General features: G+C 40.3%; 2 protein-coding genes and 2 pseudogenes across 2 annotated transcripts in view; all 4 read left to right on the plus strand.

Moving 5' to 3' along the window:
• The first annotated feature begins 27158 nt into the window (after nucleotides 1-27158).
• On the plus strand, nucleotides 27159-28014 carry LOC128050430 (olfactory receptor 7A17-like; annotated as a pseudogene).
• A 17710-nt stretch (nucleotides 28015-45724) lies between these two features.
• Nucleotides 45725-46665, plus strand: LOC128051267 (olfactory receptor 7A5-like; annotated as a pseudogene).
• A 12428-nt stretch (nucleotides 46666-59093) lies between these two features.
• On the plus strand, nucleotides 59094-60065 carry LOC128051264 (olfactory receptor-like protein OLF4). The gene has a single exon (XM_052643794.1). The coding sequence runs from the start codon at nucleotides 59094-59096 to the stop codon at nucleotides 60063-60065; it is 972 nt and encodes a 323-aa protein (XP_052499754.1).
• Nucleotides 60066-70157: 10092 nt separating this feature from the next.
• LOC128051274 (olfactory receptor-like protein OLF4) overlaps nucleotides 70158-72089 on the plus strand; it is a gene marked incomplete at its 3' end in the record, with an annotated part of 3773 nt that continues 1841 nt past the window's right edge. The window contains exon 1 of the mRNA XM_052643803.1: nucleotides 70158-71068. Coding sequence (XP_052499763.1) covers nucleotides 70158-71068 — 911 coding nt within the window. The remainder of the gene's footprint in view (nucleotides 71069-72089) is intronic.

Raw genomic sequence — 72089 nt, forward strand, 5'->3', positions numbered from 1 at the left:
TCCTAAAATGGTGAGCCTTAGAGGGGGATAAGTTAATTTCTTCTTTCCTCTAGCCATCCACAGGTGAACAGAGTCCTGAACAAAGGCACTTTGAGTTAATATTCAGGCAAAGGGGCAGGGTTCCTCGAGGCAGGCCATTGTGTATAAATAGTACCCTTTTAGTGAACAAAAGCAAAGGGAAGCAAATGTTAAAGTAAAGGATCTGACCTGAAGTCAGAATTGGCTCTTCCCTGCAATATTTACATTCTGGCTTTTAGAGATTTGCAAGAGAAAGGAAAGTGGTTTTTAGTTCTTCAGAGAACATGTCTGTCAGCTAAAAGATTATTTTTCAGTGACAAGATTTTGAACTAAACAGAATTTTATGTGTTGCATGTTCTGGAACTTTAGAGTTTAATTTATCATGTAACATTTATCATGTTAGGTAGTTAGAATAGGAAAAGGGAGTCCAAAATGGTGGTGGCTAAAATACAAAGAAGGGAAAAGCCCATGAAAATGGAACAAAGGAAGGTCTGAGGACCAGAGTGAAGACCTCAGGTAAAATAAACAGCCCTCCTGGCTAGCCCAATTTACATAGGGCAGGCTCAGTGGGGAGGAGACAAATGTATAAAAGGAGGAAGCCTAGAAGGATTGGGACCTCTCTTCTCTTAGCCTTTTGGGTCTGCCCGCCCTCACTCCTCGAGGGTGTACTATCCTTTGTTCTTCCTAATAAAACTAAGCTCTAACACTGGTCTGTCCTTTGCTTCAAATTTTTGCTGCAGCAAGACAGAAGCGAGGAAATTACACACTCCCCCGACATCTATGGTGCTGTTTCTTGGCTTTAATCTGGCTGAAACAACCTTGGCTCCATCCCCATGAGACAGAAGCCAAGCACAGTAGAAGCCCAACTCCATGAAAGCTCATGCAGTGGAAGCTGAAAGTGAAGAAAACCCAGCACAGTGGAAGTGACAAGAAACCCCACGTACTGGAAACCAGAACAGCCAAAGCAAACTCAGCAGAAAGCTCACGTGGCTCAGTCTCAGATTCCAGAACACCTCCGGTTGGGGTAAGAAGGCCTCACCCCTATGGCTGGAAGAACATATGGCTAAAAACCTTAATTCCTTTACAATCTCTTGTTTCTTGTTTCCTCAAACCCCCTGCAAACAAGTGAGCAGCAGTGGGTGCCCCAGGGTGTCCTGAAAGCTCCACTATCTGTGATGCCCTAGTAGATATTGCCCAAGCAGGTGGGAGTTCTTCTGTCCTTAATCTTCTTTGTGCCAAGAATCAGGCCAATGAAAACTACAAGCACAGGTCAGGTATTTAGCAGGTTTTCCAGCATGTTATGAAAGGGACTCCTTGGCACATTTTCCACACTGCTTTTTCCTCCCGTCCTTCAGCATCTCTCTCCCAGGACTTGAGCCCTGCCAAAACCCATGTTGCCTGGCTTCAGAACCTAATGAAGCTCAGGCTCTCATATCTCGTTGCAAAAATTCAGTGAGAGACACAGCGATAGGTAAGAGGTGGATTTGTTTGGATTCAGAGAAAAGGACACTCCACAGGGTGTGGGCCATCACAGAGGAGAGTGAGGTGGCCATGGAATGTGGTGTGGTTAGTTTTTGTGAGCTGAGTGATTTCATATGCTAATGAGTGTGAGGATCATTGCAACAATTGGGGAACCACCCACTCCTCAGTCTTTTGACAGTGCCTTGGAACTGTCATGGCACCTCTGGGTGTGTCGTTTAGCTTGTGGATTGGGGTCAAGGTTTAGTTGAATGTGACTTGTCATCTTGGACCCATTTGATTTTAATCGGTTTATGTTATACTCTTGGGGTATGCAATTTTTTCAGAAGTTGTCCCCTGTCCCCTTCCCTCGTGTTTCATGCTCTTTTCCTGAGCCCCATCTGGGCCCACAAAGTTGCCTCTACAATCTTCTGAAGGGACAACCAGAAAATAGCTGGCCCCTGGGAGGGAAATACTGTATAATATCCAATCCCTCTAGATATTCAGGCCTTCATCTTTCATGTTTTCTGCAACATGTGCAACAATAGCATTTCTCAGTGGACCCACTAGGGTAGGTGACAGACACACAATGCCTGTTAGAAGTCCATCAGTTGGCATCCCTTCAAGGACAATTGGGCTTCCAAGGATAATGTTCGCCACTTTGGGAGTTAGTCCTGCAGGCCGTTTGGGCCCAAACCCTTACCACACTTCTAAAGTTACAAACATATCCCCAGATCAAATCTCCACTCCCCTTTTGTGGAATATCTGGTTTGTTGCCTCTTATCAATTTGTTCTTAAGCCACTTACTAACTCCTACAATCAGGACCCTGCCCCCTTGTAGGCAACATTGCTTCACCTCACTTGTTATTAAAATACTCTTAATGCCTCTAACAGGACCAGATAACCCACTCCTTTGTCATTACGTCTGCTATTACCTAAAGTGGGTCTATGACAATGAAATGTTTACCATTGGAAACACCCTAAACTGCTCTTATGGAGGACTAGGGGAGGAAATCAATGACTTACATTCCCTCAGAACAATAAGAGGATAAGGCGTATGGCTGTTTTACCAGGTTCCCAGTCTCAGGGCACAGGCTTGGATTGCTTTACATCATGGTATCTATTCCCATCCATGGTGGACAAACTGGCAATGAGTTAAGATTACAACCCCTTAATTCCTCCCAGCACTGGTCACACTGGAGACCACACTGGATGCCCAACTCCAGCCCGGGGTCCCAGGAGGTAGACCCGCCTCGACCTGTTTAGGGATCTGGTCCTCAGAAGTTTGTCATGCCTCAACCTGCTTGGGGATCCACCAGTCCAGGGGGTCCCAGGAGGTTGATATCCCTTGATCTGCCCAGAGATCCAATTCTCAGGAGGGTGGCATGCCTCGACCTGCCTGGGGCTCTGCGCCCTGACTGGGGAAACCTGGCTCTCAGAATGCAACAGTACTGGGTAGGATAAGCTTCATAAAGACTCACCCCTAAGGAAGTCCACCCATGGAAATAGAAGGAAGCCTATTAGCTGTGGGACTATGCTCAGTCTCAGCAATAACTCAGGAGCCCAACGAGAACCCCATTGCCTTTCTGGAAAGGCTAAAAGAGGCCCTCTGAAAGTTTATCAATCTGGACTTAGATTCTTATGAGGGACAGGTGATTTTTAAAGGACAAATTCCTGTTCCAATGTGCATCAGACATCAGGATAAAGTTACAACACTTACAGCAGCAGGGCCCTGTTGCCTCTTTAGATGAGATGGTCCAGACAGCCACCAATATCTTTTATAATGGAGAACAGGAGAGGGAGGCCAAGGCCCAGGAAAGGGAGAAAAGGAAAGAGACAAGCCATGCTCAGATGCTGGCTGCTCTCCAGGGAAGTGCTATGGCAAACCCCGAGTCTTTAAAGGACAAGGCATGAGGCAAATGCCTAATCTGTAGACAAGTGGGACATTGGCAAAGAGTGTCCAAACCATGACAAGTCTCCTAAAATGGCTTGCTACAAATGCCATCAACTGGGACACTGAGTGGCACTCTGCCCTCAGGATCCAAGAGCCTCGAGGTCAAGTGCCAGGCCTTCCCTCATGATGGTTCAACAGAACTGAAGTGGCCCATTCCAGCCAGCCTGCATGTCACAGATAATCATCACGGGGCTGGAGCCAAGGGTGTAAATGGATGTGGCAGGTAGGTCCAAGAATTTCTTGGTTGACACAGCGGCTACCTACTCTGTCCTGACCTCCTGCTCCAGAGCTTTCTCCCCCTAAACCTGTACCATTTTGGGTACTACAGGAAAAACAATTAACAAAAAGACTCACCTGAGCACTTTGTTCCTGGGATGGGCCAATATTTTCCCACCAGTTTCTGGTGGTCCCTGAGTGTCCTACTCCCTTATTGCAAAGACATTGCTCCCTGCCTTCGAAATTTTGCAGCTATTGCAGCCCTGATAGAAGATGCTTTAAAACTCTCTCCTGGGGGCAAACTAACTATTTTTACCAGCCACCAAGTGAAACAGCTCCTGAATGGTAGAAACCATTTATGAATGTCAGATCAAAGGAGCCTCAGATATCAAGTAGTGCTGATGGAAAATCCAGACCTGACTATATCCCCTTATGAGGTTCTTGTGAGGTGACCCAGTCACCCTCCTGCCTACCCCTGAGGGCTCTCTCCCCTTTCATTCTTGCCTAGAAACCTTGGGCCACTGCCAAAAAAAAAAAAAAAAAAGAGGGATTTTCAGAAGATCCTCTGATGAATCTGAGGAAATCGGGTACACTGATGGAAGCAGCTTTGTCTTGGATGGAAAAAGAAGAGCTAGATAAGCAGTAGTCTCCAATTTTGAGACCATAGAGGCTAAACCTTTGCCAGCAGCTACTTCAGTCCAATTAGTTGAGCTTATAGCCCTGACTTGAGCTTTAGAGCTGGGGAAAGGAAAAAGAGTAGCCATTTACACCGACTCCAAGTATTCCTTTCTGGTTCTACATGCACATGCTGCTATTTGGAAAAAAAGAGGCCACTTGACCACATGAGGGACCCCAATCAAATATGGTGATCAAATCCTTGGGCAGTTCATTTGCGCACTGAGGCTTCAGTCTCCTTTTGTAAAGGACATCAAAAAGGGAGCACAGAAGTGGATGAGGGGACAGAAAGGTTGTTGCTGAACCATGAAAAGACACTGGGATTCTTGGCCTCTGGAGGAGAAGTCACTCCGGGGCCAGAGACGAGGCTTGATCACTCAGAGCTTTTGTGTAATAAAGTTTTATTAAAGTATAAAGGAGATAAAGAAAGCTTCTGACATAAGCATCAGAAAGGGGCAGAAAGAGTACCCCCTGCTAGTCTTCAGCTGGATGTTATATAGTCACTAGCAGTTTGTTAATGAAAGGAAGGAATGTCTTAAAACTCAGAATGGCACCAGGCCCCTCACGCATAAGATATATTTTGGGATAATCTTGGCACCAGACGAGGCATCCTAGGCCATAAAATGATTGACTTGAATCTTGTAGAAAGGAAGATTACCACACAAATAGTTTTGTGTACATAGATTAGGGGAACAATGTGTAACATACTGGTTTGTCAAGTCGGTTCTGAGCCATTAGGGGGAATCGACTTGAAGGCAAAGTTTGGGGTAAATGCATAGTATATTAACATAGCTTAAGACAAACATTTCCATAAGAAAAATGCATTGGTTAACTCGAGGTTTGAGAATAGTTAACTTCAGGTGAAACCAGGTGTCATTATGGCAACACAGTATTTTAAGAAAAACCTCCTTTTGAATTTGTATAGAGAAGGGGGGAAAAAAATAACTAGTTTGTTTCCTCTTGCCACTTAAGAGAGATAAAAATGTCTGACACTTGCAGCCTATTTCCTCCGTTTGGAGACCCTTGGCCTTCCTGCCTTTTACCCTCTCATTCCCCCCTTTTCTTTTAGGAGAATTATGTTGCCTAGGAAAAAGGGGCATCTTTCTCATTCTGTAACTGCTTCTGAGCTGACAAGGGGCGTTCTTCCTAAATTGGTGAGGCAACATATTCTCGTAACCCTCATACTGAAGATTTCTGATCCAGGGGTCCTGAAGGACCTAAGCTACTCCATTTTGTTAAAGAAGACTCCATTTTGTAAAAATTCCCGGAAAAGAGCTTTTTGGAAATCCCTTAACCTCACCCCACCACCCTGGGACCAATCAGAACCCATGGCAAGCCCAGGAAATGGGAACCAGTCAGAACCCAACACCTAACCTTCCACAGAAGGTAACCAGTTGGACGTCTCCCAACCTGGAAACTCCCGTTTTTCAAATTTTTCATGCGAGAATACCCTATATAAGCAATGAAACCCAGAGCTCGGGACTGGATCAGCAGCTATAGCTGCTGTGTCAGTATCGGTGGGAGCCCCAGCTCGAGCTTGGTAATAAAAACTCTCCTGCTTTTGCATCGGATATCGGCTCCCTGGTGGTCATTGGGAGATTTCGCGACTTGCGCATAACAGTCCCAAATGGTAGTTGGAAGAAGCTGCAGCAGTAGCAGGAGTTTGAGTAACCATTTGTAACTTAAAAGCTTTCATGCGACTAGAAACAAATCCAGTTACACAGTTAAAGATGCAGGGAGCAAACAGCAAAAACAAAATAATCAGAATTATTGTAATTAAGATAGTTTTCCACCATGGGGAACTAGTTAACATCTCCCAAAGGGAGGCAATTGAGACTTCAGGAGCATCCACAGCCCCAGTCATCTTGTTCATGTGTTTAGTAAAATGAGTAATATTAGTGCTCATATCAGGTATATATGTACAGCATTGGGTATGAATAATGGCACCAGTTCCTCCTTGTGCAGCTGTCAGAATATCTAAAGCCAATCTGTTTTGTAAAATCACCTTTCTAATTTGTGCTTGTTCAGCATTAAGAGCTGAAATAGCTTTCTGAGAATCTTGTAATGCCTGTTGAATAAAATTAGCCAAAGCATCCACTCATAGCATAACATCTGTAGCTCCCAAAGAGGGAACAAACACTGCCGCCAAATAATCATGCCAGTGAAATACAGACCTTGCCCACTGAGTTTTAAGGTGGGGTAAATTAGCAGGCTTTTCTGGAAGGTCTGAAAATATAAAGCCATGAGTAAAGGCTAGACCTAGGGTGCATCTCCCTATCCAACAGGGGGAAGTCATGCCCATAGGTAAGAGCTACGTATTCAATAAGTCCCGTTTGGAGCAAGCCAGCATGACTGAGATATCCAGTGCCAATTAGTGCCTGATCAGACAAAGGGAGGACCTGAACTGGGGTTGGAAACCACGGGAATGATTATGTTGCATATTTCCTGAGGCAAAAATCTCATTCCCCCCCCCCCCCCCCCGCCCGCCCCCCACCAATAATTGTAATTAAGTTGTTGGCTAACTTTTGGGGATGGCTCTGTTTGTTCCCAGCATATAGGGGCAGTAGATATTAGACGTCTTTTTTCAGGAGTTAGCCATATAACCTCATCCCATATTTGATAAACGTCAGGTAAAAAACCATTAGATCCAGACCTATTTGCCTTATTTGTAGCAAAATAGTAATTGAACCGAGACAATGTATAATCAAAATTAAAAGTCACAATATGTCCATATTTAAAGTACAAATTGTTGCACCAGTCCATTTTAGGGTTGGTAGATGTCATCAGATGAAGAAGAGGAATCATATATGGTTGCTGTTGAAGGTATTCGCAGACTTGGAGAAAGTCTTTTCCTTGAAGTGGAGATGTCCACCATGGGAAGCCTTCCACTGATGAAGACGGGAGCACTCCGAAGACCCAGCAGTTAGTCTGATTGTGGAATGCAACCTAGGAGTGAGCCCAGGACAGGAAGGCATTGTCTTAAGGATCAAATGGCACACTCAGTATTTTTGGAGTCAGTAGAAGTAGGCTCACATAGATTATTAGGCCCATCTGAAAAGTACAAAGTCAGAGCATAGAAACTAAAGACATAAAATGAAGTCACTTAGTTCTGGTCAGGGTGCCACCTCTTAACTTGAGTGTGATGTACCCACGAATCAATTCCTGGCACTTTGACAGCTGTGGGAGAAGAAAGAATAACCTGGTAAGGGCCTTCCCAGAGGGGCTCAAGGGATGGGCCCCCAGACCCCAATGTTTTTATGAGGACCTCAGTTCCTGGCTCAAATAGAGGCTTGCTTGACTCAGAGGTGGAGTCAGGAGTCATCTCTTGGAGTTCTATTAATGCCTGTTGAAAAGCTGAGAGCTGAGTTACATAACTAGCTAATTCCAAGGCTTCAGGGTCTATAACAATGTCTGTGTGTGAGAAAGGCCTTCCATATATACATTCAAAGGGGGGCAGTCCCTCCTTTTTGGGGTAGTTCGAGCCTTCATTAAAGCTATGGGTAGGACTTTAATCCAATTGTCCTGTGTCTCTTGAGTCAATTTGTGCAGATGTCTTTTGATAATGTCATTAGCTTTTTCAACCTTTCCTGAGGACTGAGGTCTCCAGGAGCAGTGTAAGTGATATTCTATTACTAGAGCTTTAGATACCCCCTGGGTTACAGCAGCTTTAAAGGCGGAACCATTGTCACTCTGAAGGCTCCGTGGCAGCCCAAACCTGGGGATAATTTCATGGATTAAAATCTTTATAACTTCCTTAGCCTGTTCACTACAGGGAAAAGCCTCAATCTATCCAGTAAAAGTATCTACCCAAACTTGTGAGCAAGAATACCCATTAGCTTTTGGCATATGAGTAAAATCAATTTCCCAGTCCTCTCCAGGATACTTTCCACTTCGTTGTAATCCAGACTTTGTTAGCTTTTCAGTCTTTGGGTTATCTTTCTGACAAACCTCACACCTTTTGATAATGTTCTTTAAAGTTTTCATTACATTTTTTCCTTCAAACAAATGAGAAGCCATCTGGTAAGTACTCTTTGCACCCAAATGAAAACTCTGGTGTAAACTCTTAAGAATTTTCCACTGAGCATTTTCAGGAATTATTAATCGTCCATCCTCAGACTGTAACCATCCTTTATCAGTAATCTTTACTCCTCTTTTCTCATATCTTTCTAATTCTTCCTCAGTATATTGTGGTTTTTCCTGTTCCACAGGACCTGTCCAGATCAAAGGCGTCTGCAGTGAAGGGGTTTCATAGCAAAGTGTCACTTTTCTGGCTTGACAATCAGCCAACTGCTTACCTTCAGCTACTTTACTCCCATCCCTGCTGTGCCCTTTGCAATGCATAACAGCTACTTCCTTAGAACAACATATAACAGTTAAAAGTCTCTCTATCTCTCTGAAATGCTTAAGAGGTTCTCTTGTTGCTGTTTTAAACTTTCTTTCCAAATTGCAGCATGAGCATGTAAAGTCAAATAAGCATACTTAGAATCAGTGTAGATATTCACCCGCTGCCCTTTGCTTAACTCTAGAGCTCAGGTCAGAGCCACAAACTCCACTAACTGAGCACTGGTTCCCTGGGGGAGAGATTTTGCTTCTAAAACCTGTTCAGCAGTCACCACGTCCTAACCTGCTTTACGCTTTCCATCCCGAACAAAAGAACTGCCATCTGTAAATATTTCCATGTCAGGACTGTCTAATGGGGTATCTATTAGATCTTCACAAGCTGCATAATTTAAACTTAGAAATTGGGAACAATCGTGATCAGGTGTTTCATTTTCCTTCTCAGGAAGGAAAGTGGCAGGATTTAAATTTCCACAAACTTTAAGCTTAGTTACTGGTCCTTCTAACAACAATGACTGATATTTAAGAAGCCTACTGTCTGTCATCAAAATATTAACCTTAGAATTTGAGATTCCACTCACATCATGAGAAATCAACATAGTAAGTTTTCGTCCATTTCCAATTCCAAAGAAAGGCAATGCCAAAGAATGCTCAAACTACCACACAATTACACTCATCTCACATGCTAGAAAAGTAATGCTCAAAATTCTCCAAACCAGACTTCAGCAATATGTGAACCGTAAACTCCCTGATGTTCAAGCTGGTTTTAGAAAAGGCAGAGGAACCAGAGATCAAATTGCCAACATCTGCTGGAGCATGGAAAAAGCAAGAGAGTTCCAGAAAAACATCTATTTCTGCTTTATTGACTATGCCAAAGCCTTTGACTATGTGGATCACAATAAACTGTGGAAAATTCTGAAAGAGATGGGAACACCAGACCACCTAACCTGCCTCTTGAGAAATCTGTACGCAGGTCAGGAAGCAACAGTTAGAACTGGATATGGAACAACAGACTAGTTCCAAATAGGGAAAGGAGTACGTCAAGGCTGTATATTGTCACCCTGCTTATTTAAATTCCATGCAGAGTACATCATGAGAAACGCTGGGCTGGAAGAAACACAAGCTGGAATCAAGATTGCCAGGAGAAATATCAATAATCTCAGATATGCAGATGACACCACCCTTATGGCAGAGAGTGAAGAGGAACTAAAAAGCCTCTAGATGAAAGTGAAAGAGGAGAGCGAAAAAGTTGGCTTAAAGCTCAACATTCAGAAAACGAAGATCATGGCATCTGGTTCCACTACTTCATGGCAAATAGATGGGGAAACAGTGGAAACAGTGTCAGACTTTATTTCTTTGGGCTCCAAAATCACTGCAGATGGTGACTGCAGCCATGAAATTAAAAGACGCTTACTTCTTGGAAGAAAAGTTATGACCAACCTAGACAGTATATTCAAAAGCAGAGACATTACTTTGCCGACTAAGGTCTGTCTAGTCAAGGCTATGGTTTTTCCTGTGGTCATGTATGGATGTGAGAGTTGGACTTTGAAGAAGGCTGAGCGCCGAAGAATTGATTCTTTTGAACTGTGGTGTTGGAGAAGACTCTTGAGAGTCCCTTGCACTGCAAGGAGATCCAGTCAGTCAATTCTGAAGGAGATCAGCCCTGGGATTTCTTTGGAAGGAATGATGCTAAAGCTGAAACTCCAGTACTTTGGCCACCTCATGTGAAGAGTTGAGTCATTGGAAAAGACTCTGATGCTGGGAGGGATTGGGGGCAGGAGGAGAAGGGGACGACAGAGAATGAGATGGCTGGATGGCATCACGGACTCGATGGACGTGAGTCTGAGTGAACTCCGGGAGATGGTGATGGACAGGGAGGCCTGGCGTGCTGCGATTCATGGGGTCGCAAAGAGTTGTACAGGACTGAGCGACTGAACTGAACTGAACTGAACTGAACTGAAGGTTTCGTCCATTAATTATTTTTAAAGCTTCAGGTGCTAGTAAAGCCGCTGCCCCAATTAATCTTAGGCAGTGGGGCCACCCGCATGAAATTACATCTAATTCTCTTCTTAGATAAACAGTAGGTTGTTGGTGAGGCCCTCTGGGTTGTGTCTAAACTCCCAAGGCCATACCTTTGCTTTCAGTGACAAACAAATTAAAGCCTAACCCTGCGGGTAAGCTCAGAGCTGGAGCTTGCAGGAAAGCAGTCTGAAGAACCTTAAAAGCCTTTTGAGTATCTGGAGACGAAACCAGTTTGTTGGTTTGGGCCTGCTGAGTTTCAGCTATAAGTTTATATAAAGGCTGGGCAAGTTCCCCATAACCCAGAATTCGAATGCGACAGTAGCCTGTGATTCCCCCAAATCCTCTCAATTGTCTTAAAGTCATAGGTAGGGGGTGATTTATTATAGGTTTAATTCTCTTGGAGCTTATGGCACTAGTCCCTTCTGATATGATTAAGCCCAGAAATCTAACAGATTGTTGACAAAGCTGAGCCTTTTCTCTTGATGCTTTTATTGAAAAAATATAAATTTATTTATTTTAATTGGAGGCTAGTTACTTTACAATATTGTGTTGGTTTTGCCATACATTGACATGAATCCACCACGGGTGTACACGTGTCCCCCATCCTGAAGCCCCCTCCCACCTCCCTACCCATCCCATCCTTCTGGGTCATCCCAGTGCACCAGAACCGAGCATCCTGTATCATGTATCAAACCTGGACTGGCAATCCGTTTCACATATGATAATATACATGTTTCAATGCCATTCTCCCTAATCACCCCATCCTCGCCCTCTCCCACAGAGTCCAAAAGACTGTTCTATACATCTGTGTCTCTTTTGCAGTCTCACATACAGGGTTATCGTTTCCATCTTTCTAAATTCCATATATATGCGTTAGTATACTGTATTGGTGTTCTTTCTGGCATACTTCACTCTGTATAACAGGCTCCGGTTTCATCCACCTCATTAAAGCTGATTCAAATGTATTCTTTTTAATGGCTGAGTAATAATCCATTGTGAATGTACTACAGCTTTCTAATCCATTCGTCTGCTGATGGACATCTAGGTTGCTTCCATGTCCTGGCTATTATAAACAGTGCTGCGATGAACATTGGGGTGCACGTGTCTCTTTCAATTCTGGTTTCCTCGGTGTGTATGCCCAGCAGTGGGATTGCTGGGTCATAAGGCAGTACAGTTCTAGTTTTTTAAGGAGTCTTCACACTGTTCTCCATAGTGGCTGTACTAGTTTGCATTCCCACCCACAGTGTAAGAGTGTTCCCTTTTCTCCACACCCTCTCCAACATTTATTGCTTGTAGACTTTTGGATCTCAGCCATTCTGACTGGTGTGAAATGGTACCTCATTGTGGTTTTGATTTTCATTTCTCTGATAATGAGTGATGTTGAGCATCTTTTCAGGTGTTTGTTAGCCACCTGTATGTCTTCTTTGGAGAAATGTCTGTTTAGTTCTTTGGCCCATTTTTTGATTGCATCCTTTATTTTTCTGGAATTGAGCTGCATGCATTGCTTGTATATTTTTGAGATTAGTTGTTTGTCAGTTGCTTCATTTGCTATTATTTCTCCCATTCTGAAGGCTGTCTTTTCACCTCGCTTATAGTATCCTTTGTTGTGCAGAAGCTTTTAAGGTTAATTAGGTCCCATTTGTTTATTTTTGCTTTTAATTCCAATATTCTTGGAGGTGGGTCACAGAGGTTCCTGCTGTGATTTATGTCGGAGAGTGTTTTGCCTATGTTCTCCTCTAGGAGTTGTATAGTTTCTGGTCTTATGTTTACATCTTTAATCCATTTTGAGTTTATTTTCGTGTATATTGTTAGAAAGTGTTCTAGTTTCATTATTTTACAAGTGGTTAACCAGTTTTCCCAGCACCACTTGTTAAAGAGATTGTCTTTTCTCCATTGTATATTCTTGCCTCCTTTGTCAAAGATAAGATGTCCATAGGTGCATGGATTTCTCTCTTGGCTTTCTATTTTGTTCCCTTGACCTATATTTCTATGATTTATGTTGGAGAGTGTTTGCCTATGTTCTCCTCTAGGAGTTTTATAGTTTCTGGTCTTACATTTAGATCTTTAATCCATTTTGAGTTTATTTTTGTGTATGGTGTTAGAAAGTGTTCTAGTTTCATTCTTTTACAAGTGGTTGATCAGTTTTCCCAGCACCATTTGTAAAAGGGATTGTCTTTTCTCCATTGTATATTCTTGCCTCCTTAGTCAAAGATAAGGTGTCCATAGGTGCATGGATTTATCTTTGGGCTTTCTATTTTGTTCCATTGATCTATACTTCTGTCTTTGTGCCAGTACCATACTATCTTGATGACTGTGGCTTTCTAGTAGAGCCTGAAGTCAGACAGGTTGATTCCTTCAGTTCCATTTTTCTTTCTTAAGATTGTTTTGGCTATTTGAGGATTTTTGTATTTCCGTACAAATTGTGAAATTATTTTTTCTAGCTCTGTAAAAAATACCATTGGTAGCTTGATAGAGATTGCATTGAATCCATATATTGCTTTGGGTAGTGTACTCATTTTCACTATATTGATTCTTCCGATGCATGAACACGATATATTTCTCCATCTACTAGTGTCTTCTTTGATTTCTTTCACCAGTGTTTTATACTTTTCTATATATACATCTTTTGTTTCCTTCAGTTCAGTTCAGTCGCTCAGTCATGTCCCACTCTTTGCGACTCCATGAACTGCAGCAAGCCAGGCCTCCCTGTCTATCACCAACTCCGAAGTTCACTCAAACTCACATCCATTGAGTTGGTGATGCCAACCAGCTATCTCATACTCTATCACTTCCTTCTGTCACCATGCTCTGTCACCACCTCCTGCCCCCAATCCCTCCCAGCATCAGAGTCTTTTCCAATGAGTCAACTCTTCTCATGAGGTGGCCAAAGTACTGGAGTTTCAGCTTTAGCATCATTCCTTCCAAAGAACATGCAGGACTGATCTCTTTAGAATGGACTGGTTGGATCTCCTTGCAGTGCAAGGGACTCTCAAGAGTCTTCTCCAACACCACAGTTCAAAAGCATCAATTCTTTGGCACTCAGCTTTCTTCACAGTTCAACTCTCACATCTATACATGACCACAGGAAAAATCATAGCCTTGACTAGATGGACCTTAGTCGGCAAAGTAATGTCTCTGCTTTTGAATATGCTATCTAGGTTGGTCATAACTTTTCTTCCAAAGAGTAGGCGTCTTTTAATTTCATGGCTGCAATCACCATCTGCAGTGATTTTGGAGCCCAAAGAAATAAAGTCTGACACTGTTTCCACTGTTTCCCCATCTATTTGCCATGAAGTAGTGGAACCAGATGCCATGATCTTCGTTTTCTGAATGTTGAGCTTTAAGCCAACTTTTTCACTCTCCTCTTTCACTTTCATCAAGAAGCTTTTTAGCTCCTCTTCACTTTCTGCCATAAGGGTGGTGTCATCTGCATATCTCAGGTTATTGATATTTCTCCCAGCAATCTTGATTCCAGCTTGTGATTCTTCCAGTCCAGAGTTTCTCATGGTGTACACTGCATATAAGTTAAATAAGCAGGGTGACAATATACAGCCTTGGCATACTCCTTTTCCTATTTGGAACCAGTCTGTTGTTCCATGTCCAGTTCTAACTGTTGCTTCCTGACCTGCATATAGGTTTCTCAAGAGGCCAGCCAGGTGGTCTGGTATGCCCATCTCTCTCAGTATTTTCCACAGTTTATTGTGATCTACATAGTCAAAGGCTTTGACATAGTCAATAAAGCAGAAATAGATGTTTTCTGGAACTCTCTTGCTTTTTTGATTATCCAGCAGATGTTGGCAATTTGATCTCTGGTTCCTCTGCCTTGATTAAAACCAGCTTGAACATCTGGAAGCTCACTGTTCACGTATTGCTGAGGCCTGGCTTGGAGAATTTTGAGCATGACTTTACTAGCGTGTGATGAGTGCAATTGTGCGGTAGTTTGAGCATCCTTTGCATTGCCTTTCTTTGGGATTGGAATGAATATTGACCTTTTCCAGTCCTGTGGCCACTGCTGAGTTTTCCACATTTGCTGGCATACTGAGTGCAGCACTTTCACAGCATCATCTTTCAGGATTTGAAGTAGGTCAACTGGAATTCCATCACCTCCACTATCTTTGTTCATCGTGATGCTTTCTAAGGCCCACTTGACTTCACATTCCAGGATGTCTGGTTCTAGGTGAGTGATCACATCATCGTGATTATCTAGGTCATGAGGATCTTTTTTGTACAGTTCTTCTGTGTATTCTTGCCACCTCTTCTTAATATCTTCTGCTTCTTTTAGGTCCATACCATTTCTGTCCTTTATCGAGCCCATCTTTGGATGAAATGTTCCCTTGGTATCTCTGATTTTCTTGAAGAGATCTCTAGTCTTTCCCATTCTGTTCTTCTCCTCTATTTCTTTGCATTGATCACTGAAAAAGGCTTTCTTATCTCTCCTTGCTATTCTTGGGAACTCTGCATTCAGATGCTTATATTTTTTCTTTTCTCCTTTGTTTTTTCACTTCTCTTCTTTTCACAGCTATTTCTAAGGCCTCCTCAGGCAGCCATTTTGCTTTTGTCCATTTCTTTTCCATAGGGATATTCTTGATCCCTGTCTCCTCTACAATATCACGAACCTCCGTCCATAATTCATCAGGTACTCTATCTATCAGATCTAGTCCCTTAAATCTATTTCTCACTTCCACTGTATAATCATAAAGGATTTGATTTAGGTCATACCTGAATGACCTACTGGTTTTCCCCACTCTCTTCTATTTAAGTCTGAATTTGGCAATAAGGAGTTCATGATCTGAGCCACAGTCAGCTCCTGGTCTTGTTTTTGCTGACTGTATAGAGTTTCTCCATCTTTGGCTGCAAAGAATATAATCAATCTGATTTCGGTGTTGACCATCTGGTGATGTCCATGTGTAGAGTTGTTGGAAGAGGGTGTTTGCTATGACCAGTGCATTTTCTTGGCAAAACTCGATTAGTCTTTGCCCTGCTTCATTCCGCATTCCAAGGCCAAATTTGCTTTACTCCCGGTGTTTCTTGACTTCCTACTTTTGCATTCCAGTGCCTTGTAATGAAAAGGATATCTTTTTTAGGTATTAGTTCTAAAAGGTCTTGTAAGTCTTTATAGAACTGTTCAACTTCAGCTTCTTCAGCTTTATGAGTTGGGGCATAGACTTGGATTACTGTGATATTGAATGGTTTGCAATGGAAACGAACGGAGATCATTCTGTCATTTTTGAGATTGCAACCAAGTACTGCATTTCAGACTCTTTTGTTTACCATGATGGCTACTCCGTTTCTTCTAAGGGATTCCTGCCCACAGTAGTAGATATAATGGTCATCTGAGTTAAATTCACCCCTTCCAGTCCATTTTAGTTTGCTGATTCCTAGAATGTTGACTTTCACTCTTGCCATCTCCTGTTTGACCACTTCCAATTTGCCTTGATTCATGGACCTGATATTCCAGGATTCTATGCAATGTTGCTCTTTACAGCATCGGACCTTATTTCTATCACCAGTCACATACACAACTGGGTATTTTTACACCCATTTTAATTGCTTATGGTGGATATCTGGAGCTTACTGAGTGAGAAATCTATCCTTTAAGATCACTTTTCCCTCTTCACTTTCGGGGTCAATCTCAGTGAGTCCGCGAAGAGCTTCTCTCAGTCTATCTAGGAATTTAACAGGAGCTTCCTTCTTCTCCTGTTCCATGTTTGCCAATTTGTCATGGTTTAAAGGGTTAGCACATGCTTGCCTGAGTCCTTCAAGAATACATCTGACAAAATGACTCTGATCCCATTTTCCTTTAGCTGTGTTGTAGTCCCAGTCTGGTTCTTTAATTGGGACCGCCTGATCCCAGTGAGGAGGCGGTTATCTCGTCCTCCCTCTTCCCTGCTGATTCATTACCAAGCCATTCATCTCCATAAGGAACCGCTTTTTTGAAAACTCAACTTTTTGATCTGGAGTCAGCGTTTGTCCCAAGATATACATCACATCCTTACAAGTATGTTCATAAAGCAGAGTAACACCTTTAAAAGCTCTAATATATTTTTCTGGGTCTTCTAATTAGTCTCCCAGATCCTCTTTGATTCTTTGTATTTCTTGATAAGAAAATGGCTTATTAACTCTCATAGACTGATTATTTCTTGCAGTGGGTGCTTCATGAAGAGGAAACAGCTTGGGCTATTCCTTAGCCTCTCTGGCTGCTCTGCACTTATGATCCCAGGGATAGATTTGAGAAACCTGTTTTTCTTTATCTCTTTGTCTCCTGTCCTCCATCTCATCTCTTACTTCAATGGTCTGAGTCTCTACTGAAACCACAGTAGTCTGAGGTCATACTGAGACAGGAGTTGTTTGGACCCTACCTGGGCAGTTTGAATTTCAGTTTTGGTTTCCACAGAGACCATGGCAATCCTTCTTGGGTGGGTTCTCTGACTTTCAGTTTGCTTAGTTGGGAGCCCCAGGTACAGGGGCGAAGTAGGAGGACAGGAGAGAGCTGAAGGTGTCACACTCAAATCTATACCATTAAGACACAAGTCTGGCATATTTTGCAGAGAGAAAAAGGGCAACAGATATGTTACTTCTACCCGTTTCCCTTGTTTTCTACAGAACTGGCCTAATTGTAAAACAGTATTATACTTAAGAGACCCTCCAACTGGCCACCATTCGCCGTCCTCCAGTGGATACTGTGGCCATGCAGTATCACATAGGAAGACCAGGTGTGTCTTCTTTAAGCCCTGGGGATCAAATCTATCCCTGTTTTTCAGGATACAGTTCAAAGGAGTGAGGCTGGAATTGTTAGCTCCCATCTGTAAGATAGAATAAAAGCAACCAGTGCCATCTTTCTACCATAGGCGTCCCTCCCTGCTCTAGATGTGGGTGTAGACAGACTTTACACCAAACATTTTCTTTCCTGGTTGGACTTAGTCTGTCCCTTACAGATGCAGGCATTATATTCGTCCCTCCCTGTTATACCACCAAGGCTGGGTGGGGATGTAGACCCGATGGCATCCTTGACTGGCACCCAGCTCCTCATCATTAAAACCTTGCTTGCCTCTGGTGCCACCCGGGGTGCAATCAGAGTAACCTTCCGAAATGCCTCCCAGGCTAAGACCACTGGGGGAAACATTCATCATCTGAGTGCTTGTGCACGACCCTGAGTATATTTCTGACCAAAATAAGACCGATACGAACATAAAACTGAGATGTTCCTTTCAAGCATCACCACACCAGTATAAGAGCCTCCTCTGGTCCACTAAGAGCCAGCATTACCAAAGGGAAAAAACCCCATTGCAGTCCCAATCTGAGACTCAGAGTTGCTCTTGGAGCTAGAGCTCCATCTATCTTCTGAACTTGCGATTCCTAGCGAGGCTAGGCACTTCCTGACTACCAATCCAAGTTTGGGACCTAAGTAACAGTATACAGTAACAGCATACAAGTCCCTTGAAAGTCTATGATTTGATAGATTAGGTTAGTACTTCAAATTCCCAAGGAGTATGAAATGGTCAAAGAGACCAAAAAGTTTGACCGAGAAAGGAGAGTTCAGTCCACACGCTTTGCCCATTTCTGGTCGGTCCCCCAAAGGAGACATTGGGTGCCTCTTGGCAGTGGCAGGTCGGTATAACCCCCCAACAGGTTTCTGCCATAAGCTGTATGAGGTCACTGCGGAACCGCAGAGAAGGGCTCCTCAATTGCTTCGTGCAGGGCGTTTCATTCATTCACACAAGCACACTGTAGTTAGTAAAGTACATCAGAAAACGTGTTCCCTAGGAGAACAAAGAACTAGAGCTCCAAACATCCTTACCTTGCCCTGAAGAATCCTGGATGAGCCCCCAAGATGAAAGGTTGTTGCTGAACCACACAAAGATGCCGGGATTCTTGACCTCTGGAGGAGAAGAATTCAATCCAGGGCCAGAGACGAGGCTTGATCGCTCAGAACTTTTGTGTAATAAAGTTTTATTAAAGTATAAAGGAGATAGAGAAAGCTTCTGACATAGGCATCAGAAGGGGGCAGAAAGAGTACCCCCTGCTAGTCTTCAGCTGGATGTTATATAGTCACTAACAGTTCGTTAATGAATGAAAGAAAGGAATGTCTTAAAACTCAGAATGGCACCAGGCCCCTCATCCATAAGATGTATTTTGGGATAATCTTGACATCAGATGAGTCATCCCAGGCCATAAAATGATTGACTTGAATCTTGTAGAAAGGCAGATTACAATACAAATAGTTTCGTTTACAAAGATTAGGGGAACAATATCTGAGTATAAAATATTTGTTTGTCAAGTCGTTTCTGAGCCATTAGGCGGAACCGACTTGAAGACAGAGTTTGGGGTAAATGCATAGTACATTAACATAGCTTAAGACAAACATTTCCATAAGAAAAATTCATTAGTTAACTCAAGGTTTGAGAATAATTAACTTCAGGTGAAACCAGGTGTCATTATGGCAACACAATATTTTAAGAGAAACCTCCTTTTAAATTTGTATAGAGAAGGGAAAAAAATATATATCACTGGTTTGTTTCCTCTTGCCGCTTAAGACAGATAAAAATGTCTGACACTTGCAGCCTATTTCCTCCATTTGGAGACCCCTGGCCTTCCTGCCTGCTACCCTCTCAGAACCTAGCAGCTGATCAGAGAGCTAAGAGAGCAGCAGTATAGAACAATGACCTAATAGGGGTTGCCACCTTAGTTCCACAGACTAATTTGCCAGAAACTCCTTCATATACTGAAGGTGAGATTCTTAAAACTAAGAGTGAGGGCTTTCAAGAAGGTCATATAGGGTGGTTCCACAAGGAGGGGCTCCTTTTTCTGCCTGGGAACCTCCAATGGAAGTTGGTTAACTCCTTACCTGCCACACTTATTTGGGGAAAATACCTCCAAAGATTACTAGAAAGTTCCTTCAGAGGAACGGGTCTCCTCTTGTCCTACTTGCCAATTAAACAACTCCCAAGAAGCTCAAAGACCCCAGCTGGCCCAGCCCGTCTAATGATGTGGGGCCTACCCAGGAGAGGACTGGCAGATGGACTTCACCCAGATGCCAGTTTCTCAAGGGTATAAATACCTATTAATCATAATAGATATATTCACAGGATGCATTGAAACTTTCCCACTTGGACTGAGAAGGCTGAGGAGGTGGTAAAAAAACTGCTCCATGAAATCATTCCGAGATTTGGTCTGCCCAGGTCATTACAAAGTAACAGGGACATCATTTACTTCTAAGGTCACACAAGGGGTCTCTAAAGCATTGGGCATTACTTGTTACCTCCATTGTGCTCGGAGGCCTCAGTCATCAGGAAAAATAAAAACAGCCAACCAATTCTTAGAATCAGCGATAAAAAGATAACCCAGGAGACCTCACTGGGATTGAAGGAGGCTTTACCAGTAGCTCTCCTCTGTACCCATAAGGCCCCTAAGGAACAGGTTGGTCTTAGTCCTTATGAGACGCTATATGGGAGACCTTTTGTTTATGTCAATGAGCTCTTCCTAGATCCAGAGGCTCAGACCCTCTGGTCTTATACCATGGCCATTGGGCCATTCCAACATGATATACACTTGTGGGGTATCAGTCAGGAGCCAAAGATTCTAAAGATTTACCTACTATGTGGTAAGAGTCTCCACTATATGCTCCAGGGACTCAAGTCTTAATTGGAGTCTGGAAGAATGGATCACCAAAAGCTCAACTCCAGCCCACAAGGAAGGGCCCCTACCCTGTGATACTTTCTAGCCTCACAACAGTCAAGGTAGCAGGACATGAATCCTAGATTCACTACTTACGAGTCAAGCCATGAGAGAAAACAGAAGAGGACGCTCAATACACTGTGAGCCCCTAGCAGATCTCAGTTACCTATCCAGGACCACAAATGAGTGCCATTCTAATGAATACCCTCAAAATTAAGTTTCTGGGGATAAGATTTTTCAGGTCAGCTCTAAAGAGCCAGAATAGCTTGATGGGGGTTGTACTCCAAAATAGACAGGAGATAGATCTCCTGATTCTTGAACAAGGAGGGACCTGAGCCATCTTGAATGAAACATGTTGTTTCTGGGTAAATATCTCCAGCCAAGTTAAAGAAAGTCTCAGAGTCCTCAAGAAAAACATTCAAGCCTTACAGGGATCTCAAAGAATGAGCTGGAGAGTTCTTGGGATGGCTACAGTTTCTTTGGGGGATCCTTCTCCTGGAGAGGGGAAATTTGGAGTTGGCTAATGGCCCTCCTAATCCCTGTTATCACCATATGGTTGCTTCATGTATGTCTCTGCCCAAGTCAACAAGCTACATCATGCAGTGCCAGTTCAACAAGGATATATAAAACCACCTGACCACAGAAAATATCGCTCATCCTTAGATGGACACTGCTATAAGGACTCTGAGGCTTGAGACTAGCAAGAGGGGGGTGGAGGCCCAATAGCCCTCGCCATCCCACTTCAGCAGGAAGTAGCCAGAGAGACCTCAGTGCCCCTATTCCCAAAGAATTGGGCGCTCCTTGGCTTGAATGGGGGATGATAGGTAGTCAGAATAGGAAAAAGGAGTCCAAAATGGTGGTGGCTAAAAGACAAAGAAGGGAAAAGCCTGCGAAAATAGAACAAAGGAAGGTTCAAGGACCAGAGTGAGGACCTCAGGTAAAACAAACAGCCCTCCTGGCTAGCCCAGTTTACATAGTACAGGTTCAGGGGGAGGAGACAAATGTATAAAAGGAGAAAGCTTAGAAGGATCTGAGCCTCTCTTTTCTTAGTCTTTTGGGTCGGCCCACCCTCACTCCTAGAGTGTGTACTATTCTTTGTTTTTCCTGAGCTATTACACTGGTCCATCCATTACTTCAACTTTTTGCTGCAGAGAGACAGAACCGAGGAAATTACACACTCTGCCAATACCTTCAAAGGTTTTGGAGCTCCCCTTGTGGCTCAGATGGTAAAGAACCTTCCTGTAATGCAGGAGACCTGGATTCAATCCCTGGGTCAGGAAGATCCCTTGCAGAAATGAGTGGCTATCTACTCCAATATTCTTGCCTGGAGAATTCCATGGACAGAGGAGCCTGGTGGGCTACAGTTTATGTGGTCAAAAAAAGAGTTGGACATGATTGAGTGACTAACACTTTCATTTTCAAAGGTTTGTTTAAGGCATTCAGGAAAGATCTTCCAGGTTTACCAGTTCAATTCAGAGCAAAATCATTGTTTTTTTTTATCTTTATTAGTCTTGAATGTTAGTTTCCAGTTTCTACTAGTTTGTATGGCTCAGGTGCAGAGAAGGCAATGGCACCCCACTCCATTACTCTTGCCTGGAAAATCGAATGGGTGGTGGAACCTGGAAGGCTGCAGTCCATGGGGTCACTAGGAGTCGGACATGACTGAGTGACTTCACGTTCACTTTACTTTCATGCATTGGAGAAGGAAATGGCAACCCACTCCAGTGTTCTTGCCTGGAGAATCCCAGGGACGGGGGAGCTTGGTGGGCTGCTGTCTATGGGATCTCACAGAGTCAGACACGACTTAAGCGACTTAGCAGCAGCAGCAGCAGCATGGCTCAGGTGGCTCAGTGGTAAAGAAACCGTCTGCCAACACAGGAGCAATCGGAGATGCGGGTTTGATCTCTGTTTGGGAAGATACCTTGGTGTAGGAAATGGCAACCCACTCCAATATTCTTGCCTGGAAATTTCTATGGAGAGAGAAGCCTGGTGGGTTACAGTCCATGGGGTTGCAAAGAGTCAGACAAGAGTAAGTGAGCATACACACACACATACTCACACATATGCACACATGGCTCAGGTCACCCTATTGGTTTCCTTTAGTAAGTTCAATTAATAGTTGTTGAGATGTAGATTTATATGCCTTGTCTTACAGTACCACGAAGGAGAAGCATTACCAGTGAAACATGCTTATTCCACAATGTAATTAAACAAAAGAGATATAACCATCTTATAATGCCCATTTAAATATGCCAATTGTATATACTTTCATCTCAATTCTGTCAACTTTTTGCCTTTAATGTTAAAGTGTGGACTTAAAAAAATGCACAATGTGATAGTTGTTAGTTAAATTTTATTTAGGGGCAAAATGAGGACTGCAGTCTGGGAGATAACACCTCAGATATCTCTGAGAGACTGCTCCATAGAGGCAGTTGGGGACGGTCAAAATATAAGATTTTGGTGAAGGGGGAGTTCAATGCAACCAAGTGCTTTCTTTACAGATGGTTTTCTACTAGTTAGGAGTAGCTGATGTCACTACAGAGGGATTTAGTGCTTTTCTAGATATAAAGAAGATGCAAAGATTGGGATCATGAAATCAGTTCTTGAAAATATTTAACTATCTAAAGACATGTCCCACCAGATTCCCTGGAGCACAGAGTGCCTCACCCCACCCTGAACTCCCTCAGCAGGTGTTGAAGGTCAACAGTTGCAACAACACAGGGTTCAAAGGCAGATGGCAAATCCCTTGTTGTTGTTCAGTCGCTGGCAAATGCTCTTGGCAAGTGCCAATTTGTAGCTGACAAGCCTCTGGGTGCAGGAGAATTGAGAAGGAATAATAAAAACAGAACTCACTTGCCTTGTAACCTGGTCTCTTAGGAACATAGAAAGAACAGGGAAATTTTCCTTTCTGTCCAGACCCCTGTTCCCTAGGGAAATCAGGTACAAAGTATGGGCATTACAACCAAAAAATGCCTAATGAGGAGCTAAGTGAGCTATAAAGTCTCTATAAAGTCTATAGAGTCTGTAGAAGCCTATAAAGTCTATAGACTCTACAAACTATAAAGTCCCAGCCTGAGAAGTCTTGGATGTCACAGAACATGTTTCCTTTGGAGACCTGAGTCTGACTGTAAAACAGTTTTTCTCTCCCTCCAGCTGTGTTATGGAGACAGAGTTTCATTCACCAATATCAACCTTCCAGGAGGTATTTGAACTTCCACACAAATGCCTTTCTCTCAGTTCACATCCAGGTGAGTCTGAGAGCCCAGTAGATGCTGTGGGAAAATTAGAGAGAATGGAAGCCTGGAACACTTATCTAACCTAGCTCAGATACCAGAGGTTAGTGTGGTAGTTTGCTACCCTGACTCATAAATAAATGTATTTAGTTAGGACTAAAGGAAAGCAATGTTTGACCTCAGTAACATAAGGCTCAGTGTTGCCAATGAAATGATAATAATTAAAGTCCAATTAGAAGAAGGAATAAGATGCATAAAGCACATTAAGTAAAATTTGAATATAAGCCTCATGATTCTAGGAACATTATATATTATATCATTTCATGTCTACATATTTGCCAATTTAACTTCTAATCTATGTGATTTCATTAAATAGTTACCATTTAAATATCATTTTCACTTAGTTTTTGATGCTCTATTTGATTTCTTAAAGAAATACAGTTGATTCATTACTGTTATATTTAAGCCTGTTCCATTTTCATTGCCATTCTTTTTATTTTGTAATTTCATTTATATTTAAATATGTTCCTATACAAGTGCACATGTATTCATATAGCTTTTTGACAATGTGATAGTGAACAAAGCATGTGAAGTCTCAGATGATTAAGATTTTGCATTATAATGGCAAAATCACAGTATAATGAAGTAAATGATATCATACATAATGTCTCAGGCATAAATCATATGAAGAAATTTATCTAGGGTGAAATGGTGAATTGTCATGAAGTCTGTAGAAATTATAGAGTGTGGTCTGGAAAGCCCTTTGCATGTTAATTGTAGACCGGATGAGAATTGGGATATGCCCACCAAATTTACTTAAGGAGTAAGATAAATCCAAAAGTTCAAGAAAAACAAACATAACACACCCCACAAGAAAACTGGGACGTGGCTTACCTCCTTCTGTGTGTGTGTGTGCTGTGTGCTAAGTTGTCTCAGTTGTGTCCAACTCTATGCGACCCTATGGACTGAAGCCCACTAGGCTTCTCTGTCCATGGGACTCTCCTGGCAAGAATACTGGAGTGGGTTGCTGTGCCGTCTTCCAGGGGATCTTTCTAACCCAGGGATCGAACCTGTATTACTTAGGTCTAACCTGCACTGGGAGGCAGGTTCTTTACCACTAGTGCCACCTAGGGTGGCACTTTCTCTATGCGATGGAAAAAAAGTTATTCAAATAAGTGAGTCAGGCTCAGGAAAAACAAGTCTTCTACTGCTTCATATAAAGCAATACCCACCTTTGTTTGCGGTTTGTATGGTTCATTTTGTGAATTATTTTCTTTTGCACTTTGCTCTTTTTTCTTTTGGGGTATTCAATCTGTCAGGTGTCTTGCGCCATAAATGTATCACTGTTTCTATCAAAGTAATAAAGGCATTTTTCCTTTTTTAAATTATTTTTTCTGAGCATCAAGGAGATGTAACTGGAGTTGGAATGTTGCCAAACCAAGGAAGTTTTAATTCATCACATCATCTGAAGGGGCTATTCAGGCTTATTATATAATTTTCCCCTAAGGCCCATGTGTCCGGTCTTCTCTCTCTCTGTCTCTCTCAGACTTTTTAAAGTATTTCTTTAAATACAGGGCAGAAAGCGGCCATACCAAGAAGGAACCCCATGTCTATTGGTCCATGGGAAGCTTGTGAATTTAAATTTCTGGGTAACATTTATATATTCCTTAAATGAATGATAATCTGATCTGACCAGTTTGACTTGTAACCACTCATGGCCTGAAGAAAGTGTTTCTAGGCAAGAAATACATAGTAGTGACACACCTCATGATGACGTGGTGTGTGTGTCTGTGACTGGGGTGAAAGCGGTTCTTTAAGCAGAGGAAGTGAAGTGAAAGTGTTAATCACTCAGTTGTGTCTGACTTTTTGTGACTCCCATGGACTGTAGCCTGCCAAGCTCCTCTGTCTATGGAATTCTCCAGGCAAGAATACTGGAGTGGATTGCCATTCCCTTCTCCAGGGGAATCTTCCCAATCCAGGGATTGAACCCGGGTCTCCTGCATGGCAGGCAGATTCTTCACTGTCTGATCCTCTAGGGAAACGGCCTCCTATATTAAGGTGACATAATACAGAGACCAGGATTTAGTCAGAAGATGGAACTAAGAAGAGGATATGATATGTTTACAATTCACAGGATGCCATGGCGACTAAATTCATAAAGCACAAAGAATCACATGAAAGGAAGGATTCTGTGTGGACTGAAGAGTCAGCTGTCACAGGGAGACCACCTTATTCCTCAGCATCCCTGACACCATCTCTAGTCACTCCCCTTCTTGCTTATTCCTCTGCCCCACTGGCTTCCTTATTTGGGTTTGAACAGGTGGAACCAGCATCTTTCTAAAGTCCTTAGCAGTGGCAGCTCTCTCTACCAGACACACACTTCTCCTATCACCACACTAGTTCCTTCTCTCTCTCTTTTGAGGAATTGGTTCAATTATCATCTTGTTTGCAGGCCTTACCTGAACACTCAGTACAAAATAACACCTACTCCTCTCTCATTTATACCTGGTTCTTTTCATAGTATCTGTCATCTCCTGTTATATTATATTTTACACTTATTTGAATACCATCTTTAACCACCCTTGGAATGTGGGAGTTTTGTTTATGAACACTGTTCCTTATATGTGCTCCGAGCATTGTTGGTTCTTGATAAGTATTTCTGAAATGCATGAAAGGGGTTTTCATTAAAACTGTAAATTAAGAAGCCTTTGGAATTTGTTGAGAATGGGACAAAAATTTCTAGTCAGAGGTGAAATGAGGTATACCCTCAAGGAGGATTTATCTCCATATAACAAAGTTATGACCAACCTAGATAGCATATTTAAAAGCAGAGACATTACTTTGCCAACAAAGGTCCGTCTAGTCAAGGCTATGGTTTTTCCAGTAGTCATGTATGGATGTGAGAGTTGGACTGTGAAGAAAGCTGAGCTCCGAAGAATTGATGCTTTTGAACTGTGGGGTTGGAGAAGACTCTTGAGAGTCCCTTGGACTTCAAAGAGATCCAACCAGTCCATTCTAAAGGAGAGAAGTCCTGGGTGTTCTTTGGAAGGAATGATGCTAAAGCTGAAGCTCCAGTACTTTGGCCACCTCATGCTAGAGTTGATTCATTGGAAAAGACTCTGATGCTGGGAGGGATTGGGGGCAGGAGGCAAAGGTGATGACAGAGGGTTAGATGGCTGGATGGCATCACTGATTCGATGGACGTGAGTTTGAGTGAACTTCGGGAGACGGTGATGGACAGGGAGGCTTGGTGTGCTGCAATTCATGGTGTTGCAAAGAGTCGGACATGACTGAGCAACTGAACAGAACTAAACATATTAACATCAATTCCTTGACAGCAAAGAGAAATTAAAATAGTTCAGCTATGTGAGTTAAAATTAAAATAGTTCAGCTATGTGAGTTAGGCCGGTTTGAGTGAAAACTACTCATGTTATTTCTTTTTTCCCTCCAATAGTCACCTCCACCACATGGAATCAGGAAATGGTACACAAAGCTCAAATTTTCTTCTTCTTCTGGGACTTTCAGGGGAATCAGAACTGCGGCCCCTCATATTTGGGCTTTTCCTCTCCATGTACCTGATCACTATGTTTGGAAACCTGCTCATTATCTTGGCTGTCAGCTCAGACTCCCATCTCCACACCCCCATGTACTTCTTCCTCTCCAACCTGTCCTTTGTAGACATCTGTTTCACCTCAACAACCATCCCGAAGATGCTGTGGAACATCCAGACACAGAGCCAAGTTATCACCTATGAAGGCTGTATCACCCAGATGTATTTTTACATTCTCTTTGCAGGATTAGATGTCCTTCTCCTGACGGTGATGGCTTATGACCGGTATGTGGCCATCTGTCATCCCCTGCACTATATGGTCATCATGAGCCCCCAGCTCTGTGGACTGCTGGTTCTGATATCCTGGATAGTGAGTGTTATGTATTCCTTGTTACACAGCTTAATGGTGCTGAGACTGTCCTTTTGTACAGACTTGGAAATCCCTCACTTTTTTTGTGAAATAAAAGAGCTGGTCCAACTTGCCTATTCTGACACCTTTCTCAATAACATGATGATGCAATTTGGAGCTGGACTTCTGGGTAGTGGTACCCTGACTGGTATCCTTTACTCTTATTCCAAGATAGTGTCCTCTCTATATAGAATCTCTTCAGCTCAGGGGAGGTGTAAAGCATTTTCCACCTGTGCATCTCACCTCTCAGTGGTCTCCTTATTTTATTGTACTAGTTTAGGAGTGTACCTTAGCTCTGCTGCTACCCACAGCTCACTGTCAAGTGCTGCAGCCTCAGTGATGTACACTGTGGTCACACCCATGCTGAACCCCTTCATCTACAGTCTAAGAAATAAAGACATAAAGAGGGCTCTGAAAAGATTTTTTGGGATGGAAACTATATCAAGGTCATTTGTCCTTGGGCTAAAGAAATGCACATGATAGAAGGGTTTAAGCCTCAGGGCCACATATTATGCTTCTTTGATCAAACTGTGAAAATGGCACTTGCTCCTTCAACTTATTGTCTTCTATTTTCATTTCTTTGATTTCAACTTCTCTATGCAATTTCAGCAGTTTGCTTAATTAACTTTTCTGTTCTGTCATCTATGCTTTATCCTTTGTCATTTTTATACTCTCCCAAATTGATTCACGTCCTTAAGTGAAATATATGGAAATGCCTATATATCTCATAAGACTGGGTGCATCTCCTAAGAATAATTTCTTTGTGAAATGTTATATACAGATCAAGTTTATTTCATTTTACTGAGTGAATAAGCCTGAGTTCTGTTACCTTTTGGAAAAGAAAAACTACCTTGACTACTGAATCCATCCAATGACATAATTTCATAAGAGTGTAAAGTATGAAACCTCAATTTATCACTTTCTGTTCATTATTCCTTTTGCACATCACTACCATAATTTCTCTTCCTCAAATTTTAGACTTTAACATATAGTGTGTTTCCCAACAAGGCATTCCATTTTATTCCTGTTAGGATCTTGTTCTTTATATAGCTCAGTGTGCATATTGGTTACCAGTGTGTGCTCAGTTGCTCAGTCGTGTCTGACTTTTTGCGACCCCATGGGCTGTAGCCCACCAAATTCTGTGGGATTTTTCAGGCAACAATACTGGAGTGGGTTACCATTTTCTACTCCAAGGGGGATCTTCTCTACCTAGGGATCCAACCTGCATTTCCTCCATCTCCCGCATTACAGACAGATTCTTTATCTGCTGAGCCACCATTATCAGAGTCACTGGAAACCTGATCATCAATGCATGTCTCCACTGGTAGTCTATGTGAAGCACCAGTTTCAATAAAGAGTTTGATGTAATAAAGTCTAGAGTCTAAGATGACCTTAACTAAAATGAAGCACATATTTATACCAGATTTTAACTATGCAAATTATTTTTTCTGGTGTACAATTTACTTACTGATGTATGTAAGATCAGTGTCCATATATAAAGGTGTTTATCATTGGCATGAAGTGTTGTTTGGTGTAATTATATTTTATTTTGAATCATCTTTCTTCTTCTACTTGAAAAACTTACATTTTTGCCTATGAATATGATTCCTTTCATTGTTCTAAATGAAATATCTTCCCCATCTAAGTTTCATCATGACTACTAAAAGATATTGAATGAGCAATATAAACATATATATCTCTTTCCAAGTACAGCTCACTAGGGAGCTTAAATTCCTCCTGGTCCTGTGATTCAGAGTCACAGAGTTTTGAACAAATAGGCATATCCTTTTAACCTGGCATAGTTACCTATATGAAAACCTGGATGGATTCAGTTTTTAATACAGTTATATGAAATAGACTTGAATAACTGAGTAATTATAAATGCTATTCAAGTATCAGAGCAAATGTCTACAATGAGAAGCCATATATTATTATAATTTCACTCAGCTGTTCACTTGGATTATTTTATCAGTTTGTTGCTGCATAACAAGTTGTCCTAAAAGGAAATGGTTTAACATAATGTCTTTAGTCTCAAATAGAAATACACAATAAGGATTTAATCTGAGTCTCTTCTTCATGGGTCTACTGTCAGCTGTCAGACTCTATTCTGTGTTTTCAAGTTACCTCCATGATAGTGTGTTCAGTTGTAGTGCTATTGTGTTTTGAGCCACTTTATATCAATTTCTTCTTTTGATATAGGCAGGTTAGTCTTTAGTTTAAAAGAAAAAAACTGAGTTTATCAAATAGTAATTTCTTCATATTATTTTCACTATTCCTATATCCATATACGACACTTTGTTCTAATCCTTGATTAAAGCAATACCTCTCAATTTCAGGTGTGACTCAACTGCATGGACTTTACTTATTACTCTGAACAATGCAAAACTCAAAATTTGAAATTCTAGCTAAGTCATTAAAGAGTAATTACATACAATAAACTGCCAATTTTTAAGGTATACGATTTTCTGAATTTCATAAATTAGCAGTACACACTACATGGTTCATTTTTTGATAGTCTAAAAGGTGCAGAGCAAGTTTTAATTTCTTTGAAATGTTATTGTTAATACTGTAATTGACCTGAATCTCAGTCTTATTTATTTATGATGAATATATAAGATAACACCCTATGGATGTTGTGAAAATGAATGAAATGTATAGAAATGCTTTGTAGAGTCCACAAACCATGTTCAAGGTTAGGAGTACAAGTATGTATACATGTGCCCACATCTGTATATACCTTTCTCTGAAATAAATATGCTCACACATATATGTACATGCCTACAGTCTCATTTGTAATTCCATCCCAAGTTGAAAGAAACCTTGAGAGCAAGTTAGAGGGATGGAAGTGAAAAGAACAGATGCTTGAAATAACAGAAAATAGAAAGAATTTAGAAATTTTGACAAAAAGTTTTTAAATAGAATATGTGCCTTTAATATTAGTAATGATTTACTTTTCTCATCTTAAATCATCAAAGACCTCAAAGTTAGAACCACATTTATATTTAGGCAGTGAAAAGTTCTCTATAGGAGCTAATGAGAATATCTCAAAAAGGACTCAATTTTCTCTTTCTGTTTATGTATAATTTCAACACAAAATACCTCTAGCTAAGGGTAGCTCACTGATTGAACTGAAAGGTTTAAACTCAACTCCAAGAACAACATCTGTATTAAATTGTTCTTGCTCCCACAAGAGACTCAGGTTCCATCCCTGGTTTGGGAAGACACCCTGTAGAAGGCCATGGCAGCCCACTTCAGTATTCTTGCCTGGAGAATCCCATGGACAGAGTAGCCTGGTGGGCTATAGTCAATAGGGTCACAAGGAGTCAGACATGACTCAAGCAACTTACCATGCATGCATGCTCTTGTAACAAATTACCATAGTAGTGACTTAAATTGGAGAAGGAAGTGGCAGCCCACTCCAGTGTTCTTGCCTGGAGAATCCCAGGGATGGCAGAGCCTGGTGGGCTGCCGTTTATGGGGTCACACAGAGTTGCACATGACTAAAGCGACTTAGCAGCAGCAGCAGCAGTGACTTAAAACAAATACCTGTCTTACAATTAGCACACTAGTGGCTTAAAACATGTATGTATCTTAAACTTCTTCAGAAGTCTGAAGTCTCATTGAACTATAATTATGATGTCTGTAGGACTGTGATCCTCCTGGACACTCCAGAGGACAATGCGCTCCCTTTGTTGTTTTACTTCTAGTGGCCACCAGCATTTCTTGGTTCATGGTCTTTCCTCAATCTTCAAACCCAGGTGCAGAGCACTTGAAAATATTTTACACTAATTCTCTTTCCTTTCTCTTCCACATTTAGAGGAACACTGTGATTACATTATTCTAAGCTGAATATCTATGCTAATCTGATATAAAGATCAATGATTATGCACTTTATTCCATCTGCTAATGTAATCTCAGACTTCCCTGGTAGCTCGGCTGGTAAAGAATCTGCCTGCAATGCAGGAGATCCTGGTTCAATTCCTGGGATGTGAAGATCCCCTAGAGAATGGATAGGTTACCCACTCCAGTATTTCCCTTACTGAGATAGGATATTCAAAAGGTCTTGAGAATAGAGTGTGGTCATCTTTTGAGTATCTTATTCTGCCTACTAAATGGTCTTTTCTCAGATATATATCATTTGATGTCACTTAAAATTTCTTTAAAAAGTAATTTTAATTGGAAGATAATTGCTGTACAATATTGTGATGGTTTTTGCCATACATAAACATGAATCAGCCATAGGTATACATGTGTCTCCCCCATCCTGAACCCTCCCCCCACTTCCCTCCCCACTCTATCCCTCTAGGTTGTCCCAGAGCCCTGGCTTTGGGTGACTTGCTTCATGAATCGACTTTGCACTGGTCATCAATTTTACAGACTGGTGAATTAAGCATAGGCGGCTGCAACTGGCACACTAAGCGTGGCCGAGAGGAGCTACCCCACATCCGAGGTTGAGGGCAGAAGCCGGGAGGACCTCATGCCCAAACGGCGGCAGCCAAGAGGAGTTACCCCACATCTGAGGTCAGGGGCAGCTGGCGACAGTGCAAGGCTGCGACGGCACAGGAACAGCTGAGAGGAGCCACCCTGCGTCAGAGGTCAGGGGCGGTGGCCGGGAGGAGCCACCCCACACCTGAGGCCAGCGGTGGCGGCCGAGAGGAGCAACCTCACGTTTCAGGTCAGAAAGGGCGGCGGTGAGAAGATACCCTTCATCCAAGGTAAGGAGCAGCAGCTGTGCTTTGCTGGAGCAGCCCTGAAGAGATACCCCATGCCCAAGGTAAGAGAAACCCAAAGTAAGATGGTAGGTGTTGTAAGAGAGCATCAGAGGGCAGATACACTGAAACCATGCAGAAATCTATTCAATCTAATCACACTAGGACCACAGCCTTGTCTGACTCAATGAAACTAAGCCATGCACATGGGGCAACCCAAGACCGGCGAGTCATGGTGGAGAGGTCTGACAGAATGTGGTCCACTGGAGAAGGCAATGGCAAACAACTTCAGTATTCTTGCCTTGAGAACCCCATGAACAGTATGAAAAGGCAAAATGATAGGATACTGAAAGAGGAACTCCCCAGGTCAGTAGGTGTCCAATATGCTACTGGAGATCAGTGGAGAAATAACTCTAGAAAGAATGAAGGGATGGAGCCAAAGCAAAAACAATACCCAGTTGTGGATGCAACTTGTGATAGAAGCAAGGTCCAATGCTGTAAAGAACAATATTGCATAGGAACCTGGAATGTCATGTCCATGAATCAAGGCAAATTGGAAGTGGTCAAACAGGAGATGGCAAGAGTGAACGTTGACATTCTAGGAATCAGTGAACTAAAATGGACTGGAAGGGGTGAATTTAACTCAGATGACCATTATATCTACTACTGTGGGCAGGAATCCCTCAGGAGAAATGGAGTAGCCATCACGGTCAAGAAAAGAGTCTGAAATGCAGTTCTTGGATGCAATCTCAAAAACAACAGAATGATCTCTGTTCATTTCCAAGGCAAACCATTCAATATCACAGTAATCCAAGTCTATGCCCCAACCAGTAACGCTGAAGAAGCTGAAGTTGAACGGTTCTATGAAGACCTACAAGACCTTTTAGAACTAACACCCAAAAAAGATGTCCTTTTCATTATAGGGGACTGGAATGCAAAAGTAGGAAGTCAAGAAACACCTGGAGTAACAGACAAATTTGGCCTTGGAATGCAGATGAAGCAGGGCAAAGACTAATCGAGTTTTGCCAAGAAAATGCACTGGTCATAGCAAACACCCTCTTCCAACAACACAGGAGAAGACTGTACACATGGACATCACCAGATGGCCAACACCGAAATCAGATTGATTATATTCTTTGCAGCCAAAGATGGAGAAACTCTATACAGTCAGCAAAAACAAGACCAGGAGCTGACTGTGGCTCAGATCATGAACTCCTTATTGCCAAATTCAGACTTAAATTGAAGAAAGTAGGGAAAACCTCTAGACCATTCAGGTATGACCTAAATCAAATCCCTTATGATTATACATTGGAAGTGAGAAATAGATTTAAGGGCCTATATTTGATAGATAGAGTGCCTGATGAACTATGGAATGAGGTTCGTGACATTGTAGAGGAGACAGGGATCAATACCATCCCCATGGAAAAGAAATGCAAAAAAGCAAAATGGCTTTCTGGGGAGGCCTTACAAATAGCTGTGAAAAGAAGAGAAGTGAAAAGCAAAGGAGAAAAGGAAAGATATAAGCATCTAAATGCAGAGTTCCAAAGAATAGCAAGGAGAGATAAGAAAGCCTTTTTCTGCAATCAATGCAAAGAAATAGAGGCAAACAACAAAATGGGAAAGACTAGAGATCTATTCAAGAAAATTAGAGATATCAAGGGAGCATTTCATGCAAAGATGTGCTCGATAAAGGACAGAAATGGTCTGGACCTAACAGAAGCAGAAGATATTAAGAAGAGACGGCAAGAATACACAGAAAAACTGTACAAAAAAGATCTTCATGACCTGGATAATAACGATGGTGTGATCTCTCATCTAGAGCCAGACATCCTGGAATGTGAAGTCAAGTGGGCCTTAGAAAGCATCACTACGAACAAAGCTAGTGGAGGTGATGGAATTCCAGTTGAGCTACTTCAAATCCTGAAAGATGATGCTGTGAAAGTGCTGCACTCAATATGCCAGCAAATTTGGAAAACTCAGCAGTGGCCACAGGAGTGAAAAAAGTCATTTTTCATTCCAATCCCAAGAAAGGCAATGCAAAAGAATGCTCAAACTACTGCACAATTGCACTCATCTCACATGCTAGTAGGTAGTGCTCAAAATTCTTCAAGCCAGGCTTCAGCAATAAGTGAACCATGACCTTCCCAATGTTCAAGCTGGTTTTAGAAAAGACAGAGGAACCAGAGTACAAATTGCCAACACCTGCTGGATCATGGAAAAAGCAAGAGAGTTACAGAAAAACATCTATTTCTGCTTTATTGACTATGCCAAAGCCTTTGACTGTGTGGATCACAATAAACTGTGGAAAATTCTGAGGGAGATGGGAATACCAGACCACCTGACCTGCCTCTTGAGAAATCTGTATGCAGGTCAGGAAGCAACAGTTAGAACTGGACATGGAACAACAGACTGGTTCCAAATAGGGAAAGAGTCCGTCAAGGCTATATATTGTCAGCCTGCTTATTTAACTTCTATGCAGAGTACATCATGAGAAACGCTAAACTGAAAGAAACACAAGCTGGAATCAAGATTGCTAGGAGAAATATCAATAACCTCAGATATGCAGATGACAGCACCCTTATGGCAGAAAGTGAAGAGGAACTAAAAAGCCTCTTGATGAAAGTGAAAGAGGAGTGTGAGAAAGTTGGCTTAAAGCTCAACATTCAGAAAACGAAGATCATGGCATCCGGTCCCATCAGTTCATGGGAAATAGATGGGGAAACAGTGGAAACCGTCAGACTTTATTTTTCTGGGCTCCAAAATCACTGCAGATGGTGACTACAGCCATGAAATTAAAAGACGCTTACTCCTTGGTAGAAAACTTATGACCAACCTAGATAGCATATTCAAAAGCAGAGATATTACTTTGCAGACTAAGGTCCGTCTAGGCAAGGCTATGGTTTTTCCCATGGTCGTGTATGGATGTGAGAGTTGGACTGTGAAAAAGGCTGAGCACCGAAGAATTGATGCGTTTGAACTGTGGTGTTGGAGAAGACTCGAGAGTCCCTTGGACTGCAAGGAGATCCAACCAGTCCATTCTGAAGGAGATCAGCCCTGGGATTTCTTTGGAAGGAATGATGCTAAAGCGGAAACTCCTGTACTTTGGCCACCTCATGTGAAGAGTTGACTCATTGGAAAAGACTCTGATGCTGGGAGGGATTGGGGGCAGGAGGAGAAGGGGACCACAGAGGATGAGATGGCTGGATGGCATCACTGACTTGATGGACGTGAGTCTGAGTGAACTCCGGGAGATGGTGATGGACAAGAAGGCCTGGAGTGCTGCGATTCATGGGGTCGCAAAGAGTCGGCCATGACTGTGCCACTGAACTGAACTGAACTGAACTGCATGTACATAGTTCAATGGTAGTCTGTCAGATCATCCCACTCTTGCCTTTGAGAGGGCAACAGGCAGGAAGGCAAGGGGTCTCCAAACGGTGGAAATAGGCTGCAAGTGTGAAACATTTTTTCTCTCTCCCTTAGGTGGCAGGATGGAACAAACGAAGTGTCAGATTTTTTTCTCTTAAAATTCTGTGTTGCCGTGATGACACCTGGTTCCACCTGAACTTAACTTTTCTCAAACCTTGAGCTAACCAATGCGTTTTTCTTATGGAAATGTTTTTCTTAAGCCAAGTTAGTGAAGCTATGTATTTGTTTTGGAATTTGCCTTTCTTCAAGATGGTTCCACCTAAAGACTAACTTTTTTCCTTTTCTGAAACCTTGGGCTGATAATAGCTCAACAAACCAGTGTTTATATTTATTCTTTTATTGCTGGAGGATGACACACTTGTTACCATCCTATCACAAAAATGTATATTGTGGGAGAGGGGCCTGGTGAAACTCCAGCAGCATTGAGATGTCTCTCTTATCTGATTAATAGCTTTCAAACAGACATAAAACAGGTTGCTAAAACTAGCGGGGCGGGGAGGGGGCACTCTCCATCCCCCTTCTGATGTCTAGGTCAGAAGCTTTCTCTGTCCCTTTTTATAATTTAATAAAACTCTGCTATACTAAAGCTCTTGGGTGATCAAGCTTGGTCCCCGGTCCTGAAGTTAAATCTTCAGAAATCATGAATCCAACACCGTTCATCATAAGCTATTACCTTCTCCCAGTAAAAGAATCAAATAGAATTTACCACTGCTTACAAAGTGAGTGAAATGTATCGTTCAAAATTACATACATGGAAGATTCTTGATGAAGACCTAAAACTGTTTACACCTGAATCTAACAGAATCGTTTTCTTGGCATACCCCGACAAGGACCTGCGGCATTAAGAACATGTAGGATATTGTTAGAAATGCAGAACACCTGGTAGCTTGAATCAGACCTGCTGAATCATAATTTGCATTTGGACTATAGGTCTCAGTAATTTTTAAGAATAATCACGGGGATGATCCGGAGGGATGGTATGGGGTGGGAAGTGGGAGGGGGGTTCATGTTTGGGAGCTCATGTACACCCGTGGTGGATTCATGTCAGTGTATACCAAAACCAATACAGTATTGTAAAGTAAAATAAAGTAAAAATAACAATTAAAAAAAAAAGAATAATCAATTTAGAAAAGTGCTAGACTAGAATAAATTTTAAACCTTTTCACTGATGGTATTTGAGGTAGTATAATTATAAGTATTGGGTACTGTCCTATGCATTACATGTGTAGGATCCCTTAGGCCCTAAAAAATATCACCAGCTGCAAAGTCATCTCTGATTGAGAATCACTGCTACAGAACTTGTGCACTAAAAGCATTCTGACAAGACTCCCAATCAAGACTCCATCCCTTTCTCGGTTTATAGCTTTGGGCAGAGCATTAAACCCCTCTGTGTGTCATTTCTATAATGGAGAATGAAGTATTAATATATAAGAAGACTACATCACACTATAGAAAAAGAAAGAAAGAAAGAAAGAGAAGTCGCTCAGTCGTGTCCGACTCTTTGCAACCCCGTGGACTGTAGCCCACCAGGCTCCTCTGTCCATGGAATTTTCTAGGCATGAACCTATGTTAAAATTAAAGCAGACAGTCCCTATAATGTGCTAAGTTAGGCTACAGTGCACAAAAATATCTAAATTTGTCCCATAATTAAAAACATTCATAACGAAGTACTAAAGGACTGCTCGTAACTTCTGATATAAGCATAAATATCCTAATTGAGTTGGCCAAAATGTCGGGGAGCCAAGGAGTGTAATTCCCAAGGTTTTATATTAAGGGACAAAGTTATACTAATAAAATATTTTTTTAGAAATATCAGGAGTTATGTACTCACCATTAGTGAAAACTTGGAAGATCTGAGGGACTTAATCAAGTGAGAATTCTTAACCTAGACTTTGACGAAACTTTAGCTTGGACTGGGATAAATTGCAGGGATGGTTTAGACCTCTGGACACAGGAGAATTAAGGGGGAAGGAGTAATAAAAACAGAATTCACCTGCCTTGTAAACTGGTCTCTTAGGAACAACGAATGACATGGAAAATTTTCCTTTCTGTCCAGACCCCTGTCCCCCAGGGAAATCAGGTACAGAGTATGGGTGTTACAGCAGAAAGATGCCTAATGAGAAGCTAAGTGAGCTATAAAATCTCTCTGCTATGGGCCCCTCAGCCTGAGAAATCTTGGATGCCACAGAACATGTTTCCTTTTGAAAGACTGTTGCTGAGCCACAAAAGACGCCAGGATTCTTGGCCTCCAGAGGAGAAGAATTCAATCCAGGGCCAGAGACGAGACTTGATCACTCAGAGCTTTTGTGTAATAAAGTTTTATTAAAATATAAAAGAGGCAGAGAAAGCTTTTGACATAGACAGCAGAAGGGGGCAGAAAGAGTGCCCCCTTGCTAGTGTTAGCAATGGAGTTATATTCTTTTTATTTAGTTATTACAGTGAATCAAAAGAATGTCTAGAGGTTGTAAAGACCTTACTAGACCCACTCCCATAATCTACATTTTAAGATAACAGGATTAGTCAGAAGACTTTTTCCAGAAACTGTCCTCAAGCAGGATCAGAGGAGGCAATGGCAACCTACTCCGGTACTCTCGCCTGGAAAATCCCATGGACAGAAGAGCCTGGTAGGCTGCAGTCCATGGGATCACAAAGAGTCGGACACTTACTGAGCGGCTTCACTTTCACTTTTCACTTTTATGCATTGGAGAAGGAAATGGCAACTCGCTCCAGTGTTCTTGCTGGAGAATCCCAGGGATGGGGGAGCCTGGTGGGCTGCCATCTGTGGGGTCGCACAGAGTCGACAAGACTGAAGTGACTTAGCAGCAGCAGTCCTCAAGCAGGATACATTATTGTTATATAGTCCTAAGGAATGTAGAGGGAAAAAAAACTTTGTCCTTTCTTCCTCCTTGAGAATTCCACACCCTTCTCTCCTTGGGGACCCCTGGACTTATCAACCTGCCTAGGAATTGACTCTCTCACTTTGAAAATCTGAGTCTGACTGACTGGGAAATCAGTCCTTCACTCCCTGCAGCTGTCTTGTGGGGACAGAGCTTCGGTCTCTATTATCAACCCTCCAGGAGGCATTTGAACTTCCACACAAAGACCTTTCTTTCAGTTCCCATCTAGGTGAGTCTGAGAGCCCAGTAGACACTGTGGGAGAGAAATAGAATGCAAACCTTGAACATGTATCTGAAGTCACCTGTGATTCAGCCCAGCCTAGCAAAGATACCAGAAATTACTGTGGCAGTTTGCTACCATAATTATTGTGTGTACATGTTCAGTCATTCAGTCATGTGAATGCAATCCCAAGGACTGTAGCCTGCTAGGCTCCTCTGTCCATGGAATTTTTCAGGCAAGAATACTGGAGTGGATTGCCATTTCCTACTTCAGGGGATCTTCCCAACCTAGGGATTGAACCCAAATCTCTTGCATCTCCTTCATTGGCAGGGGGATCATTTATCACTAGCACCACTTGGGAAGCCCTAATTCCTAAATAAATGTATCTACTTAGGACTAAAAGAGGAGCAAGGGCTTCACAGTTGTCACTATTGGCAAAGAACCTGCTTGTCAATGCAGGAGACATAAGACACATGGGTTTGATCCCTGAGTCAGGAAGATCCCCTGGAGGAGGGCATGCAACCCACCTCAGGATTCTTGCCTGGAGAATCCCATGGACAGAGGAGCCTGATGGGCTACTGTTCTTAGGGTCAACAGAGTCAGACATGACTGAGCGACTGAGCAGGCATGAAAAAGAGAAGCAAACCTTGACCTCAGTAAGGTAAGGCTCAGTGTTGCCAATTAAATGTTAATAATGGAAGTCCAAGTAAAAGAGAGAATGGGAGGCATAAAGTGTTTCCAGTAAAATTGGAACATAAGCCTTATGACATGCTAAGTAACAAGAGTAGAGAAATAGGTTATTAGATGTTGACAGATGTACCGTGAAGTAAGGATTTTTTTAAAGATGGATCATATTTGACTGGTTCTATATTAATGAGTAAGATCTGGACCAAGGGCTTCACGAAAATACATCCTTGCAAACATATGTATACAATGGCTGATTCATGTTGATGTAGGGTAGAAGCCAATATAATAGTGTAAAGCAATTATTCTCCAATTAAAAATAAATGAATTTAAAAAAATTCTTGAAAGATAGTGACTTCTCTTTGCTGGAATGCTTAGTCACTCAGTCCTGTCTGACTCTTTGTAACCCCATGGACTGTATCCTGCCATCTCCTCTTGTCCATGGGATTCTCCAGGCAAGAATACTGGAGTGGTCTCCCATTTCCTCCTCCATGGGACAATTCCTACCCAGGGATCAAAGCGACATATCCTATCTCCTGCATTGCATGCAGCTTCTCTACCCACTGGGCAATGGGAAAGCCCTTGCTGGATAGTTATATATGCTTACATATATATAAAAGGTTGGACACAACTGAGTGACTGAGTGCATGCATGCGCGCGTGCGCGCGTGCACACACACACACACACACACACACATATACATATATAATGTATATTTATCTGTGTGTTACACACTCTGTTAATCAAAAATTGTCAGTGAGAACCCTCTGTATGCTGCAGTTGGAGTGCTTTTATTACTGTCTTTGCTCACAGTTTTCAAAATGAATTGGAGGTTTTATTTTCTTTCCACAAAATGCTTGCCGTTTAATTGTTTTATGTATGTATAGATATATTTGTGAGAATGTTTGGTAGTTTATAAAATGTATGTGGTCAGTCAGTCATATGGTGTTCTCTCCATTGTTTTTTGCATTTTTATTAATTGAAAGAATTGAGCTGTCACTGCAATATTCTTCATTTGACAATACTTGTTTTAAAAAAATGACAGTGAATGTTTTCCTGCATAAATTTTTGTGCTAATTAATCACCTATTATGAGCTTCCTAGGTGAAGATAGTGGTAAAGAACCCGCTGCTAGTACAGGAGAGGTGAGAGGCACAGGTTGGATCCCAGGGACTGGAAGATCCCCTGGAGGAGGGCGTGCAACCCACTCCAGTATTCATTCCTGGAGAATCCCATGGACAGAGGAGCCTAGTGAGCTGTGGTCCATAGGGTTACAAAGAGTCAGACACGACTGCAGCAACTTACCACACACACACACACACACACACACACACCTATTAAACATATTTCTAACTTTTACTCTCTTCCTTATTGTTCTTTTTAATCCTTTTTGGTTAAATGTATTTATAAAAGTTGTATTACCTTTGGGCACCATATAAAAATCATTTTTTAAAAACCATTTGATTAAATGTCACCTTTGTCTTTCATGAACATATTTGAATCCATGTATATTTAAGAAAAAAAATTTAACTTGAATACTACTTCCTCCTTGCAGTTTAAAATATCTTCTCATATTCTTTTATTTCCAAGTCTTTGGCAGTTTAACATTGAATTAGTGGCTAATGTTGGTATCATTAAATTATTACTGTTCACATCTTTATGAAACTTACAGATACTCATTCAATCTTGTTACATTCAGTTACTTTAAAGCCATTACCACATAACCTAGTTTTATTCCCAGTAACATTGTCCCATATATGCTTGATTTCTTTTAAACTTTTCTTTCTACATGAGGTTCAGTTCAGTTCAGTTCAGTTCAGTCGCTCAGTCATGTCCCACTCTTTGCAACCCTATGAATCGCAGCACGCCAGGCCTTCTTGTCCATCACCAACTCCCGGAGTTCACTCAGACTCACATCCATCGAGTCAGTGATGCCATCCAGCCATCTCATCCTCTGTCGTCCCCTTCTCCTCCTGCCCCCAATCCCTCCCAGCATCAGAGTCTTTTCCAATGAGTCAACTCTTCGCATGATGTGGCCAAAGTGCTGATACCTAATTCATACACTTTTGTACAAATGCATGAATAGAATCCTATGCACATCACAGATATGCTTGATGATTCAGTGCAGTGTTTTTTTTTTTTTTTCTACTTGTGTTGCCTTTTCCTTGTTGGTCAATAATGTCCCAGGACTTTCGTCCAGTCAACTAGTATTCAATGTAATATGGGTTCATTATTTCAATAGCTGTTTAGTATTTCATAAGGTGCTGTGCTACTCACACTGCAGATGGTCTTTCCTAATATTTCTCTTTGAGTTGCTATTATATCATTCCTGCAAAAATATTTGAGATTGTTAAAGTTAAACTGTTGTTTTAAGCAGGAGCAACTTTGTTTCCTCAGAAATACTGAAAAAATGCTTGTAAAATATCTGTCTGTTATTCCAGGAACTGTGGGTGGAGATCAGGGATGCTCTAGACATCCTACAAGGCACAGGCCAGACCCCACCACAGAAAACAACCTGCCTGAGAATGTCAATAGTGCTGAGACTGAGAAGCCTTCAGTTAAAGAACTGGATTTTTAATATCTATACCATTGTTCAGATGGTTTTCCTAACAGGGTAACATTTTAAACTTCTGTCTGCAAACAGATAATGCACCTTTGATACCTGTTTCAAGGTACCACTATAAACTGTGTGACAACTCTAAATAATTTCACAGACCAATGGTTGTGAAAAAGTGTTCTTTTCTTAACTGTTACTGAGTTTGATAAAAAATTAATACCTTGAATTGTCATTTTAATGTGCCTATTTTTATTATTATATGCCCGCATAATATATGCCTCTTAATCTACCATTATCAACTTTTGAAATAATTTTTAAAAATAGTTGTTTCCATTGTGTATATGTACCACAGCTTTCTTATCCATTCATCTGCTGATGGACCAAAAACAAAAACAAAAAATGTCAGTTTAGTAGGGAAAAAAAAAAAGAATAGCTGTTTCTCAGTTGAACTTTTGGGGACTGTTTTGCCATTAAAATCATTTTGCTTGGTTAAATACATCTATTTTCTGTTGGGTTTCTTGCATTAAGATAGTTTGGCACACTTGTGGATTTTACTGTGTAACTGTCCAGGTATTCACCAAAAAATGATTGGTTTTTATATTGCATAGATTACCCCTCTGATTTATTCTATAATCTATTCTTCCCAAATTGAAGTGCAATCTTATATGTATTTAATGAAACCTATAGTAGACACATAATTCTTGATTCATTCCATGTACAATAACCGAGAATCTAATATGTGCCATAATTTTCAGGAACATTATACATTTTATTCATGTTTACACATTTCCCAATTTAATTACTAGTTCATTGGATATTATTAAATCATTACTATTTTAATATTGTTTGAGTTAGTGTGTGATGCTCCATTCAATGTTTTAAAAATACAGTTTCTTTGCAACTAATTTATTTAATTATTTTTCCTTCAATTCTCTTTATTTTATTAAAATATGTTTCTGTATGCCTGAGTGCATGCTAAGTCGCTTCAATCATGTCTGACTCTTTGCGACTTTATGGGCTGTAGCCCACCAGGCTCCTCTGTCCATGGGATTCTCCAGGCAAGAATCCTGGAGTGGGTTGCATGCCCTCCTCCGGGGGATCTTCCTGACCCAGGAATTGAACCTGTGTCTCGTGTCTCGTGCATTGGCAGGCAGGTACTTTACCACTAGCGCCACCTGGGAAGCCTGTGTTTCTATATAAGTGCACACGTACTCACATATCTTTCTGAAAATGACCAGAGCAGTTGAAGTCTCTGATGCTTAGGATTTTGCATTATCATGGTGAAGTAATAGTACAATGAAATAATTATTTATATAATATAATGTCTTTAGGCATGAATATTATGAAGAAAATTTTTCAGGGCAAAAGGATGGATTGACATGGTGTCTGTAGAATTTACAGAGTATAGTTTGAAAAGCCCTTTGTGTGTTGAACAAAGGACAGAAATAGCACTGGGGTATGCTCATCAGATTTATTTTAAAAAATATGATAATACATAAAGTCCAAGAATAACAAACACAAGATGCCCCAGAAGAAAACTGGGAAAGAGCTTGTCTCATTCCCTATAGGACAGTAAAAAACTGGTCAAATAAATGGAAAAGATTCAGGAAAAATGTCTTCTACTGTTTTATATAAGACATGTTCAACTGTTACTGTTTTCATTTGTATATTCATTTTTGTTGGTTTATTTACTTTGCCCATTTTTCTTTTGGGGTAGTCAGATATGTCAGGTTTCTTTCATTATAAAAGTATAACTGTTCTGTCAAGGTAAACATGTATTTTTCTTTTTGAAAATTATTTTTCCTGAGTGTCAAACAGAGATAACCAGAATTGGAATGTTGCCAAACAAAGGAAACTCTAATTTATCACATAGTCTCAGGGGCCATTAGAGCTTGTTCAATCTTCTACCCTCTAATGTCTGTTTCATTTTCCTCTCCTCACTCTCCCCCAGCCTCTCTTTCACACACACACACACACACACACACACACTTTTCATATTTCTTTAAATACAGAGCAGAAAGTGATCATAAAAATGAACCCCAAGTTTATTGGTCTATAGGCAGTCTATGAACTGGAATTTCTGGGTACTATTTATACATTTTGTAGGAGAAAGATGATCTGATCTGATCAGCTTGAGTTATAGTGGTATATGGTGTGAGAAGGGTGGTTCTGGGTGTGAAATGTGTGGTAGGAACATAGCCCAGGAGGACATGGTGTGATGATGATGAGGATGATGATGATGATGATGATGATGATGATGATGATGTGTGTGTGTGTGTGTGTGCGAGCGTGTGTGTGTGCTTATGCCTTGTGGAATGAGAGCAGTTCTTAAAGCAGAGGCACCTGGACTCATATATTAAGGTGCCCTATATCACAGAGCCCAGAACTCAGTCAGCAGAAGGTACTAAGGATGGAAGATGCTTTAATTCACAGGATGCTTTTGCAACTAAATTCATAAAGTGCAAGGAACAAGCATTTTCCTTAGGTCCTTTGTAGCAGCCATTCTCTCGCCAGGCACATATTTCTCTTGATATCATACTAGATCCTTTTCTCCCTTTCTTGAGCTTTCTGTTCAATTATCACCTTGTTTGCTGGCCTTACCTGAACACGCAGTCCATGAAAATACCTCCTCAGTTCAGTTCAGTTCAGTTCAGTCGCCCAGTCGTGTCTGACTCTTTGCGACCCCATGAATCGCAGCACACCAGGCCTCCCTGTCCATCACCAACTCCCGGAGTTCACTCAGACTCACGTCCATCGAGTCAGTGATGCCATCCAGCCATCTCATCCTCTGTCATCCCCTTCTCCTCCTGCTCCCAATCCCTCCCAGCATCAGAGTCTTTTCCAATGAGTCAACTCCTTGCATGAGGTGGCCAAAGTACTGGAGTTTCAGCTTTAGCATCATTCCTTCCAAAGAACACCCAGTGTTGATCTCCTTTAGAATGGACTGGTTGGATCTTCTTGCAGTCCAAGGGACTCTCAAGAGTCTTCTCCAACACCACAGTTCAAAAGCATCAATTCTTCGTCACTCAGCTTTCTTCACATATCTAGCTATGTTCTCTTCATACCAACTGTAATCACTTGACATATTATATAATATTTTATTTGCACATCATCTTTCACCATCACTGGATTGTGAAAACTTCCTTTTTTTAGCATCATATACTTGTTACTTATATTTGTTTAGAGGGACTTCCCAGATGGCTCAGTGGTAAAGAATCTGCCTAACAATGCAGAAGAGGCAGGTTAGATCCCTGGGTTAAGAAGATCATCTGGAGAAGGAAATGGCAACCCACTCCAGTATTCTTGCCTGGGAAATCCCTTGGACAGAGGAGCCTGGCCAGCTATAGTCCGGGGGTGGGGGGCAGTCTCAAAAGTGTCAGACACAGCTTAGTGATTAAACAGAAATATATGTTTTGAACATGGTTGACACTCAATATATATTCTTCAAATGTATGAAAGTATTTCTCATTACAACTGTAGAATGCATATTTCTTTGGGAATATGCTGACAGTGGGACAAAAATGCCTAAGTAGAGATGAAACAGAATTTTTCTAAACACAAGATATTAAAAATATTTTATTGACAGCAAAATAGAAATTTTACTATTTCATCTATGAGGGTTATGCCAATTTTTGTGAAACTTAGTCATGTTATTTTCATTTTCTTGGTAGTCACCTCCACCACATGGAACCAGGTAATAATAGACAATTTTCTAAATTTTTTCTTCTGGGATTCTCAGACGATCCAGAATTGCAGCCTCTCATCTTTGGGCTTTTCCTCTCCATGTACTTGATCACTGTGTTTGGAAACCTGCTCATTATCCTGGTCACCATCTCTGACTCCAATATCCACACACCCACGTACTTCTTCCTCTCAAACCTGTCCTTTGTAGACATCTGCTTCGCTTCCACCACTGTCCCAAAGACGCTGCAGAATATTCAGACCCAGAGCAAAGTCATAACCTAAGAAGGTTGTATCATCCAGATGTATTTTTACATTCTCTTTGCAAAATTAGATGATATTCTCTTGACAGTGATGGCCTATGGTCGGTATGTGGCCATCTGCCACCCTTGCATTACACGGTCATCATGAGCCTCCGGCTCTGTGGACTGCTGGTTCTGATATCCTGGGTGCTGATTGCCTTGTATTCCTTGCTACACAGCTTAATGGTGTTCAATTGTCCTTCTGTCCAGTTGTGCAAATCCCCTACTTTTTCTGTGAACTCAGTCAGGTGGTACAACTTGCCAGTTTTGACAACTTTCTTAATAACATAGTGATGTATTTTGAAGCTGTCCTGATGGGTGGTGGTCCTTTTGCTGGTATCCTTTACTCTTACTCTAAAATAGTTTCCTGCACGTGTAAAATATCATCAGCTCAGGGGATGAATAAAGCATTTTCTGTGTGTCCCACTTCTTGGTTGTCTCCCTATTTTATTTTACAGCCTTAGGAGTGTTCCTTAGCTCTGCTGCTACCCACACCTCACATTCAAGTACAATTGCCTTGGTGATGTACACTGTGGTCACACCCATGCTGAATGCTATCATCTACAGTTGAGAAACCAAGATAAAAAAGAGGCTCTAAAGAGATTATATTTGATGCCTAGCATAAAAGACCAATTATATTAGTGCTCTGGATTGTATAACTCAAAGAATTAGAATCAGAAGTTGTTCTTTCATCATAGTGAAATAAAATTTGCTCCTTGCACTTATTTCCTGAGATTTCCATTTTTCTTTTCTTCTTTGAATTCAGCATCTTTATACAATTTTAGGAACTCTCTTATTAAGCTTTATCCTTAGTCTTATATATAGACATTAAAAATTTTTTCCTACTCCACCATTTTTCTACCTTTGGATCAAAAATGTTTGGAAATTCCATTTTGTTTTGAAGGAATATCATAGATTTATGAAGAATTTATTAGGAGTAAAGTCTTTTTATTAAAACATTTCACCTGTTGTTGTTCAGTTGCCCGGTCATGTCCAACCCTTTGTGACTCCATGGATTGCAGCATGCCAGGCCTGCCTGTCCCTCTCCATCTCCCAGAGCTTGCCAAAGTTCATGTTCATTGCATTGGTGATGCCATTCAGCCGTCTCATCCTCTGATGCCCTCTTCTCCTTCTGTCCTCAATATTTCCCAGCAGCAAGGACTATTCCAATGAATCATCTGTTTGTGTCAGGTGACCAAAATACTGGAACTTCAGCTTTAGCATCAGTCTTTCCTGTGAATATTCAGGGTTGATGTCCCTTAAGACTGACTGGTTTGATCTCCTTGCTGTCTAAGGGACTATCAGGAGTCTTCTCCAGCAGCACAGTTTGAAGGCATCAGTTATTCTACATTCTGACTCTCACAACCATATGTGACCACTGGGAAGACCATAGCCTTGACTATAAGGACATTTGTTGGCAGAGTAATGTCTCTGCTTTTCAACACACTGTCTAGGTTTGTCATTGGTTTCCTGCCAAGAAGCAATCGTCTTCTGAATCCATGGCTACAGTCACTGTCCACAGTGATTTTGGAGATCAAGAGGAAGAATCTGTCACTGCTTCCACCTTTTCCCCTTCTACTTGTCATGAATTAATGGGGCTGGGTGTCATGATGTTAGTTTTTTTCCAATATTTAGTTTTAAGCTGGCTCTTTAGGAGAGCATTTAATCTACTGGCTGCTTTAAAGAGGATTTTGGTAGGTATTACTTATTGCCCATTTGTTAACTTGTTTTCTGATTGTGTAGTTCTTTGTTTTTCTTTTTTCTTTGTGTTTCTTCTCTTATGATTTAATGATTTTATTTAGTGATATGTTTGTGTTATTTTTCCTTTAGTTTTTGCTTATCTAGTGTAGATTTTTCATGTACGGTAAACAAAGTGTCTTCATATTGTCATGCGAGTGTAGTTCCTGGATTCTTGGTCTTGTCACAACAAAGATTTGGAGTGACAGACATTAAAGCCCCCTCGGCGTGTCACAGCTCTCAGGTCTTGGATAGACCGTGTTATAGCTCTCAGGTCTCGAATGGACCATGTTATAGCTCTTAGACAAATCAGTGTTTCAGCTCTATTTTATTTAGAAGATGGTAGGAAAATCCATCTTCGAGGCGTGAGGGCACGTCGATCTAAAGACAAGAGGAGAAGAGCACCCCAGTGCGCAGGAGAGAGAGAGAGAGCTTGCTTTGGCTCCTCTGTTTATCTGTTTATCTCTCCCTGGGCCTGTCCTGTGTAAATTGGGCCAGCCAGGAGTGTTGTTTGTTTTACCTGAGATCCTCACTCTGGTCCTCAGACCTTCTTTTGTGTCATTTTCATGGGCTTTTTCCCTTCCTTGTCTTATAGCCACTGCCATTTTGGACTCCTTTTCCCTGTTCTACCTACCTAACATTCCCCCCCTCAAGAGAGGGGAGGCCCAATTCTTTGGGAATAGCCATGTCGAGGTCTTTTGGGCTACTTCCTGCTGAATTGGGATGGCGAGGGGCATTGGGCCTCCCCCTCTTGTTAGTCTCAAGCCTCAGAGTCCTTATAGTGGTGTCCATCTAAGAGTGTGTGATATTTTCGTGGTCAGCTGTAGTTTTATACCTTTGTTGAACTGGCACTGTATGTTGTAGCTTTTTGACCTGGGCAGAGACAAAACAAGTTAGACAATTGACAGTACATGGAATAATCATAAACATCATCAATATAGCATAACAAGGACTAGTAGGGGCATTAGTCAATTTTAAATTCACATCGCCAGGATGGCTCAAGTCCCTGCTTGTTCAAGGATCAGAAGATCTATCTCCTGTCTGTTTTGGAGTACAATCTCTGTCAAGCTGTGTTGGCTCTCTGCAATCAGTCAGACAGGACATGCTTCCTGGTTTTCAAGTCATAAATCTGGCTACCTGAGAACTTAAGCAGCCTAACCCAGACCCAAGAGATTGCCACATATTTTTTCCTAGGTTGACTAATACATTTAAAATTGATTGATTTAACATATGAAAAGATTGGTGTCTGCTGACTCAGTGATACAAGCATCACTGTTGACAAATAAGTGATGGGAATGGAATTCCAGTCGGATGAGAATGAAGAAGGAATGGAAGGAATAAACTGGCTCTGGTAAAAGCAGAACACATCTGAGGAGTTTTGCAGTTCATGGGAGTAGGAAAGCAGAGTATTAGGATTGGAGGTGTGAACATTGAAGGGAGGGTATTTAAAAATTTGTTCAGGCTCAGTGTTTCAACATGTCCTGTATTTATGAGAAGAATCCAGACCCATGGAGGTAGATGCTATGTTGCAACTGCAGTATTTAGGACACATATTTCACAGTATTGCCTACCACCTTGATATTCCCATGAAAAAGAGCATTGTATAAATATGCACAAAGAGGTATGCCAAAGAGTATTACTTGGTAATTTTTTCATTACAGGATGGCTAAGCATTCCCTGGTGGCACAGTGGTAAAGAATCTGCTTGCCAATGCAGGAGACGTGGGTTCGATCCCTGGTCCAGGAAGATCCCTTGGAATATGGAATGGCAACACACTCCAGTATTCTTGCCTGGAGATTCTCATGGACAGAGGAGCCTTGTGGGCTACAGTACATGGAGTTGCAAAAGAGTTGGACACGATTTAGCAACAGAACACCACCACCAAAATACATGTTTGGTTTGTTAGTCATTCACTTTCTATATGCAAATTGTCTTTGCAAGAATTTTGCTTTGTGTCTTGGAATCTGAGTGTCTTTTTTTTTTTTTTTTTTGCATTCTTTCAAAAGTTAGGACTTTCTTCATCAAATTTGTAGTTTGCCATTTAATTCTTCTATGTAGGTGTAGTTCCATTAATGGAGTTGTGTGAGAGTTTATAAATTGTGTTTAATCAAATCTATCAGTTGGACACATTGTGTGCTCCGCTTATTACTTTTAAATATGGAATTTCTTCTGCATCTTTAGTAGTAAGGAATAGATATTATGCATATTGCTATCTTATTTCATATCCAACTATCCTAATTTGTATTATTTTGTTTTTGTGATTAAACCCATTTTTTGAAAAGTAACTATCTATCTTTTCTCAAGTTGTGGAACAAATTGTTTTGCATTTAACTAGAGATATCTTATGGGGCTTCCCTGATAGCTCAGCTGGTAAAGAATCCACCTGCAATGCTGGAGACCTGGGTTTGATCCCTGGTTTGGGAAGATCCCCTGGGGAAGGGAAAGGCTACCCACTCCAGTATTTTGGCCTAGAGAATTCCATGGATGATATAGTCCATGGGATCACAAAGAGTTGGACATGACTGAATGACTTTCACTCACTCACATTTTGCCTGCTACCAATCCTTCTTAATATATATTTTATTTCAGATTACTCAAGAGCTATTATATTTCAGTGATCTAATACATAATTTATCATGACCTATAAAGTGAATAAAAAAAATATCTTTCAAAGTTACATAAAGATCCTCGGTGGAGGAGACTGAAACTGTATATACCTGACTCTAACGCAGGACTACTGTCTTGTTACTCAAACTGTGATCCACAGACCAATACCTACACTTTCATCAATACCTAAGAACTTGTTTGAAAGGCAGTTCCTGTGTCTGCTAGAGACCCAATGAGACATACTTTGTATTTGAACCACAAACTTTGATGATTTGTATGCATAATGAGCTTATTGGAGCTCTGGTCTAGAATAGGTTTTCTTTTTTTTTTTTTCATTTGTACTCAGACTTTAATATGATTCTTTTTTTTTTTTTTTTTAATTTTAAAATCTTTAATTCTTACATGTGTTCCCAAACATGAACCCCCCTCCCACCTCCCTCCCCATAACATCTCTGTGGGTCATCCCCATGCACCAGCCCCAAGCATGCTGTATCCTGCGTCAGACATAGACTAGCGATTCAATTCTTACATGATAGTATACATGATAGAATGCCATTCTCCCATATCATCCCACCCTCTCCCTCTCCCTCTGAGTCCAAAAGTCCGTTATAGACAGCTGCGTCTTTTTCCTGTCTTGCATCCAGGGTCGTCATTGCCATCTTTCTAAATTCCGTATATATGTGTTAGTATACTGTATTGGTGTTTTTCTTTCTGGCTTACTTCACTCTGTATAATCGGCTCCAGTTTCGTCCATCTCATCAGAACTGATTCAAATGAATTCTTTTTAATGGCTGAGTAATACTCCATTGTGTATATGTACCACAGCTTTCTTATCCATTCATCTGCTGATGGACATCTAGGTTGTTTCCATGTCCTGGCTATTATAAACAGTGCTGCGATGAACATTGGGGTACATGTGTCTCTTTCAATTCTGGTTTCCTCGGTGTGTATGCCCAGCAGTGGGATTGCTGGGTCATAAGGGAGTTCTATTTGCAATTTTTTAAGGAATCTCCACACTGTTCTCCATAGTGGCTGTACTAGTTTGCATTCCCACCAACAGTGTAGGAGGGTTCCCTTTTCTCCACACCCTCTCCAGCATTTATTGCTTGCAGATTTTTGGATCGCAGCCATTCTGACTGGTGTGAAGTGGTACCTCATTGTGGTTTTGATTTGCATTTCTCTGATAATGAGTGATGTTGAGCATCTTTTCATGTGTTTGTTAGCCATCCATATGTCTTCTTTGGAGATGTGTCTATTTAGTTCTTTGGCCCATTTTTTGATTGGGTCATTTATTTTTCTGGAATTGAGCTGCATAAGTTGCTTGTATATTTTTGAGATTAGTTGTTTGTCAGTTGCTTCATTTGCTATTATTTTCTCCCATTCAGAAGGCTGTCTTTTCACCTTGCTGATATTTTCCTTTGTTGTGCAGAAGCTTTTAATTTTAATTAGATCCCATTTGTTTATTTTTGCTTTTATTTCCAGAATTCTGGGGGGTGGATCATAGAGGATCCTGCTGTGATTTATGTCTGAGATAGAATAGGTTTTCTTACTGTTGGCATTTGGGGCAGGAACATTACTTCTATTGGGTTCTGTCTTGTGGAATATAAATTAGTAGTATCTTTCTCAGTTCAGTTCAGTTCAGTTCAGTCACTCAGTCGTGTCCGACTCTTTGCGACCCCATGAATCACAGCATGCCAGGCCTCCCTGTCCATCACCAACTCCCGGAGTTTACCCAAACTCATGTCCATTGAGTCGGTGACAGCATCCAACCATCTCATCCTCTATCATCCCCTTCTCCTCCTGCCCCCAATCTCTCCCAGCATCAGAGTCTTTTCCAATGAGTCAACTCTTCACATCAGGTGGCCAAAGTACTGGAATTTCAGCTTCAGCATCAGTCCTCCCAGTGAACACCCAGGACTGATCTCCTTTAGGATGGACTGGTTGGATCTCCTTGCAGTCCAAGGGACTCTCAAGAGTCTTCTCCAACACCACAGTTCAAAAGCATCAATTCTTCGGTGCTCAGCTTTCTTCACAGTCCAACTCTCACATCCATACATGACTACTGGAAAAACCATATCCTTGACTAGACAGACCTTTGTTGGCAAAGTAATGTCTCTGCTTTTGAATATGCTATCTAGGTTGGTCATAACTTTTCTTCCAAGGAGTAAGCATCTTTTATTATTATTTTTTATGTGTTTTCTTTTTCTTTTTTTTAATTTAAATTTATTTATTTTAATTGGAGGCTAATTACTTTACAATATTGTATTGGTTTTGCCAGTGTCTTTTAATTTCATGGCTGCAATCACCATCTGCAGTGATTTTGGAGCCCCCAAAAATAAAGTCTGACACAGTTTCCCCATCTATTTCCCATGAAGTGATGGGACCAGATGCCATGATCTTCATTTTCTGAATGCTGAGCTTTAAGCCAACTTTTTCACTCTCCTCTTTCATTTTCATCAAGAGGCTCTTTAGTTCCTCTTCACTTTCTGCCATAAGGGCGGTGTCATCTGCATATCTGAGGTTATTGATATTTCTCTCGGCAATCTTGATTCCAGCTTGTGTTTCTTCCAGCCCAGCGTTTCTCATGATGTACTCTGCATAGAAGTTAAACAAGCAGGGTGACAATATACAGCCTGATGTACTCCTTTCCCTATTTGGAACCAGTCTGTTGTTCCATGTCCAGTTCTAATGTTGATTCCTGACCTGCATATAGGTTTCTCAAGAGGCAGGTCAGGTGGTATTCCCATCTTTTCAGAATTTTCCACAGTTTTTTGCATAACAATATCTATATATGTCTTTCATAGTTACAAATATTTTATACTGAGGACTCTTAAATGACAGCTATTAACTCCTGATACAAGTAGGGAATCCTTATCGGCATTATAAAAACTTTCAAGAAACCAAGGATTATAATATCCAAGTTTTATATTAAAGGAGAAAATTTATTCCCTTTTGAAGAAGGGAATAATCATATTCAGAGATTTCAGGTGTTGTGTTCCCAACAAAATCCAAAGCTTTGAAGACTCTGTGGACCTAGTTGAGGCAAATTGTCCATGTTATATTATTGAGATAATTTGAACTCAGGGCTGTGATGAGGTGTTGGGAGGCTTAGAGCTCTGGAAGTAAGAGAGGTAAAGTCAAAGGAGCTGTAAAAACTGATTTCACCTAACTTATAATGCAGTCTCCTAGGAACAGAGAGTCAGTAGGAAAAAAAAAAAATTCTATCCAGACCAGTGTCTCTAAGGGAAATCATGTACTTAGAAGCTGAATTAACAAGAGGAAAACATGCCTAATGAACTGACACAGGAAGCTGTAAACATTTCCTCTGCTACAGTCCCTCAGCCTGTGCCTCTTTGATTGTATAGGATGTGGTTATTTACTTTTGCAGTCCTACATCTGGCTGGGAGACTAATGCTTGGTTTTTATCCTTTCCTGTTTTCTTGTTTGAGGACAAAACTTTGATCTGCCTTGTCAATTAATTAGGGAGAAATTTTGACCTTCACAGAGAAATCATCTACCCAGAGTTCCCAAGCAGGTGAGTCTGAGAGCCCCACAGACACTGGAGGGGAGGATCAGAGAGGATGGAAGCCAGGAACATGTACCTGAGGACCAATCGGGCATAGCCCAGATGCAGAGATCTCTGTGGTTATTTGCTGCTTTTCATAATAATGCATTTATTTACGATGTAAAAAAAGTGACCATCATACTTGGAAACAAGGATATTAGTTTTGACAATTAAATCTTCTAGAAGCCCAATAGAAGAGGAAATGGGAGACACAGGATATTACCTGTGGTGGGATGCACAGTGAAGTGACAGCATTTCTTTTTATTGTAAGATGGGGCATATTAGACTCGGTTTCTACATGCAGGAGAAAGATCTGTACCCAGGACTGTTTGCAAAGACACCCTTGCAATAGTTGTGCAATAAACACACACATTACAGTACCTTCTCTCACGCTAGGTATTCACGTAAGGGGGAAAAAAAACACTTAGTTTCATAGGTGAAAAGATGTATGATAATGAGGTTAACTTTTTCTATTTAAAAATGTCTCTACAATTCTTCTGCTTTATAAACTGCGTCACTTATTTTTTATGTTTAATTGAATCCTTTGAAAGAAGAAATTGTTTTCCTTTTCTTTCTTTCTTTTTTTTTTTTTTAACAAAAACTGAATGTCAAGTCTTCTTTGTATATATATACATAGATACATTTGTGAGGATGGTACGTTGTTGTTGTTTGGTAGCCAAGTTGTGTCCAACTGTTTGCAACCCCATGAAATATAGCCCACCAGGCTCCTCTGTCCATGGGATTTCCCAGGTAAGAATACTGGAGTGGGTTGCCATGCCCTCCTCCAGGGGATCTTCCTGACCCAGGGATCTAACCCAGGTCTTCTGCATTGGCAGGTTCAGATTTTACCACTGAGCCACCAGGGAAACCTGGGGATTGTATAATAATTCATTTTTGGGGTCAAATTTTGGACCAATTTTTGTGTCAAATCTGTCAGTCAGTTTATGCTATAAAGTGTTATGAACTATATATAGTCACCATGCTGTACAGCACACCCCATTTGTTGCTTTTTCATTGTCACTTTTCTTACTGAATGAATTCAGTTATCACTTTAATATTCTTGATGGTTCAATCCTTGTAAACCAAAATGGAAAGTGAGAGTTCCGCAGCATCCTTAGTGATATTAATAATAAATAGCACTTTATACATATTTACTTCTAGTTTCACAACTGTTATTTCTTATTGTTCCTTTTAGCCTTCTAATTAAATCTATTTGCAAAAGTTGCATCAGCTCTGGACATAATTTTTTAATATACATTTATTTATTTTCATTGGAGGTTAATTACTTTACAATATTGTATTGGTTTTGTCATACATCAACATGAATCCACCACAGGTATACATTTCTTTACCATATTAAACATTGCCTTCACATTCTGTAAGTGTATTTGAGTCCATCTATTTCAATGAGATGAAATTACAACTTTGGTACCGCTCTGTCTCCTCACTGTGAATGTCCTGTTATATTCTTTCATTTCCCTGTTTTGGCAATTTCAACTTGAATTAGAGACCAATGCTGGTATCATTAAATTCTTACTCTTTTATGTGTTTTTATTAGTTAGTGGTAGATTTTTCATTCAACTTTTTACCTACAGTTGTTCAGGAAGCAATGTATTTTATCTTATTTTGCTTCATAAGGTTAAGTATATTTATTATTTCATGTTTTTATTTATGGAATAAGTATTTTTTATTCCTTAATTTTATAGTTTCCTTTAAAGATACCCTTCTAAAATATGCACTTATACATATTCACATACTTTTATACAAAGGTATAAATATAATCCTAAATACATCATTAAATTTTCTTTATGTTTTACTGATAAGTGGCCAGTATGTTTAATGTTTTTCTACAGTTTATCCACTTTTGTCTATTTCTCAGCAACAACTCAGGGACTTGCTTCTAAACAACTAGTAATAATGCTGGCTCATTATTTCAATGTCCATATAATATTCCATGGCTGTGTGGCTGTGTGACTCATACATTCGATGGTCTGTATCATTATTTAGCAATGAGGACTATCATATCACTGCTACAAAATTATTTTGAGATTGTTAATTTAACATTGCACTTCTAAACCAAGGGTAACTATCCCTCAGGGGACGTTGAGCAATATCAGTAGACATTTTTTGCTGTCACACTGATGAAGGGCAGGTGGTGGGCAAGGATGCTTCTAAACATCCTACAATGTACAGGACAGACCCCACCACAGAGAAGGACCTGGCAGAGAATATCCAGTAGTGTGGAGATGGAGGAACCCTGAGTTAAAGAATATTTGTGTTTCTATTATCAATAGCTGTCTTAGGTGGTTTCCACAATGTTCTCCATTTCATATCTCTGCCAGTGAAATTAGAGAGTTTCCCTTATGTCTGTAATACTTGTTTAAAAGTTTCAACCTCAATCAACATTAAGTTTTTTCCCAGGCTGAAGGTTGTGAATTAGATATCCTCCTGTTTATTAAATTAGTACTCACTTTGAACAAAGATTTGTATATTCAATCAGCAAGTTATTTCTTATTATTACCATACATCTACATATACTTTATGCCTTCTTCTCAACAGTTAACTGCATTTCCAATGATTTTTTACGAAGCATTGTTCTGTGATTGATTTGGGGGTTGTTAGTTTTGACCATAAAATGCTTTAAATTTTTATATAGTTAAATTTGTGTTTCTTCTTACTTCTGATTTTCTCCCTTGATAATAATAGTTTTCTCACCTGTAGATTTTATATATGGTTTTATATGATCATCTGAAATGGACTGTTCACTTTTACACTGTCTTTCTTAAAAAGATGCATTAAATAGGAAACCACTTCATTTCCTTCCAGATAGATGGCCATTTATTCCGAATTTTATTCAACAACCCAGCCTTTTCCTATCAAATTGAAGTACAATCTTCCCATACACTAGTGTTCATATCTAAGGGGATCTAATTCATAATCATTCAACAAATATTAACAATGCATATGCTGTTTGCTAGAAATTACCAGGTAGATTATACATTAGATTCTCTTGAGTCAAGGTCTTTTCTAAATTAGTTATTAATTCATTATTAATGATTGTTTTGATTGTTCTGTTACTGCTAAAAACTGAATGGAATAACAAAAATTGATTGAGACATAACGGTTTTGATGTTCCATTCAGTTTTGTTTAATGCATTTATATGAAATCACTCTTTTAACTGGTTTAACATTTTTGTCATTCTATTTCATAATTTATAATTTTCTTAATTGTGTTTTTAAAATAAATGCACATGTATTCATGTACATATGGGAAAATAAGTAAACAAGGGAGCTGAAATCAGTGATGCTTGGAATCTTGCATTATAGTGACACCATCACAATATACTGAAATAAAACAGTGTCCTTAGGCTTAAATCATGGGAAGAAATTTATCCAGAAGAAGAGAATGAATTTTCATGACTTCATGGACTCACAGAGTATGGTCTGCAAAAGCCCTTGCATGCTGTTCAAAGATCAGAACTAGAATTAGGATGTTCCCAGTGGATTTATGAAAAAAATTAAAAACATTAAGCCCAAGAATAACAAATAAAATATATCTCATAAGAAAACAGAGATAAGGGCACTTTCCTGGCTGTCCAGTGGTTAGGACTTTGCCTTCCAGTGCACGGGCTGTGGGTTCGATCCCTGGTTGGGAAGCTAAGATCCCACATGTCTCACAGCTAAAGATCTACAATATAAAACAGGCATAATATTGGAGCATTTTCAATAAAGACTAAAAATGGTCCACATCAAAAAAAAAAAAAAAGAAAAAAAAAAAAAAGAAAAAACAGAGACAAGGCAAATTGGTATGGTTTTTCACACCCTACAGATACCATTGCTTCTGTCTTTGGAAAAGAGGTATTTTTCTTTCTGATCTTTCCTGGTTATCAAGGGATACAGCTGCAGTTGAAATGTTGCCAAACCGAGAACACCACATTGTCTTAGGGGCTGTTTGAGCTTGTTATATCTTTCCCCTTCATTTTATCTCTCTCTCTCCCATGCTCTTTATACTTATTTAAATATAGGGCAGAAAGTCATTGTAGCTAAAAGAGATCTCAACTGTATTATTTGCTCAGTAGCTTGTGAACTGGAATTTCTAGCTAGTATTTAAACATCCTTTAGGAGAAAGATAATCTGATCTGACAAGCTTGAGGTGTCACCACCCGTGGCTTAAGGAAGGTGGTGCTGGGTGAGAAATTCATGACAGTAACACAGCCCAGGAGGCTATGGTGTGTGTGTATACTTGTGCCTTGTGGAGTGACAGCAGTTGTTAAAGCAAAGGCACTTGCACTCACATACTAAGGTGACGTGATAAGGTGACAGAAGCCAAAAGTCCATCAAAGATGGTACTAAGAAGACGATCTGATATAATTTACAAGACTCCTTTGCAACTAAATCCATAAAGTTCTGGGAACAAGATGGAAGGAGGGATTCTCTGTGGACTGAAGGTTCAGCTATAGCAGGGAAGCCACCTTGTTCCTCAGCATCCTTGACACCATCTCTAATCACTCCCCCTCTTGATTATCCCTCTACCCCACTGGCTTTCTCATTTGCCTTTGGACATGTGGAACCAGTATGTTCCTCAGGTTCTTTGCAGTGGCAGTTCCCTCTGCCAGACACACACTTCTCCTGGTATCTCACTAGGTACTTCTCTCTCTTCCTTGACATCTCTTCAAATAACCTCTTGTTTGCAGCCCTTGCAACTTGGTATAAAATAATGCCACCTACTATTCTCTCCTTTATACATGTTTTTGTTTTCTTCATAACACCTGTCACCTTCTAACATATTCTATATTTATTTGAATATCGTCTTTCACCACCCTTGGATTGTGAGAGATTTGTTTTTAAGTGTCTCTGCTTATCCCCTATATGTACTTGAAACATGTTGACTGTCAGCATAATGTTTCTCAAAGGCATAAAAGACTTTCTCATTAAAACTGTAAATGCATGAACTCCTTGGAAATATGCTGAGAATGAGACAAAATTATCTAATTAGAGGTGAAATGTAGTATACCTTCAAGGAGAATTTATCTATATACAACTCATTAACATCAATTTCTTGCCAGCAAAATAGAAATTACAGAAGTTCAGCTATGTGAGTTATACCTGTTTGAAAATTATTCATGTTATTTTCTTTTTTCCCAGTAGTCACTTCCATCGCATGGAATCAAGGAACAAGACACAAATTTCAGAATTTCTCCTTCTGGGACTTTCAGAGGAGCCAGCATTGCAGCCCCTTATATTTGGGCTTTTCCTCTTCATATACCTGATCACTGTGATTGGAAACCTGCTCATCATCCTGGCCACCATCTCAGATCCCCACCTCCACACACCCATGTACTTCTTCCTCTCCAACCTGTCCTTTGTAGATATCTGTTTTATGTCCACCACCATCCCAAAGATGCTGTGGAACATCCAGACACAGAGCAAAGTCATCACCTATGAAGGCTGCATCGTCCAGGTGTATTTTTACTTACTCTTTGCAGCATTAGATGACTTTCTCCTTACCGTGATGGCCTATGACCGGTATGTGGCTATCTGTCAACCCCTGCACTACACAGTCATCATGAACCCTTGGCTCTGCAGACTGTTAGTGCTGCTGTCCTGGATCGTGAGTGCCCTCTTTCCCCTGTTACACAGCTTAACAGTGTTGCAACTGTCCTTCTGCTCAGACTTGGAAATACACCACTTTTTCTGTGAAATCACATGGCTGATCAGACTGGCCTGTTCTGACCCCTTTCTCAATAACATGATGGTGTATTTTGGATCTGTAGTTCTCGGGGGTGTTCCCCTGGCTGGCATCCTTTACTCTTACTCTAAGATAGTGTCCTCTATCTGTGGAATCTCATCAGCTCAGGGGCAGTATAAAGCATTCTCCACCTGTGCATCTCACCTCTCTGTTGTCTCCTTATTTTATTGTTCAGCCTTAGGAGTGTATCTTAGCTTCACTGCTACCCACAGCTCACACACAAGTGCTATAGTATCGGTGATGTACACTGTGGTCACACCCATGCTGAACCCCTTCATCTACAGTCTGAGAAACAAGGACATAAAAAGGGCTCTGAAAAGATTCTTTGGGATGGAAATGTTTGTAAAAGGGCCATTTGCCCTTGGGCTGAAAAACTGCCCATGATAGCAGGGTCAAAGCCTCATAGGGGGATATGTGATTCTTTGATTAGACTATGATAATAGCAATTGCTTCTTCAGTTTATAGCCTGGTATTTCCATTTCTTTGATTTCAGCTTCTCCATATGATTTTAAAAGCATCCTTTCTTAACTTTTCTGTTCCCTATCATCTAAAGATTTTTCTCTTGTTATTTTTCTACTCTTTCAAATTGATTCAAAACCATGTGTGAAACATATGTAAATTCCCATTTATCTCATGATGCTTCACACATTTCTTAAGAATAAATTCTTCTGAAATGATATACTTTATACTGAGTAATTTTTCTTTCTTTTTGCTAAAAGAATAATCATGAATTGTGCTACTTCTGTGGGAAAAAAACTAACTTGGAAACCAAACCAATTACACAATTTCGTAGGAGAGTAAAATGTGGAACTACAGTTTATCATACCTTAGTTCTTCATACCTTGGAGCATCACGACCATAATTGCTTTTTTTTTGAAAATGTAGGTGTTAACAGATAGTGTATTTCATAAATGGTCATCTGATTTTACGCCTTCACAGGGTACAATTCTTTATTTAACCTAGTGTCTACATTCTCTATAGGAGTTACTGGTAAAGCTGATCTCAAATGCATGTCTCTAATTGACATCTATATGAAACAGAAATTTCAATAAAGACTTTGACATAATAAGACCTAGAGTCAGAGAGACATTAAGTATGATGCAGCAATAATTTGTGTCAGATTATATCTTTGCAAATTATTTTTTCATGATGTCCATTTACTTACTGATGTATGTAATTTAGTATCTGTGTGTAAAGGGGTTTATTGTTGGGGTGAAAGAGTTTTTGGCATAATTATATCTTTCCGCTTGCAAACTTCCATTGTTGCCTACAAATAAATGGCTCCTTCCATTGCTCTAGATGAAATATTTTGCCCATTCCATTTCTGTTATAATCAGTGAAAGAGTGAATGTATAATATAAATATCATATTTATATGATATACACTATATATATATAATATTATAATATATATATCCAAATTATGGCCCATTAGGCCTTAAATTCTCTTCTAGTCTTGTGATAAATGGGCTTCCCTGATAGCTCATTTGGTGAAGAATCTGCCCACAATGCAGGAGACCCCAGTTTGATTCCTGGGTCGGGAAGATCCACTGGAGAAGGAACAGGCTACCCACTCCAGTGTTCTTGGGCTTCCTTTTTGGCTCAGCTGGTAAAAAATCCACCGGCAATGTGGGAAGGTTCCCTGGAGAAGGTGAAGGCTACCACTCCAGCATTCTGGTCTGGAGAATTTCATGGACTGTACAGTCCATGGCGTCACAAAGAGTCAGACTGAGTGACTTCCATGTTTTCACTTTCCTGTGATAAAGTTATATGTTTCTCACACATAGGCATATCCTTTCAACCTTTCTTGCTTACCTACAAGGAAAACTAAGTGGAATCCCTTTTTAATAAAATTGTATGACATAAACTTGAATAATAGAGAAGTCATGAATGCTATTCAGATATCATAACAATTGCCTAGAAATAAAGCAACACGTTATGATAATTCTCAGTTCTGTTCACTTGGATTAGTGTATATCAGTTAGCTGTTGTTACATAACAAGTCATCCTAAAAGTAAATGATTTAGTATAATGAATTTTTTATGTAATAAGTTTCTATGATGGGGAGTTGACCTGAGTTATGATTGTTTCCACATGGATCTACTGTCAGCTGTCAGACTCTATTTTGTGTTTTAAAGTCTCCTCCATGATGGTGTGTTCAGCTGTAGTGGTCTTCTGTCTTGAACAACTTTGTGCCAGTTTCTTCCCTTTATGTAAGTAGAATAGTCTTTAATTTATTGAGGATGGTGACTGCATGAGAGTTGGACCGTAATGAAGGCTGAGCGTCAAAGAATTGATGCTTTCCAATTGTGGTGTTGGAGAAAACTCCTGAGAGTCCCTTGGTCTGCAAGGAAATCAAACCAGTCAATCCTACAGGAAATCACCCCTGAATATTCATTGGAAGAACTGATGCTGAAGCTGAAGTGACAATATGTTGGCCACCTGATGTGAATAACTGATTCATTGGAAAAGACCCTGAAGCTGGGAAAGTTTGAAGGTAAAAGGAGAAGGAGGTGGCAGAGGATGAGATTGTTAGACTGCATCATTGACTCAAAGGACATGAATTTGAGCTAGCTCTGGGAGATGGTGAAGGACAGAGAAGCCTGTCATGTTACAGTCCACGGGGTTGCAAAAAGTCGGACTTAACTTAGAGATTGAACAACAGTCTTTTAGTTTATAAGAAAAAAAAAAAACATCCTTGTATTTCTCAAATGTTAATTGCTGTATTTGAATTTCGCTGTTCCTAAATCCATATATGCCACTTTGCTTTCTTCCCAGTTAGAGGAGCTGTCTCTCACCAGTTTTATGTGATTAATATACTACCCTTGTAAAAGACCCTGATGCTGGGAAACATTGAAGGCAGGAGGAGAAGGGGATGACAGGATGAAATGGTTGGATGGCATCACTGACTCAATAGACATGAGTTTGAGTTAACTCTGGGAGTTGGTCATGGACAGGGAGGTCTGGCATGCTATAGTCCATGGGGTTGCAAAGATTCAGACAACTGAGCAACTGAACTGAATTGAACTGAACTGAAAATACTACCCTTAACAATGCACAACCAGAAAATTTTAATTCTTTTTTTTTCCCCAGAGTTGCCACATTATGTCATTTTATTTATTTTAATAGAAACATTTATTTTAATTGGAGGCTAATTACTTTACAATATTGTATTGGTCATACATTGACATGAATCCACAATGGGTGTACATGTGTTCCCCATCTTGAAACCCCCTCCCACCTCTCTCCCCATACCATCCCTCTGGCTCATCCCAGTGCACCAGCCCTGAGCATCCTATATCATGCATAGAACCTGGACTGGTGATTCATTTCACATATGAAAATATACATGTTTCAACACCATTCTCCCAAATCATCCCACCCTCGCCCTCTCCTACAGAGTCCAGAAGACTGTTCTATACATCTGTGTCTCTTTTGCTGTCTTGCATACATGGTTATCATTACCATCTTTCTAAATTCCATATATAAAATATATATGCATTATTATAGTGTATTGGTTTTTTTTTTTTTTTGGCTTCCTTCACTCTGTATAATAGGCTCCTGTTTCATTCACCTCATTAGAACTTATTCAAATGTATTCTTTTTAATGGCTGAGTAATATTCCATTGTGTATATGTATCACAGCTTTCTTATCCATTCATCTGCTGAAGGACATCTAGGTTTAATTCTCAACTAATTCACTAGAGTGCAATTAAATATAATAAACTACACATTTTTAAAATGTACAATTTTATAAATTTCAGAAACCAATATACATAGTTCCATTCATATAATTTTAAAAGGTCCACAATAAATTTTAATTTATTTGTAATGTTATTGTTAGTAACAAAATTGCCCTAAGCCTCAGTTTTATCTTTCAGAAGGAAATGTGAGATGATAAATCCTAACTTTTACTTGGAGGTTGTGATGAATGCATAAAATGTATGTAAATACTTTGCTGAGTCCCCAAACATTGTTCAAGTTTAGGAATATGTATATGTGTCTGCATCTCGTATACACTTTCTCTGAAATAAATACACATGCACACATAGATTTAAACGCACAGCTTCATTTGTAATTCCATCCATTGTGCTGAAAGAAAACACGAGAGAAAGTTGGAAGGATAGAAGTAAAAAAATGAATGCTTGAATGAACATAAATTAGAAAAAATGTAGAAACGTTAATACACAGATTTAAAGTAGAATGTGTGACCTGAACTTTAACAATGATTTACTTTTCCTATCTTAAATTCCAAAGGCCTCAGAGTCAGATCCACATTTACATTTAGACAAAGTGAAATTCTCTGTACCAGCTCAGTTCAGTTCAGTTCAGTCACTCAGTCGTGTCCGACTCTTTGCGACCCCATGGATCACAGCACGCCAGGCCTCCCTGTCCATCACCAACTCTGGGGGCAAAATCTCTCCAGAATAACTAAACCTTTCTCCTATTAAAGATCAGAGTGTAACATAAAATGATGTTATATAAGAGAAGTTCAATTGATTGACTCCAAAGGGTTGAACTCAGTTCCTAGAAGCAGTATGTGTGCTGTTCTGTGCTAAGTCACTTATGTCTTGTCCGACTCTTTTGTGACCCCATGGACTGTAGCCTGCCAGGCTCCTCTGTCCATGGGATTCTCCAGGAAAGAATACTGGAGTGGGCCTTCTCCAGGGGATCTTCCTGATCCAGGGATCCTACCTATGTCTCTTATATTTCCTGCATTGGCAGGTGGGTTGTTTAATTTCTGCTGTAAGTAGGAAATGAATTTAGGCTTTGCAAAACTTGCTTGTAACCAAGGATTATAATACCCAAGTTTTATGTTAAAGGAGCAAAGTTATCCCCTGTTTTGAAAAGGGTAATGGTCATATTCAGAGACTTCTTGGGTTGTGTTCCCACAACAGATCAAAGCACTGAAGACCCAAAGGACCTAGTCAAGACCAATTGTCAGTATTATACTTTTGAGAAAACTTGAACTCAGGGATGTGATGAGGTGTCGGGAGCCTTAGAGCTTTGGAAGTAGGAGAGGTAAAGGTAAACGAGTGAGGAAACTGAATTTACCTAACTTATAATGGAGTCTCTTAGGAACAGAGAATCAGAAGAAAAAAATGCATTCTATCCGGACCAGTGTCACCAGGGGCAATAACGAACTTAAAGGGTGGAGTAACAAAGGGAAAACATGTCTAATGAGCTGACATGGGAGATATAAATATCTCCTCTGCTGCAGTCCCTCAGCCTGTTCCTCTTTGGTTGGACAGTATGTGTTCATTGCTTTTGTGGTCCTACATCTGGATGGAAGACCAATGCTTGATCGTCTTATCTGTCCTGTACAGAGACAGGACATGAGTCTGCATCACCAGCTACTTATGGGGGAACTTTGACTTTCACAGGGAAATTTCCCAGACAAAGTGAGACAAAACTCCCTAACAGGTGAGTCTGAGAGCTCCACAGACACTGCAGAAGAGGATCAGAAGGATGGAAACCAGGAATGTACCTGAGATCACCTGAGGACCAATCTAGCATAGCCCTGAGGCAGAGGTCACCATGGTTGCTTGCTGGGTTTCCTGAAGATGCATTTATTTATGATGCTGAAAAGGAATAGCGAACTCGAAAATGAGATCGTCAGTGTTGACAATTAAGTCATGCTAGTGGAAGCCCAACAGAAGAACGAATAGGAGGGATAAACCGCATCCAGTAAAATTGGAACATGAATCCAAGGTTCTTGTTAATTAACAGGAGTAGACAAATAGGGTATGAATTGTAGAGGGGCAGTCAGTGAGGTGAAGGCGTTTCATTTTATTGTAAGATGGGGCATATTAGACTGTGCCTCCACATAGAGGAGAAAGATCTAAACTGAGGACTGTTTGCAAATACACACTTCCAATAGCTGTGTAGGAAACACACACGTTACAGTATCTTCTCTTGTTTTTGTGTTCACTTAAGAGAAAAAAAAACTTAGTTATATAAGTGTAAGGATGTATGCTAGTTAGGTTTACTTTGCAACTATTTTATTATCTGTGAGGCTAAATAGATCTATGGATTTGTTAGCCATGCAGTGTTTCTCTATTAAAAAAAAGTCTCTATAACTATTTTGTTTTATACAGTGGTATCAGGTGTCATTCCTTTTTTAAATTGCATTCTTTGATGGGAAGGATTATTTTTTAACAAAAAACTTTAATTTGTGATTTAGCTCTTTTATATATGCATAGATGTATTTGTGGGATTGTATAAGAATTGATAAATTTTGTTGGTCAAGTCTGCCAGCATTCTCTCCATTGCTTTCCCAAAAGAATTTGGGTATAACTGACCTTTGACAATAAATGCATTACAGGTGCACAGCATAATGGTTCAATATTTGTTTATATTGCTAAATGATCACCACAGTAAATCTCCTTAACATGTCACCACACATAGTTACAATTTATTTCTTGTGAGGAGAGTTTTTAGGATATACTGTCTCTTACAAACTTACAATTATTCTAAAAAATGTGTTATGAACTATAGTCACCATGCTGCATAGTACATGCCGCTCATTGCTCTTTATTGTTATTTTTCTTACTGTAATAATTTAGTTGTCACTTTAATATTCTTAAAGTGTTAACTCTTGATGTAAGCCAGAAAGGAAAGTGGGGCTTCTTTAGCACATTTAGTGCTGATAAATAACTTCTTATACATATTTACTTCTATTAAGAGTTTCTCATTTGTTTTTATTTTTATTCCTTTTGGCCTTCTGATTAAATCTTTTCCTAAAATTTCCATCATCTCTGACCATAATTCTTTCCTATTTGACTTACATTCTATAGCCATATTTGAATTCCTCTCTCTACATATAAGATAAAATTATAACTTAGATACTGCTCCTTCCTCACATTGTAAATGTTCTTTTGTTATATTGCTTCACTTCCAAATCTTTGGGAATTTGATCTTGAATTAGTGATCCATGTTAATATTGCTAATTTTTTACTCTTTTGTGTATTTTTACCAGTTAGTTGTAGGTTTTCATTCAATTTTATTATTCAAATTATTATCGTGGTGCTAGCGGTAAAGAACCTGTCTGCCAAGCAGGAGAATTAAGAGATGCAGTTTTGATCTCGGGGTTGGGAAGATACCCTGGAGGAGGGCATGACAACACACTCTAGCCTTCTTGCCTGGAGAATCCCATGGACAGATGGAGGCTACTGGCAGGCTATGGTCTATAGGGTTGCATGGAGTCGGACATGACTGAAGTGATTTAGCACATAGCACATTGCCCAGGAAACAGTACCCTTAACATAATTGCACTCTCACCAATATATTTTGTTGCATAAGTTCTTAGGTTTTGAAAAATCTCTTTCTAAAATGTGTTCTTATACATACTTTTACACAAATGCATCAATATAATCCTGAATACATCATAAATGGTTTTTATATTTTAGTGGCAAATCGTCATTATGTTTAATATTTTCTACAGTTTGTCCCTCTTTCGTTTCTTTCTCAATAATACCTCAGGGACTTGCTTCCAATCAACCGGTATAATGGTGGTTCATTATTTTAATATCTGTATAATATCACATGGTGTGGCTCACACATTTGGTGGTCTATAATATTATTTATCAATAAGTGACTATTATATCACTGCTGCAAAAATATTTTGAGATTCTTAATTTAATACGGCATTTCTCCACTAAGCGTGTCCCCCACAGTCCTTTAAGAAATATTCGTAGACAGTATTTGCTGTCACACTGATGAGTGGTAAGTGGTGGGTAATAATGTTTCTTAACATCCTGCAATTTACAGGACAGACTCCACCCCAGAGAAGGATCCAGCAGAGAATGTCCAATAGTGCAGAGACTGACGAATCCAGATTTTAAAACTATCCGTGTTTCTGATATCAGTAGAAATGAAGTTCCAATGTAGCTTTTTATATATTTGTCTAAAGTGGACTGCTTAATTTTACACTGGGGTCTTTTGTCCCTTTTGAAAACATGTGTCAGATAAGGAACTACTTAATTTCCTCCTAGAGAGATGGTCATTTATTCCAGCTTTTATTCAACAATCCTACCTTTTCCAACCAAATTGAATACAACTGTCCCATAGAATAGTATTCATATCTAAAGGGACCTAATTCCTAATCATTCGAAACATTATAACAAAGAATCTGCTATTTGCCAGAAATTTCTGGGTCATTGTATGTTATGGTCTCTTGAGTTGAGGTCTTTCCTAAATTAATTATTAATTCATGTCATAAATGTTTTATTACTCCTATTAATTCCCTGGTGGCTCAGACACTAAAGCGTCTGCCTACAATACAGGAGACTCAGATTCGATCCCCTCCTGGGTCGGGAAGATGCCCTGGAGAAGGAAATGGCAACCCACTCCAGTATTCTTGCCTGGAAAATACCATGGATGAAGGAGCCTGGTAGGCTATAAACCATGGGGTCGCAAACAGTCAGACATGACTGAGCAACTTCACTTTCACCCCTAGTGTATGTCAAGCTTCAGTCAGCTTTTGCTGTTCCATTCAGTTTTATTTAATACAATTATAGGAAATCATACTTTCAACTGGTTTCATATTTTAGCCATATTTTGTCATTTCATAAGTTCTCATTTTCTTGTGTGTTTTTTAAATAAATGCAAATATATCCATAGATGGGAAAACAAGAATTGAACAAGGCAGTTTAAGTCTTTGATGATTAGTATCTTGCAATATAGTGACAATGTCACAGTACACTGAAATAAAATATAGTGTCCTCAGGTTTAACTCATGTAAAGAAATTTATCCAGAATAAGAGAAAGAATTTTCTTTACCTGCTCAAGCTTTATAGAGTTTGGTCCTGCAAGGCCTTTGCCTGTTGGACAAAGACCAGAAATAGAATTGAAGTGTGCCCATTGGATTAATTAAAAAACTGAAAAAATTAAGCCCAAGAGTAATAAACAAATTATGACCTATAAGAAAACAGAGACGGGGCTTGCCTCATTCAGTATCAGAATGCACAAAAAAGATCAAACTATATAGAAAAGCACAGGAAAGACATCTTCTACTGTCTCATATAACACATACATAACTTTTGTCGTATTTTCTATGTTTTTATTTTTGAATTGTTGAGTTTGTGACCTTTACTTATTTTTCTCTTGGGGTATTAAATCTGTATGGTTTTTCACATCATACACGTATCACTGCTTCTGTCCTTGGAAAAAAGATATGTTTCTTTCTGGTTTTTTCCTGGGCATCAAAGAGATATAGCTGAAGTTGGAAGGTTGCTAATCCAAGGAAGCTTTTCTTCGTCAAATTGTTTTGGGGATGATTTGAGTTTCTTAGATCTTTTCCCTTCATTTTATTTCTCCCTCACATTTCATGTTTCTTTAAATACAGGGCAGAAAGCGGCTGTAGCTAAAAGGAACCCCAACTTTATTATTCCCCCAGAAGTTTATGATCTGGAATTTATGGGTGCCATTTAAACATTGTTTATGAGAGAATTAATCTGATCTGACTAGTTGGAGTGGTTACCACCCCTGGTCTAAGGAGGGTGGGTCTGGTTGAGAAATTCATGACAGAAACACAACCCAGAAGCCATGGTGTGTCTGTGCATTGTGGAGTGGGAGCAGGTCTTAAAGCACAGGCACTGGGTGGGACTCGTACATTAAGGTGATATAGTAAGGTGACAGAGGCCAGAACTCAATCAAAGACAGTATTGAGACTAGGATCTGCTTTAATTCACAGGAAGCCTTTGCAACTAAAACCATAAAGTGCTGGGAACAATGTGAAAGGAGGGATTCTCTGTGGATTGAAGTGTCAGCTCTAGCTGGGAGGCCACCTTCTTCCTCAGCATCCCTGACACCATCTCTAATCACTCCCCCTCTTGATTATCCCTCTACCCCACTGGCTTTCTCATTTGCCTTTGAACATGTGGAACCAGCATCTTCCTCAGGCCCTTTGCAGTGGCAGTTCCCTCTGCCAGACACACACTTCTCCTGGTATCTCACTAGGTACTTCTGTCTCTTCCTTGACATATCTTCAAATAACCCCTTGTTTGCAGCCCTTGCAACTTGGTATAAAATAATGCCACCTACTATTCTTTCCTTTATACATGTTTTTGTTTTCTTCATAACACCTGTCACCTTCTAACATATTCTATATTTATTTGAATATCATCTTTCACCATCCTTGGATTGTGGGAGATTTGTTTTTAAGCACCTCTGCTTATTCTCTGTATGGCTTGGGACAAGTTTGCTCTCAATATGTATCTCAAATGCATGAAAGAATTTCTCATTAAAACTGTAAACACATGAATCATTTGGAAATATACTGAGAATGGGACAAAAATTTCTATTCAGAGGTGAAATGGAATATAACTTCATGGAGAATTTATCTACATACAACATATTAACATCAATTTCATGCCAACAAAATTGAAATTATAGTGTTTCGGTGAAGTGAGTTGTGTCTGCTTGGGTGAAAATTCTTCATACTATTTTCTTTTTTCCCAATAGTCACCTTCATCACATGGAGCCAGGGAACAAAACACAATTCCCAGAATTTCTTCTTCTGGGACTTTCAGAGGGACCAGAATTGCAGCCCCTCATCTTTGGACTTTTCCTCTCCATGTACCTGATCACTGTGTTTGGAAACCTACTCATCATCCTAGCTGTCAGCTCAGACTCCCACCTCCACACCCCCATGTACTTCTTCCTCTCCAACCTGTCCTTTGTAGACATCTGCTTAACCTCCACCACCATCCCGAAGATGCTGCAAAGCACTCAGACACAGAGGAAAGTCATCACCTATGAAGGCTGCATCGTCCAGGTGTATTTTTACTTACTCTTTGCAGGATTAGATGATTTTCTCCTCACCATGATGGCCTATGACCGGTATGTGGCCATCTGCCACCCGTTGCACTACACAGTCATCATGAGCCCCTGGCTCTGTGGACTGCTAGTGCTGCTGTCCTGGGTGTTGAGTTCTATGTATTCCTTGTTACAGAGTTTAATGATTTTGCGATTGTCTTTCTGTTCAGACTTGGAAATCCACCACTTTTTCTGTGAAATCACATGGCTCATCCAACTGGCCTGTTCTGACCCCTTTCTCAATAACATGGTGGTGTCATTTGGATCTGTAATTCTCGGGGGTGTTCCCCTGGCTGGCATCCTTTACTCTTACTCTAAGATAATGTCCTCTATCTGTGGAATCTCATCAGCTCAGGGACAGTATAAAGCATTCTCCACCTGTGCATCTCACCTCTCTGTTGTCTCCTTATTTTATTGTTCAGCCTTAGGAGTGTATCTTAGCTTCACTGCTACCCACAGCTCACACACAAGTGCTATAGTATCGGTGATGTACACTGTGGTCACACCCATGCTGAACCCCTTCATCTACAGTCTGAGAAACAAAGACATAAAGAGAGCTCTAAAAAGATTCTTCGGGATGGAAACTTTTAGAAAAGGTCCATTTACCTCGGGCTGAAGAATGATAGCAGGGCTTAAAGTCTCAGAGTCAGATAGTGAGATTCTTTGTTTAGATTGTGGTAATAGCAACTGCTTCCTCATTTTATTACCTGGTATTTCCATTTCTTCAATTTCACTTTTCTCTACAATTTTAAACACATCCTTTATTAACTTTTCTGTCATCGAAGTTTTTTCTTTTGTTATTTTTCTGCTCTCTCCAATTGGTTCAAACCTTTTGTGAAACATATGTAAATTCCCATTTATCTCATGAGCCTTCACACATTTTTGAGAATAAATTCTTCTGAAATGAAATGCTTCGTACTGAGTAAACTTTTTCATTTTATTAAAAGAATAAACATAGTTGGTGCTACTTCTATGAAAAATCTAACTTGGTAACTAAATCAATTATATAATTTCATAGGAGAATAAAATATGAAACTATAATTTGTTACTGTTTAATTCATCATACCTTGGAACATCATTACCATAATTTCTCTTTCTGGAAATGTAGACATGAACAGATGAATGTTTTATAATTGGTCATCTGATTTTCCACTCCTCAGGGTACTATTCTCTATTTAGCTCAGTGTCACATTCTCTACAGGAGTTACTGAGAAAGCGGAGCATCAGATGCATGTCTCTAATTGGTATCTATATGAAACAGCAATTTCAATACAGAGTTTGACATAATAAGACCTAGAGTTAGATAGGACCTTAAGTATGATGCAACAGAAATTTATGTCAGAGTATTCCTATGCAAGGTATTTTTTCATAGTGTCTATTTAATTATTGAGGTCTGTGGTTTAGTGTCTGTACGTAAAAGGGCTTATTGTTGGGGTGAAGTATTATTTGGTGTAAATATATCTTTCTGCTTGAAAACTTCCATTGTGCCTAAAAATATATGGTTCCTTCCAATGCTCTAAATGAAATATTTCCCCCATTCCATTTCTGTCCTAACCAATAATGGAACAGTGAATAAATGATAAGAATATAC

This window comes from Budorcas taxicolor, chromosome 7 (genome assembly GCF_023091745.1).
Source record: "Budorcas taxicolor isolate Tak-1 chromosome 7, Takin1.1, whole genome shotgun sequence".
In the NCBI taxonomy this organism is placed as follows: Eukaryota; Metazoa; Chordata; class Mammalia; order Artiodactyla; family Bovidae; genus Budorcas; species Budorcas taxicolor.

Excerpts from the sequence above, each read along its gene's own strand:
- LOC128051264 (XM_052643794.1), top strand. The coding sequence starts at position 59,094 with ATGGAATCAAGGAACAAGACACAAATTTCAGAATTTCTCCTTCTGGGA.